The 72,089-nt window shown below is 33.4% G+C and overlaps 1 protein-coding gene and 4 long non-coding RNA genes across 9 annotated transcripts in view; 3 read left to right on the top strand and 2 right to left on the bottom strand.

The window, feature by feature from the left end:
* The first annotated feature begins 6,188 nt into the window (after nt 1-6,188).
* Nucleotides 6,189-9,176, top strand: LOC127859967 (uncharacterized). Its single transcript, XR_008039538.1, has 3 exons — nt 6,189-6,252; nt 6,965-7,021; nt 8,988-9,176. It is a non-coding gene; the product is annotated as an uncharacterized LOC127859967 (long non-coding RNA).
* A 7,169-nt stretch (nt 9,177-16,345) lies between these two features.
* LOC127860343 (uncharacterized) lies at nt 16,346-25,055 on the bottom strand. 2 transcript variants are annotated; one of them, XM_052398357.1, is made up of 10 exons: nt 24,972-25,055; nt 24,412-24,594; nt 24,054-24,187; nt 21,454-21,574; nt 21,051-21,185; nt 20,506-20,709; nt 18,598-18,699; nt 18,254-18,346; nt 17,938-18,031; nt 16,346-17,524 (listed from the first exon to the last, which is right to left on the bottom strand). In XM_052398357.1, the coding sequence occupies exons 1-10, from the start codon at nt 25,024-25,026 to the stop codon at nt 16,885-16,887; spliced, it is 1,761 nt and encodes a 586-aa protein (XP_052254317.1). In that variant the 5' UTR covers nt 25,027-25,055; the 3' UTR covers nt 16,346-16,884. The 2 variants fall into 2 exon arrangements, with proteins under 2 accessions (XP_052254317.1, XP_052254318.1); XM_052398358.1 differs by lacking the exon at nt 21,051-21,185.
* A 9,006-nt stretch (nt 25,056-34,061) lies between these two features.
* Nucleotides 34,062-36,144, bottom strand: LOC127860401 (uncharacterized). The gene is made up of 2 exons (XR_008039787.1): nt 34,835-36,144; nt 34,062-34,438 (listed from the first exon to the last, which is right to left on the bottom strand). It is a non-coding gene; the product is annotated as an uncharacterized LOC127860401 (long non-coding RNA).
* Nucleotides 36,145-51,639: 15,495 nt separating this feature from the next.
* Nucleotides 51,640-62,706, top strand: LOC127861295 (uncharacterized). The gene is made up of 10 exons (XR_008040156.1): nt 51,640-51,970; nt 52,809-52,971; nt 53,186-53,313; nt 55,534-55,654; nt 55,917-56,026; nt 56,372-56,578; nt 56,885-56,986; nt 57,230-57,322; nt 58,336-58,429; nt 58,839-62,706. It is a non-coding gene; the product is annotated as an uncharacterized LOC127861295 (long non-coding RNA).
* Nucleotides 62,707-69,626: 6,920 nt separating this feature from the next.
* Nucleotides 69,627-72,089, top strand: part of LOC127860328 (uncharacterized) — a 5,585-nt gene continuing 3,122 nt past the window's right edge. For 3 of the 4 annotated variants that reach the window (XR_008039707.1, XR_008039706.1, XR_008039703.1), the window contains exons 1-5: nt 69,627-69,736; nt 70,053-70,186; nt 70,430-70,560; nt 71,153-71,275; nt 71,577-71,770. This is a non-coding gene — a long non-coding RNA (uncharacterized LOC127860328). The remainder of the gene's footprint in view (nt 69,737-70,052; nt 70,187-70,429; nt 70,561-71,152; nt 71,276-71,576; nt 71,771-72,089) is intronic. The other variant, XR_008039705.1, reaches the window with a different exon arrangement.

Raw genomic sequence — 72,089 nt, 5'->3', positions numbered from 1 at the left:
AAGTAACACGGGGACAAACTGTCACGACGATCAATAATTATAATGATTATTAGGACCGCTATTTCATTGTTAAAATCAAAACCATGGGGCTGGCAAAAGCATTTAATTTCTCCACATCAACAAATAAAAACTTGTTTCAACAGGTATTTGTAAGCATTTCTGTTTAATAGATTCATTATTGTAATGTTCTGGGAAGGATATAAACTGATTAAGATAACAACAATTTCTGAATTAAATATAAAACATTCACTCGATGTACTATATTTCGGATATGTTAAATTCGGACATTTAAAGATAGGGACATTTATGTGTTGGTTTGGAAAAACAACACTCATCTAGCAAAACAATACCTTATATTATAAACAATAATGGCCACAATATATATGATCAAAATGAAATTTTAGCAGAAGCTGCCTCATATTACAAGACTTTATACTCCAAAGGTGAAACAAAAGAATGTGATAACGCTATATTTGATGAACTTAATTTGATACACGGTGCAAAATTGAATAACGATGAAGCTCAAGCATTAGAAGGCATATTGACAATGGAAGAAATCTCAACTACCTTGAAAAATATGAAACATTTTAAAAGTCCAGGTTCAGATGGCTTCACAACAGAATTTTTTAAAGTTTTCTGGAAAGATCTTAAGTATTTCATTTTAAGGAGTCTTAATTATGCTTTTATTTCTGGAACTATGTCAATCACTCAAAAACAAGGTATTATCACCTGTATACCAAAAGAAAATAAGCCAAGAACAACCTTTAACAATCTTAGACCATTAACTCTCTTAAATGTTGTTTACAAAATAGCTTCAGGCACAATTGCAAACAGACTTAAAACAGTTCTTGACAAATTAATTTCCAAAGATCAGACTGGATTTATAAAAGGAAGATATATAGGTGAAAATACTAGACTATTGTATGATATCCTAAAATATACAGAAGATAACAAAATCCCAGGACTCTTATTAACGTTAGACTTTGAAAAGGCGTTCGACTCATTGGCATTCAATTTCATTGAAAAAACTCTAATTTATTTTAACTTTGGTCCAATGTTCAGAAAATGGATCTCTCTTTTTTTATACAACACTATGTCAGCCATTCAAATCAATGGATTCCTGTCTGAATCATTCAAAATTGAAAAAGGCTGCCGTCAAGGCGATCCGATCAGTTCTTACATTTTTATACTATGTGCAGAAACATTGGCAATCAAAATAAGAAACTCAAAACAAATTAAAGGAATAACTATTGAAAACATTGAATACAAAATTTCCCAATTTGCAGACGACACATCACTTTTATTAGACGGTTCTGAAAGTTCTCTTAACACAGCACTTGACCTATTGCATACCTTTGCCCTGGAATCTGGACTAAAAATTAACTATGACAAAACAAAACTCATATGGATAGGCTCCAAGAAATATAGTACACACTCAATAAAAACTAAATACAAACTTATATGGGGTTCAACCAATTTCAAAGTACTAGGTATCATATTTGATGTCAACCTAGAGAAAATGATTGATTATAATTATTCTAGCAAATTGACAATGTTACAAAATATCATAAATTTTTGGAAAAGGAGAAATATCTCACCTTTAGGAAAGATTACTGTAGTTAAATCCATGTTACTCCCCCTTTTCACTCATTTATTTATTGCTCTTCCCAGTCCAGGAGTACATATATTAAATCAAATACATAATTGTTTTTACAACTTCATATGGGATGGTCCTTTAAAAATCAAACACAATATTCTTATCAAACCTTATGAAGAGGGAGGGCTGAATATGATAGATATATACTCATTTGAAAAAAGTATGAAGCTAACATGGATAAAGAAACTTGCACTATGTACAGGTAAATGCTTTGTATTAGTCTATTCACTGTTTGATGTTAAAAAAATGTTAAATATGGGTAATGCATATGTGCAAAAAATTGTTAAAAGATTAACTAACACATTTTGGAAAGATGTTCTTAATTACTATAGCATATATGTTAACACATTTAAGATTTGTACATTTGATGATGTATTAAATATGCCATTATTTTACAATGACAACTTTAAAATTGGTATGAATTGCATTTATGATAAGAACATGTATGAAAGAGGAATTAGACTTGTTAGGGACATATTATGTACCTCTGGAGGGTTTAAGACCAAGAATGATATTGAGAATTACACTGGAAAAGTGCTAAATTTTTTATTCTATGAAGGAGTTAAAAGAACTGTATCAGATTTTATTAAAAAATCAAGTTTTGCTACTGTTAACAAGTCAAACACCACTGGAGTATTTTTCTCTTCCTATCTGAATGTTATTGTTTTTAAAGCAAAACCAAATAAATCAATATATAGCACATATACATTTAATAAAGAAAAACCTACATGTCAAAATAAGTGGAATGAAATATTTAATAACATTGACTGGAAGTTTGTACATAACTTTGTTTTTGAAAACTCCGGAGATACATATATACAATGGCTTCAAACTAGAATTGTACACAGAATCTTGGGTACAAAATCTCTGTTATATAAAATGAAAATTGTTAACGACAATCTATGTTCTTTTTGTAAAAAACATGAGGAAACCTTAACTCATCTTTTCTGGGAATGTGAACACATTCAACCCATTATCAACTATATAAAATATTCAATGAATCTAAACAACATCAATTTTCCCAACATCTCTTGCCAAGATGTTCTACTTGGGATTTGTTCTGAAAAAATGACCCCCATTAATATTTTATTTCTTGAAATGAAAAGGTATGTTTTTATCTGTAAAAAACATAGTAAAATCCCAACAGTACCAGGGCTAAAAAATAGTTTTCAACTAGCATGGGAAATTCAAAAGCACACCATTTGCCAAGGATCGGAATTTCCAAATTGGTCAGTTGTAAGATTATTAATCAATGAACCCATAACTTAAAATGTACTTGCTTTACATTGATGTGCACTGAAATGAATAATTTCAACTATACACTGTGGTTTTGTTTTCACATATTTTGTTTGTTCAAATCTACACTTTCTTTACCTTTTACAAAAGAAAACAATGATATGTGTAGTACAAATCTCCATATTAAGTATGAAGATCCCTGTGTTATATAGAAAGTATAGTTGCTACTTGTATTTTCTGTGCTTTCACAAAGTTTATCATCTACTATGTATCTATGTATACATGCATACATGCATACACTGTACATTGCTAAATATAAACTTGCATCCGCTGTTTATAAATGTGCAAATCATTTAGTTGTATACTAACACAGGCTGTATTTAATTGCTACTAACACATAATTTTTGTAAGGTATGGAGTAGGATGGCCTCGACCTACACATACCTATTGACGAGGTAAATAAAGTTTTCTTATTTAAAAAAAAAAAAAAAAAAAAAAAAAAAAAAAAAAAAAAAAAAAAAATTTATGTGTTGGTTTGAAGTTGATAGTTTGTAAAAATATGTTTTATGTTATTTCAGGCAACTAAAATGGATGGTGGCAATTATCTGGGCCTTTCTGTCAGGAAAAAGGCGTGAACAACAGTCATTTAATTGAACCTGGAAATCATCCACCACTAACAGAAAACTTGTTAACAACAGAAGCTGATGTATATCATGTCCAAATGACCAAATATAACTGTTAAACACTTTGAAGTGAGATGCTTTATTTTCTGATTCCCTTTCAAATGATGAACATTGGTGTGATTTTATGTTTAAATAATTAATTTCGAAACATTTATGCAGCATACTGTTTAATACATTGATGTTAACATTATTATATTATTTTGGATATCTGTGTTGTTTATCAAGTTGAAAAAAATGTTATTTATATACAAATAAAGCTTATTAAGACTAATGAAGGTATGACTTATGAAGGTACTTATTGTTTTTTTATGAAATAACATACTTTTAAAAGTGATAATATAGTCAATGACATTAATGTAGTAAGGTTTCTTAAAATGATTGTTCTTATTAATAAGGTTGAATAACCGACAGTATTCACGCCGCGAAAAAGTGGCGACAACTTTTTTTGGGCCAGTGGATAATCCGTTACAGACTAGGATGTCGGGACGCACGTGTACGTTTTATATTAAATTATTACTGTTGATTTTATATTCAAAAACTTTAATTCTATGCTTTCTTGGTGGTTGATAGAGAAATATGAGTGAAATAAAACTGATATTTAAGTGAAAAATAGTGAGAAAGCACAGTAAAAATTATCGATAAGTTTCATTCTTATACCGGAACTATTTTTTAGATATCTTTGGTTGCCCCATTTTGACCACCAAGAGTGACTACTCTGCATTGAATGTTTATAAAAACATTCGGAGAAGCTTCCTTTGAAAATGCATGTAATATCGTTTCGGGGCGCCCAACGGGGAATGATTTTGTCCGGAATGGCACAAATAACAGTTATAATTTCTAAACATAAAATAAAAAGACAATTCGTTTGATTAGGGGAATATTGATTTTAATTCATAAACAAATATATGTTCACTCGTGGCTTTAAAACTCACGATAGTTTGATAATGATGAATTTAAGAATAACAAATATTCTATATATACAAAATGTTTCGCTGACATTCACACTATTTTAAACCCAACTATTTAATGTCACTATATTCCTAAAAAAAATGACATTGTCTGCAATTTTTCCGTTCAAATGCCTCTCTTTCTCAGTTTTTCCATTTCAAAAGATCTGTAATGCTTATTATTTAGAGATATGTGTTGTTAATACATTCCAGCAATGCATTATATCAGGCAAGCGGGGGCTTTCATCCAACACCGTAGCTAGACACACTCATTTCGCACAAGAGATGCATCACATGCGAGATACATCAGACCTTTATGACGACGCAGTTGTTGATGATTCACGGACCCAAATCGTGTGTTCACAATGTTGAAATAAAGAACTATGTAACACGGGTGGATGCGGGGCTAATCGTTAGTAGTGTGGGCAAGCTCGAGGTAGTTAACAATACACAATGGCAATTTTTATAAAGTATAGCACCATACAAAACTAATTTAAAAACGTGCGTGTGCAGATTTAAAGTTAAGTTACAGAACATATCAAAACTGAAATGAAAATCACCAGCACTATGTAAAAAAGAATTAAACGGTCTGCAAATATTTTATCAAAGGCGTTCAATTACCAGTATAAAACAGGATAAACGTACATTACAGCACTGACATAACATTATTTAAACTGACATCACAGTGAGACTTGAAAAAAACAACTTGTATTGATGTTACTTTGTTGAAATTTATATATGATATATAATAACGAAATACATAAGATAATTTAGTTGATTTCATTATTTAAAGTTACGAGTCTTAATCAAAAGAACAAATACATTTCTCAGCCTATCCGGACCTGAAACTCGGTACGAGAGGTCCCATGTGTTTCACCTGTTCGCAACAAAGTAGTACGGATGACTGTGACACGGTGCAATTATGTGGCCGAAATCAGGTAATACTGGTAATGTACATGGACATCTATTCTAAGTGTAACAAGTAAACGCTACATGCGAGGAAAAGCTATTTGGAAAGGTACAATAGGTGTTCACTGTCTTAATAAGAATTTAGCTCATTTGCAAATTATTTTTATCCCTTGACATCAAATAGCTAGCATGGTCCTTTGTTTTACAAAATCCCAGCAACAGTTCAAATTTGTCACCGAATGACCAGTTTCTCTTGTCTACAGTACTAGCCTGCATTGCAATATGAACCATTTTGTCATGTGTGTCATGAAAAACATCTCAGTTAAATAACCAGCCTAGCTGTTAACCCTTACAACATTTGTGTATGTATTAGGATTATAATTATAATGCTTCTTTATGTAAGATGGATATGACCCATAACACATGAAATGTTTCAGATGTGTAAACTTAAACAGATTTCCATTAGTGACATTGTTCTATGGACAACATCCTGTGAGGATGCAAGGGTGTGTCGATTTGTGACTATAGATAGAGCAGATTCTTTTTTTCACTTTTTCATAACAGATGAAACTATGTGCCTGTAAACGAGTTGAAAGAACATGGTACATATACTTAATTAAAATTCAATACGCAATTGGAAATAATAATTATTTTCATATACAAGTTGGAAAACAAGTAAACTAACACGTATCTTTTTAATGTATAAGGATATTTTTATTCATTTGTACTGACTTGCAATATATGCTATTTGAAGACTATACATTGTTCCACATTCTTTGACGATTATTGTAGACTTGTCAAATGCTGAAGAACAGTGCAGGTAAATTAAATGATTTTAATGCTTCTTACAAAACTTTAAGTCACTAGCATAAAATATCGTGAAGATATTGGATACGCTTTATTCGGCTAGAATAATAAATATTAATTATTAAAAATAATAAAACATACCGGTATTTATTTAATGCTTTTCGGTGGTTTATAGAGAAATATCAGTGAATTAAAACTGATAATTTCACTGTTTCAAACAGTGAAAATTATCAGTGAGAATTATTGATATTTTTCATTGTTTACTGTGAAATGACGTCATTTTTTTGACGAAATGACGTCATTATCCCAGCAAAATTCGTTTGTTAAACTCTTGAACAATGTATATAAACTGTGAAAAATGCATTAAATAAAAAGAAAATGTGTTGGATTCGGTGGCTGCGCCACTCGTGAAAATATTATTTTCTATGATCACTCGTGAATTAAAATCGATATTCCACCGGATCCAACAAATATCCTCTTTGTCTTTTTTCCGAAACATATTTCCGTATATTAGTATCTGTCAAACAGGATTACACATGCTATAATAAAGAATATTGTTTAAAGATGTGGTAAACAAACCTGACGCAGTTTTGATGACGCGCTTACATCCAAATGATTTGAAGTAGTTTTCGATTGCAATTTCAGTGTAGGTTACTTATAGATATTTCTCACATAGCCCTGCATATTTAAGTTAACATTAGGTTGAATTTATTTTGCATTATTAGGCTCAAACTGTACGTCCACCTGTTGCGCTTCTGATTTGTGTAACCACGAATGTCCAGGTAATTTTGAAAGGATTTGAAATTATATCCACATTATGGAATTTACAAACTGGCTATTCCACATGGTGTTTATGATTTATTTTAAAATTGGTATTGCTTATTCCTATTAATATATGTTTTATGTTTTGTTATATGTTTCTGTTTGGTAATTTTTAAGCAAATGTATAATTGCCATTTGCAAATTGACAATTTTCAATATCAGTGTAAAAGATTCAAACAATAATGTACTCATTTTAACATCAAAACAATTTAAAAAACACTTCTGATAAAAAAGCTATTGCAATGACCACAATATGTTAAGCTGAATATATGTGAATATATGCAAATCATTAAAGGCACATTTAGCTTCTTAAGCAAATTTTTCATCGTTAATTATCAATCGGACTGAGGTAAAGAAGTACCCATGTACGAAAAAGAACATCAATTGTTGAAACATAGCGTGTGTTACACGGCCTCCGGTACACACGCCCTTATTGGATAATTGAGGACGTGTATAGCTTAATATTAATGAAAGAGCTACCATATCAATCCATAAAATATAACCTCTTGATCTCGATTTAGACGCAAGCTTGTCGTAATATAACGAAAACAGGCAAAACAGTTTTGATGCCAAGTGTTGCGTAGGTGATTGATTTATACAATAGTATTCCCTCATGAACTAATTTCATAGTATCATCATCAAAAACAACTACATATGTAGCAACAGCAATATCATCATTAGTAGTATAATTGTCACATGTGCAATTTAATTAAAGTAAGGTTGGCCAATCCTCTTTGAGAGTTTGGCAATATACCCAAAGTCCTATTTCGTATTATATCCAATCATTGTAGAGTGGTGAACGATTATAAAATGCATTGACACTGATGCTAACTTCCGTTCAATTGTTCAATGTGCTGGTAGGCAGACCAGTTTGATCAGAACAATGGTAACAAGACTATTGCCAAGCAATAAAAGTCCCCTACCTACGCAGGATCCACAATTTGCAGCAATATTTGTAGTGTATTTGTTGTCATAGCAACCATAATTGCTGACGTAGGAACAAATGGAATGTCGTGCATAATCTCCATATTGCCATCTATGCATGTTTCAAGTTTCAAAAAAAATATATGAACTTTTAAAGTTATTGCAGGATCCACAATTTTTAGCAATATTTCTAGTCTATTTGGTGTCATAGCAACCATAATTCTTGACGTAGGAACAAAATTAAATGACGTGCATAATCTCCATATTGCCATCTAACCATGTTTCACGTTTCATGAAAGACTGAATGACACACAGAGCGCAAACCAAAAGTTTCACCGGTAGGGGACTAATTATAGGATTATATGCCGTTAAACTTCAGGCTCGATTTAAGATTGAACGTTATATATCTATAAACGGTAAATCTTGAAATAAGAGACCACAGAAGGGAGTACCAAAAGTTGTCTCTTACTAAAATGGTCTTTTAACAAAGACCAATCTGGACTAAAAAAATTATGGTCAGCTTCAAATTAATAGACCGATTTTTCGACAAAACTATCTTGTTTAACATTTAAATTATATACTTTAATCCAGATATTAATGTAGTTTATTACCTTGACAATTGATAATGAGTAATAATCCAACAAAACACTGTTGCCGTTTGTGTACATTGTAAGATTGGACATTCTTAGTATTTGTTTGAGCAATCAATGTGTAATCATATATAAGAGAAATAAGCCAATGTGCTTTGGGTGCAAAGTGCTTTAATACGCACGTTGAGCCAGCAATATGGGGATGGGGTAAATGTGAAAGACGGCTCAAGATATTCCCGATTTATCAGACTTACCTTTACGATTGATCCCCATCTTCGACGGCAAAATAACAGTGGTTCCTTTATAATGCCAATACTACACCGTTATACCACGGTGTTGCTTATAAGAATTATTGTATAAGTTCATGTTCTTTTTGATGATACTACTACTGATTTATTTGCAGCGATTTCAGCAACGACAACACCCGAGCCTACGGGCTGTCCACAAGTACAGTGTATGTTGGACTGTGGGAATCCACCCAAGTACGTAAAGGATCCCAAGGGGTGTGACCTCTGTCAGTGCGACTTTGGGCGATAGGGACCCCGGAATCAAGGATCCCAAGGGGTGTGACCTCTGTCAGTGCGACTTTAGGCGATAGGGACCCCGGAATCAAGGATCCCAAGGGTTGTGACCTCTGTCAGTGCGACTTTGGGCGACAGGGCCCCCGGAATAAAGGATCCCAAGGGGTGTGACCTCTGTCAGTGCGACTTTAGGCGATAGGGACCCCGGAATCAAGGATCCCAAGGGGTGTGACCTCTGTCAGTGCGACTTTGGGCGATAGGGCCCCCGGAATCCGCTTTACATTCTGAATTTCACTTCCGGTGTTTTATTTAAATATTGAATATATATTTGGAATTAACTACAATGATATGATACAATACATACACAATTCCTCTCTAGTGTGAATATTGAAAATGTATGTCACCTGTAGATTTATAAGTACATATATCAGGATGCAGGATTACGTGACAAATTGGGGTTCCACCTTTTAACCTTATTGGATTTATACACGACGATAAGTGTGCTTTATTTCGAATAACTTTTTTAAACACGTTGTCTTAAGAAGTTAAACTAGTGCATAAAATACAGATTTTAATGCTGCTTATGGGTATGCAACATACATCAGAATTACTTCATTAAATAATCATGTGTTCTCGTTAAAAAATTCCATTTTTACTGCATTCATTGTACACGTTAAGTCTTGCGCAACGTGAAATTGTGTCACCGATTTCAGACGTATTCAATGATATAATCTTATACCTTAAGATATCGACACAAACTGCAAGTAAAGCTGTCTTTTATGCACTCTCGATGTTTGCAAATTTTAATAACTTGAGATATTTGAAAAAATAAAGGTCTTAACGGTGTGATTACATTCTGTGCAGCCCGTGAGTTAACCCCCGAAAACCCCATTGATTCTGCACCCTGTTAATGGCTAAATCCCTCGTGAAAATAACTCACCAAGTGTGCCAATAACCAGTAAAGGCACACTTCCTCCATATAATAGCCTATACTTATTACACGACTTCGTTGATTAGAACAATAACCAGTAGATGTTTTACTTTTGTATGTCAGTGCGTAAAAAGTGTGTAGAAAAGAAGATTTGTTTATAGACTAATATTAACCATATCGGCGGGGATAAATGCTGAATCATTCTTCACGTAGGTGTCTACACATTTTGTAAATTTCAAAATGGCAGCCTATTTGTATTTTACAGTGGTGAACAAGAATTGTAGTTTGAACACAACCGTCTGTGTTCTACTTGAGTGTGTAACATTTCGAACGCTGATTAAATTTGAATCGAGGCGTATAGCGATATTTTGTCCAGTTACTCTTCTTTTGCGTGGAATTCTTAAGGACAATTTCGAGTTCCGTAAACGGGAAAGATCACAATTAATATTACTACGCAATGTTAGTCTCATGTATATTAATGTGCTTTTGCTTTTATTTTATCAATTATAGACTTCTAGTCTCATTGCATCAGGAATACATTATATAAAATAATGTGTAGGATAAAAATAGAATACTATGTTAGTGTGATTGTGTACTTAAATTGATCCCACTCGTCTCAGAAAGGCTTACAAGGCTCGGCATGCCTGACCATGTAAACCTGTCTTCACTCGCGGGATAAATTTATGTACACAATCCCACTAACATAGTATTGTCTATATATGTAATGTGATTATTTTTTATTTATCTGTTCTATTTTGTACCATATATTTAATTAGAAGGCTCATAGGTAATACAAATAGTGTAACAAGTTTACAGCCATCATCGCTAATATGATGTCATTGTTTCATTCATAAGTATGTAAGACTCATGAACGATTCAATTGTATAATATCACCTTAGTTGTTGCAGGACCATCTTATTGGTTTATGTTACCTGTCACTAAAGTTAAACGTATATTGACATGCTTGTAATTTAGAACAAGTATTGAGTTCATCAGCAAAAATTTCAATTTAATCAGAATCGTGCATTCAAAAATGAAATTTAGGCGGAAAGTGTCGTCCTTGCTTAGCCTGTGCGGACTGCACATATTAATCTGGAATGATATTTGACGCACATGCATTAAACTAAAACACGTATTAATAAGAGCATAATAATGGACAGACAATGTTCATGGTTGATGGACAATTACTACTGGTATTATTAAAACAATAAGACCATTATTATGCGAGAATGATTCTTCAAAACAGATTTTAGGTTTACTGCAATATGTTACTTGCATTATAACTTTTTCGGTATTAAGGAAACTCCCGGAAATTGACAAATCTTTTGTGAAAACGAAAAGGCAACATATTTGTTAGTGTTTATAAATACTTCGGATTAAAACAAAAATATGTTTAACGAACATTTGCCAACACTTGATTCATTGAACATTTGATTCAACCTCAGATCTATTACTTCAAGTTTACTCCTTCGCTGACACAAGTATTTACTTCACTTACAGCAAACATTTTATTCGCGATATGCTAATAGTAAAAAATAATAATAAAATAGATTCAATATTCACAAGTGTGAAAGTATTTATTACGATGTAAACGTGTTGTCCGTGTGCACACCTAAGGAAAAAATACGTTAATTAATAGGAAAAATAAATAGTTGTGCTTGTACTTACAACATTTTTTTCACAGTTCTCGACAGTTTGTTGCTGGAAAGAAAACCAATTTATACTAACAAAATAAACAATAATGTATTTCCGCCCCACTTTCATAAGACAATAAAGATCATTAAACGTTCAAGACTTTACCGGAATAATCCTCATTATCTACAGACATGTTAATTATATGTTTGCGTTGGTAACATATTGCATTGATCCAAACAAATCCTTTCTAGCATAATATGTTGGCGCTATTGCTTAGTAACTCATGAAAGCAGCTTAGTTTTTGCTTTGCTTTGCTTTGCTTAGTTCAACTTAAAATATCGTCAGATAATCTCTTTAGATATTTTTATAAGTCTCTGTGTATTATTTGCATACCTTGCTGTAGGTTAAGAACAATGTAAACTTCACACAGAGTTGTCGTTCCTTGCTCTCACATACAATCTCTGCCACCACAAGAAAATCCTACTAGATTTGGTAGGATTTTAATTTTTGTTTGTTTGTTTTAGTATTATCTTAAGAAAAGTAGTATACTTTTCTTTTATATTTTGAAAATAGTGTAAATGTTAAGTTCATGACAAACAATTAATGACCTAAATAAAAAAAAAGTAAAAATAACAACAGGAAAATTATTGTACCAAGTGGCTAGGCTATCATCACGTGGTTTGTAATAAAGGCAGGCATTTGATCCAGCAATGCTGATTCAGCAAAATCTCTGCGTGGAGGTTGTGTTAACGGAACGAATCAGCTTGAGTGATTCAACCACACGTATGGAACGCCATAACTGCCTTAACATGAAAAAGTATATTTCATGAATATATATATAATTATATAATGTTGAATATATATAATATAATGTAACTTTGGCATTAAACGTTGTTAATTAACGATAGTACGAGGATATTTTACCATTATATGATGCTCATAGTCCATTATATGATTATTATTGTCCATTATATTCTGCTCATTGCCCATTATATGATGCCCATAGTCCATTATATGACGCTCACTCTCCATTATATGTTGCTCATTGTCCATTATATGATGCTCAAAGTCCATTATATGATGCTCATAGTCCATTATATGACGCTCACTCTTCATAATATGTTGCTCATTGTACAATATATGATGCTAATTGTCCATTTACGACGCTAACTTTCCATCATATGATGCTCATTTTAGACATCATAATCAATCATACATTAAACAATGAGCATCATATTATGGACAGTGAGCATCATACACTGGGCAATGGTATTCATATAATGGACAATCGGCATAATATAATGGACTGTGACCATCGTATAATGAACAATGAGCATCATATAATGGAGAGTGAGCATCATATAATGGAGAGTGAGCATCATATAATGAAGAGTGAGCATTATATAATGGAGAGTGAGCATCGTATAATTTAGTGTGAGCATCATATAATTGAAACTGAGCATCGTATAATTAAGGGTGAGCATCATATAATTGAGAGTGAGCATCATATAATGGAGAGTGAGCATTATATAATGGAGAGTGAGCATAATGTAATGGAGAGTGAGCATCATATAATTGAGAGTGAGCATCATATAATGGAGAGTGAGCATCATATAATGGAGAGTGAGCAGCACATAATTGAGAGTGAGCATCATATAATGGAGAGTGAGCATCATATAATGGAGAGTGAGCATAATGTAATGGAGCGTGAGCATCATATAATTGAGAGTGAGCATCACATAATTGAGAGTGAGCATCATATAATGCAGAGTGAGCATTATATAATGGAGAGTGAGCAGCACATAATTGAGAGTGAGCATCATATACTGTACAATGAGCATCATATACTGTACAATGAGCATCACATAATTAAGAGTGAGCATCATATAATGGAGAGTGAGCATCATATAATGGAGAGTTAGCAGCACATGATGGAGAGTGAGCATCATTTAATGTACAATGAGCATAATATAATGGACACTAATCATTATATAATGTACAGTGAACATCATATAATGAACAATGAGCATAATATAATGGACCGTTAGCATCATATCATGGTAAATTATCATCATACTATCATTAATTATTGACGTATAATGCCAACGTAACGTCAAATAATGTAAATCAACACCATACACTGTTAAAGATAGTCATGTAATATACTTTGTCATGTTAAGGCAGCTATGGCGTTCCATACACACGGACGTAAACAAGCAGACACGTGACGACAAAGAAAGCATGCGATTAAACAAAGCCTGTTATACGATTTAAGTAACGTTTAGATTGTTATCCTTTGGTCTTTGTACGATCTTAATCACATTACTAACGCTTCATGACGTTCGTTTCATCATATACACATGACGTGAAACTTCAGCTGTACATAGGGGAAAAATCGTCGCATTTTATTGTTGGCTATGAATCAAGTGACGTACGGTGAACAACACTCGAAATAAGCCGCGCTCTGTGCAAACCAACAGAAAGTGTCAAAATTACTTCTATTTCAAATCACAATATGCAGTTTTACAAGTATTTTACTACAGATCGAATAATGGCATGTATCAACAATCGCGTGTTAATGATTAAAATCCAAACCCAGTTATACTCATATATGAACACAAATGTTTTGCATTTGCACATAACGATTAAGAGATCGAATAACTTAGGTGAACTTTTTGTACTTATGCATACTGTGTAGTCAACATAAAATGTTTGTGTGTGCCTATTACATATTGTACTACCTGATCGCACACTGATCTCTAGAGAAAATGATCGGTGCATAAGTATGGCCTTATGTTTCAATACATATTGTAGTAATCGCACACTGATCTCTAGAGAAAATGATCGGTGCATAAGTATGGCCTTATGTTTCAATACATATTGTAGTAATCGCACACTGATCTCTAAAGAAAATGATCGGTTCATAAGTATGGCCTTATGTTTCAATACATATTGTAGTAATCGCACACTGATCTCTAGAGAAAATGATCGGTGCATAAGTATGGCCTTATGTTTCAATACATATTGTATCAATCGCACACTGATCTCTAGAGAAAATGATCGGTGCATAAGTATGGCCTTATGTTTCAATACATATTGTAGTAATCGCACACTGATCTCTAGAGAAAATGATCGGTGCATAAGTATGGCCTTATGTTTCAATACATATTGTAGTAATCGCACACTGATCTCTAGAGAAAATGATCGGTGCATAAGTATGGCCTTATGTTTCAATACATATTGTAGTAATCGCACACTGATCTCTAGAGAAAATGATCGGTGCATAAGTATGGCCTTATGTTTCAATATAAGTATGGCCTTATGTTTCAATATAAGTATGGCCTTATGTTTCAATACATCATGTATCAGATGCATTCAGCCGTGAAGTTCGGGTGTCGAAATTTCAGGTGAATAATCAACGGGGTTTACACAGAAGGTAAATAGACTATTAAGAACTTTAAAGCCTCTATAACGCTCAAAATCAACGAAAATTTCGTAAAGTAGTTCGTAAAATAAATTTAACACCTAAACAATCATTTTCCTTATAGCAATAGCAACAATTTTAACGCTAGATGTGGTGTTATTGCATAGATTTTTGTAGATACAAAATGCTCGTTTTTGTTTATTTGTGACACAATTAATTCTATTTAAATTTCCCGCGAATATATATATTCATACGACGAACGAACACTCAAAAGATACCATGTTAGTGTTCATGTGTCGTACGAATTGATATCGTTGCGGGAAATTAAAATGGAATTAAATATGCAAAATAATAATTAAAACGAGCATTTTGTATCTACAAACATCTTTTTTGCCATATCACTGGCCGTCCGAAGTTTGTCTCGGTAATATATGTATCGACATCAGTGAATATAGACTAGAGATCTTGAAACTTAATTCGAACTAACACTTGTAAAGGTTTACAGTGCGAGTAGAGTAATAACACGGAATTAAAGCAGTGCACTTTGATGTTGTAAACCATATAGTTAATGAGGAATCAATATTTTCAAATACAAAATAGTATACACAGTTAAAGACGCACAGAATTTCATTTCAACATGGACACATAAGGAGAAAAGTTCTTAAACATGTGCATAATAGTCCCTATTAATTGTGTGCACACGACTGTTAAAGATATGTCCGTAATTTGGGGACGCCCAACAGGGCTTGCGTGCGTGTAGGGAAATCTTTGTCAGCAACATAGTTATCATATATGGTTGGATGGTATGTAATTAAGCAGAAATGACTAGTATGATTGAAGAGTCGTGTCACTAGGTCAAACTTTAAGTAATAGGTAAAAATTAAAGGGTTACATTCTTCCAAACAGAACCTTCATTCTGGCATGAATTTGAGTTTCATGAACTTGATAGAAGCAATATCAATGCATAGAGTGTTGCATGCATCATACCTTTCTCTTATTTAACGATTCATATCACAATAACTTGTTCAAGTACGAGATAGACAGTAATGAAACCAGGTCCATAGATCATATGTCAAGATCTGTAATTATTATTATCAAGGTGGTTTAAGGCTTGATATATCGATAATATCGTTTCAAGTATTATATTGATTTGCGATGACAGCTAAGACACGACAATAAAAATGTATAAATAGTAATTTACGACAGGTTATGTTTATACACATGCATGCATATATATACAAACATGAATAATACAAAAGTGTAATGTATAATTGTATTCATAAAGTAAATTGCATTGTGTTTGAACAATGACTGTTCAAATACAATAAACATATAACAAACTCACACTTACTTCAGCAAACGGCCAATCTATTCCAATAACCGTATAACCCCGTAATACTGGTAATTGTTTGACAAGTGTGTGTTTGCTCTAAATTGCGATTTTACATGATATCATGCATGTAAAATCTAGCCGTATATTTGTAAAAAATATAAGTAACCAACACATTAGAAAATCAAATATGTTTCTAGAGTAAGTTAGAGTCCAAATGTTTGAACGTCTGTCAAATTCGTCGGTGTGTTTGTATGATTTTATTTACTGGGAACAGAATTGACTTATGCGTAAATCTGTCCGTTTTTACAAACATGATAACATATTAATTGTAAGAGTACTTAGGTTATATCATACATCAACAATCCGTTAAAATGTACGTGTTAATAACTACTGCAGTATCATGAAGAACCCATGTTCGTGTATTGATTATTACGAGACCAACATATCTCTGTTGTCGTTGGCTTCTTAAACTTTGACGAACCGATTTTGGCCATGACTGTCGTCAGGCTTTTCTATTCCTGCGGCAGAGCCTCTTGCATTCGCCGCGATTTTTACTGCTGAGCTATTGTCGTCATCGCTTGGTGAGAATGCAGGAGCATTCCCCATGCCACCCACATGGTCATAGTCGTCGTTTCCATGGGGATGTATCGCTTTAGGAGTTGCAGTCGTATCGTAATCGTTGTGTGTCGTGATGCCCTTAATCTGAAATGATCCCTGAACATGTTCATAGTTATCCTGGCGGCCAATCTTTAGTTTATTGTAAACATTTTCATGGGTTATACCACGAGATGTTGCTGCTCCGTCAGTTGTGTAATCATAATCACCACAGTCGACTTTGACGTTTACACGCAGTTCCGCCGCCGGTTCATCAATAGAATGGTAAATATTCTCATCAATAATGTCTTTCTCAAGATCCTCTGATCTGTTGAAATGATTGATTTGTTCAATCACTGACTCGGTTTGTTTTTCAAGTACAAAGTATTTATGGTTAGCCACAGATTTATCGATTCCTGCTGTGTTTGACGCTGCATTTGGCAACATGTCGCCATGCTGATCATCCGTCCTATCGCGTGGTTTATTTTTCGCACCGTAGGAAATAATTCCTCTGCAAATAGTTGATTAAAAAATTCAGTACAAAAACGGCTGAACATACAAATAAAAAAGACAGTATACGTTGGAAAGAAATTAGGAAAATGCTTTCAAGAAGATAATTTTATAAAATAAATACTGCAATTTGAAGATATGTAATACATGTATAATCATGCAAACACTTCTTTGAAAATGCCATTTTTAAATTGAGCTTTGTTAATCCGATATTCATTTATTTTCTACACATAACACGATAAGATATTACCTTACATAATGACAATTATTATTTAAACATTATATGATACAATATGCAATAAAAACATCTTCAAAAACAAAGGAATTATATTTTCCTGATTTGTAGCCTAGCATAATTGGTCAAATTTTCTCTTTTTCATATCGTCATTTGTGTTTCAAGTGACAATTATTTACCGTCTTTGAAGCATGACTACTGCAAAACCTATCCCTACTACAACCAATACCCCAACCAATACACCGATGCCTGTTCCTAAAGCTTCAGACTTTTCTGAAGAATCAACATATAAGAAATATAATAATTCGAGTTCACCAACGTAAACGTTATTTAGCAACGACAAGCTTATTGAGTAACAATTTGATCGAAACAACACTCTTTAAAACGTAAGATTATTTTTTATTAAATATCGTATGATAGTAGTTTCATGTGATATTATGTATCATGGGGTTTATTCATTAAAAATTACTGGTATATGGAATACAAATATCAAACCTTTGGATTTAGTTGTTGTCGCTTCTTCTTCAGTATAATGGGTATGACTTGGTATTTTGGTTGTAGTAGGCATGCACGATGCTCGTTTTAATTCTTTAATATAAAAAAACAAGACGCCTACATCATGCAATGTACATTTACTTTAGACACAGCAAAGACTTGTACACTAACAGAATTGTTGTTATTCATTTATAAATGGGCGGTTTTAACCGGACGTATTAGTACACTGACTTTCTTTTTATTTATGTTTCCTAACATTTAAGTTTCATCACTTATTAATATGCTCGGAAGTATGTCGTGGAATATGTTCCATCGAATGAACCTAATTGATTAAGAAATGCTACCTTTGCAACACAAGGCCTGTTTTGTTCCAGTGTTTGCGAAATTGATGTTCTTATTACTTCCTTGTAAGAAAGCGTATTCCTCATCCGAATATTGTGTTGGTCCTGTAATGAAATGATATCGATTGTATCCAAATCGTTTCAAATATTTTTTATTGAAAACAGGCATCATTACCAGTGGTTTGTGTTCTATGTTGAAATGCATGCACGTACAACTTGTATATTTTTGCGATTATATAAACGTTTACGTTTGGGGTAATTCTATAGCTAGACAATACAAGACAAAAATTAATTTGTAAATAAAGGTCTACGGCATAAAATACATAATATATAAGTAACAAAATACAAATTGTGAGTAATAAAACAGCAAATTTTAACATAAATTTTGATCTTCATCTTTCTTTTTTATTATTTGTCTACAAAAAAGGCTTTGCTTTAAAGTTTCATTTCATCAGAAGTTTGCATAAGATTGCAAAAATTCTGTAAAATGTTGTTTACAATTGTACCATGAAAAGATATACAATTGCCTTTTTTGGTTAAATTGTAGACATTTACAAAATACATGAAACCAATTTTCAATACATATATTATTAAAATAGACTGACCAATATGTTCATAATCGTGGTTCTCTAAAAAAACACAAATGTCGAACAGTTTCAATGGCTATCTTATTATTTGAACAACGGAATAGAGCAACTGACTTTCAAACGTAAAAGTGAACATTGATAAAAAAATGGATTCAATAAAGATTTGATTTGTTTGTATGTATCATTTCCCGATGAATGTTCTAGAGGTTCAAGCCATTTCAGTGTTTTACTTACAATTAACCCAATCTTTGTTAGAATGACATTAAGAATATTTCCACAATTCCTATCACTTCACTTATCCAAACAAAACCAAATCCATAACGAAACACAATATTGTTACAGATGTTACCCAATTGGTTCTTCCGATTTCGTCGTGCCGCTTTAACATAATTTAACAATTTCTAGGATATCGATCATACGTCATACTTATCAATTTGCACAAATATTAATGCACTTTACATGATGTTCTTTACAAAGCGGTAATCTACCACATTCTCCTCGTACGATGCTATCATTTACAGAAATATTGCACCAAGGAAACATTTAAAATACTCGATTTGTATGTTTTTTCTAGAATGTTTGCGAATTATATTTCATATATCGTATTCATATTGACCGTTGAATCAAACAATTTAAAAATATTCCAGAGTTTGCAAGTTTTCTTTCGCTTTCCTCCTGGATGGTTAAGGCGTAAAAAGAATAACAAAATATTTATAATTTTATACACAGATGTGACATGAGCCGGATTTTTTTAGACCCGATGTTCGTATGATCTAAGCAGACCTCCGTGTCTATAAACACTAATTACCGTCTTTTGTCAATTAATTGTCATACCAGTATGTTCACAAAATTCCGATATAGAGTTCAAATGTCACTGTAGCTCGATCGCAGTATCAAAGTATCCCGCACGGTAATCGGCAAAAAGAATCCAACTTATTTCTGCAATGTCTTCGGTGATAAAAATCCCCATATGACCTTTCGATTTGAGAAAGGTAGACGACTCGTTTATGTACAAATTAAAGATTATTATGCTGGTAACGTCCCCTTACCTAGTGCATATGTTAAATTAAAGTGTTGCGTAACGTCATTAGCATTTACCCGAAAACATCCGCGTATATTTGAATGCATGGATTTTCATACGTGAAATTAACTAGAAGAATCAAACTATCATAAGTGTTCGGAAACCCACGTATAGAACATAAAACCTACTATGAGGTCTCCACGTATATTTTTAACAATACTTTGAACAGTAAATACATTGTTAATGGTTAAATATCCATTGCGAAAACCGGCTTGTGATTTTGCTATTATATTTACAACGTACCAAACCGGGAAAGTTCTGCCTTATTAAGCAATGTAGCTCCTTTAAGTATCCCCGTCCAATGTTCCCGCTGTTGACCTGCATTAAGCCCAGATAAGAGAATACTTGAGATGGAAGCTGGATACACTTGTTCCTTTAAACATATTGAATTTCCTTGAATCCAAGTGCTACTATGTTTCGCTGATATGGATGCTCTTGCTGAAGGATCTGACAATAGAGTAATAAGTAGACAATTGAAGTTACGTACTACTTAAACTGACAATTGTGTAAGCGAAAACATTTCGGCTAATCGCTTGACGATTATCCGCAAATTGACGGTGTTTTTACTATCCAGCGGCTTAGTCATCGTTTAGATAAGGAATATAATGCAATAGTATTGTTTGTTTCACGCAATCTGTTTGATAAAAAAAGTAATTACTGTATTACAGCTTGTTTCGCAGTGCACTTCTTTAACTTATAGTGTGTATCACTTCATTTTTTTTAAACAAGAAAGAGTAATTTCGAAATAAAAACCAACGTGTATATGCAATTAAGTCAACTATACATACCTGCTGGAGGCTTGTTGCTACATATTATTTTTAGATCTTTTTCGCTTTTACATGAGTTCCACTGGAAGCCCCTGTTCGTAAACGTAAGGCAATCACCAGTGTTTAACGTACCACTGATTAACCTTGAATCGTTTACTGTATATACAAATCAGATACATATGGAGCGAAAAGTAAGGAAGTCAATAAGTGTGACGTTTATTATGTTTCTTTTGATTCATAGGTTACAAAAATATATACATAAATAAGTCATTTGCAGATCAGAAACGTTTAACGATTTTTATCGAGCATACCTTAAAACCTGTGCATGTAATTAGCCCGTATCAGCAAATTGTTCTTTCAAATATATGACATATTCAACAAGTATTTCAGAATGTATTATTATGTGTAGTGTCTGTGTACTCACCACTTATTTGAGCAAAGATGGCATACCAGTCTTTTTCACAAAGATTATTTTGGTCGTTGTCGAAATGTTCAAGTGGGAGTTCAGGTACAGATGTATTGAAACAAATACAGCCCATTGGCGACTGAAGATAAAAAACATATTAAGATATACCCATTGCACATAGAATACAGCCAGCGTGAAAGTGTAACGTGTAAATGCGTCTAGAAGAAATCTTAACATGAAAGATATTATGATAATTATGGAATCGCGAAATATATTGTTGTTTTTGACAGGTATATTAAGGCAAAATTCTTTATCTAAAAACAAAACAGATATTAATCTTTATGCCACTCCAAATTGATTTGTTGGACGTCGGATTTGCAGGACCAATTTTTTTCAAAATCGAAAATATTTTTTTTTACCGCTAGTCCTTCTGTAACCATAGCGCATGTGTTTTTTTATTAGTAAAAGACACACGCAATCTCGCAAAAACGGTTTTGACGCTGAATACGAATGTCAAATATAGCAATTCGTAACCTTTTTAATCGATCACTGCAGACGCTCAAAAAATCGATCGAGACGACCAGACAAAATGGCTTCCTGCGTAAGCAGCACATGGTTTGCTGTCGTGACCGTTGTATACAATTGAAAGAAAAGTTGCTGCAGCCTACCCTTATAAATATTGCTACGTTCTGTGACTTATTTGAATGCGTTGTTCAGGTTCGTACATGCAACTATCAGAAGATACCGTTGAAGAATGTTCAATTTCAAACAACATCGGGTCACATGACGTAAGATTGTTTATGCATTTTCTTCATTAAATGGGCAAATGGACGGTATTTCCCTATATGTTGGCAATTTTTTCCTATAACAGATTTTTAAGTGAACTAACAATAAACATAAAATCATCAAAGTCTGGTTCTAAAAGTGTCGCAGAAACAATATTTTATAAGTTCAAAATACATGGTTGACGGAAAATGTTTGATCAAAGTAGATGGTTTTTCATGTTATTAATTAAGACAGTTAAACTGATGGCCCATGTATGCTTGGTCTAATGGTTTTAGTGCATTTTTTACCGCCCTTATATTGGTATGTTTTTGAGATATTGAACATGATAATGTACAGATGAGAGACTGACCATGGCGATATACAAGTACCTTTTTTTACTAAGAGTATGTTGTGATGTTTAAAACTAGTTATAGAATATGTAAAATACTTATTTTTTTATTTATCTGTATAGATAATGTCCGTTTTATGTTCTATGCCTAGTGCTATCGTGAAAGGAAACGTAATGCACTAGGCTAGGGATTAGGCACTAGGCTAAATGCCATAAAGTTCATACATAATGTATAAGCCAGCAGGTATCTCTCTCAACTGTTAATTTTTAATGACTTACTGCTTTAAATAGCAGATTAAAATGTAACCACCTTAATAGTTTGATATTGTTTTCCATTGACATTTATTACATTTTCTCCTGATCAACTGTAACCTTTGGAAGTATACGAAGGTGAAACTAGCTTTTGACTTGTGTTCTACATTGAAAAGTTTAAGGTCTGATACCTAACTTTAGTTAGTTTTTATTTGGAAAGTATGTAACTCATAGATATATTATTACTTGTGTGTACGTAGATTATTTTATTTGTAAAAGCATTTATTTGAATGTGAAACACGGCTGTTCAAACCTGTATCTCTTGTTAATGCAATACTTTTGTATTTATATGTGAATTTTGTTTATTATTCGCTCGCTCGAGAATTTTCCTGTTTTCAAAACAAACAATTTCGCTCGCCTCTTTTTTCGAAACAAGCCGTAGACCAACACATCCATTTTGACTGGCCTTACATGATTTTAAAAAAGATTATTAAATTATTACAAAATTGCAAAGTTGACTTATTTTATTATGAAAATAATCTCCACAGTGTATATCAGAAAATAGGAGTAGATATGAAAGTGTTACATAATTATTTCAGACATTTTTAATTATGACATAGTAATGCAAATGGTAATTCACAAACTTATCGCATTGTACTGAAATTTGTATCTTATATGTATGCTACAATATTGAATCAGATTTTTTATTTATTGATCATTTCGTAAAGCCACTAGATTCTATTTTAAATATACCATTCTGGAAAAAAACACGTCATACTAGTACATTAATAAGTATATTGTGCATAAAATAGTTTGCATGTTTATAAGTAAACGTATACACACGTGTGCGTATACACCAATGAGTACAAGCAAAAACAGATACGTATACGTGTTAACTGATACATTTACGTTGACGTAAATGAGTTAATGTTATTATAGATGCGTATGCTTTATAAGCAAAATAACAATCGAACGGATGGTTGAACACTATCACATACACATATATTTTATGTTTGCTGTCTTTCGAAGATAAAATTGAATTGTTATGTGCTTATTGATTCTTTACTAATGATATACATTATCATTAGAGTTTCCGTCATAACGTGTAAACTTTATTATCCATAATACATTTAACTTTGTAAAAATTACATTGCAATTATAATAATTATCCGGCATAATTTGTGCTTATGGCCAATGAATTATATACCAATATGTAACAAGTCTAAATTTAGCAATGCAAGTAAAGACTTACTGCAGAGGATAAGATATCTAAGCCATTGGGCGCCTTTATTCCAAAGGGACTGTTATGTCCACACAGAGTCTGGCAGAAGCCAATCCTTGTTACGCTGTACGTTTTTTGTGCCGTGTTTTGCACTTGTGCACAACCTGCGATGTATAATAACGTTGAACATGGAATGTTTATATTAGCATATATCATATTATTGATATGTTTGTCGGAAACGTACATTTTACGTTATTTTAAATTAGATATATACAATTAATAGCGTTACTTGATTTAACAGTATTTATTTCCACCCATAATTCACGTATTGTGAACATGAAAACACAAACAATGCAATTATTCATTGTATTCGAAATAAAATATTTACCGTGAAATAAATATGGAATTTTCACTGACATGTATCCTATCCAAGCCTCCGAATTGTTTGATATAACATCAATGTCTTCAGCCACCTCAAATTGTGCATTCTTGTACACTAGCCTTGGTTCCGCAAGATCGCAAGATGATAAAGGCCAGTGGGTTGAGTCATTGCTTAGAATAAATTGTTCAGCTGAAATCAAAATAAAATCATACTGCTTAAACATAATAGTCATAGTGTTAAACTAGTGTCATGTAATATGATAGTTATATAAATAGTTTTGCATTTATTTGTTCGTGAATATGTCTTCTTATTAAACGTTTTCAAATACAATTTAAAACCGGCTTTTTCTAACTGGAGTAAAATTTTGATGCATTTCCCGAGTATGACACAATAATGTTGAAATAAATGTTTCAATTAGTTTCTAACAAACCAGCTACTCTAACATCGAAACGTGATTTCATCTGTGTTCCGATATGTAGGGTTATTGTTTGAATCGCTCATTTGAATATTGCGTTTTATCGTAATTCTTATTCAAAAAATAAATTCATCAAATATTCATTACTTACATCTGATCGACTGATTAAACAGTATCAAAAATCCAAGAAGTCCTTGCCAGCTCATGTTATAACTGCTCAGTTTTGTGAAGAACACTAACATGTTCATTTATTAAACACGGAAGAAAATATTAAATATTTGATTTGAATTACAATAAAGTAAGCGTTTCCGGTTTTCTAAGTAGCATTGTTAAGCATTGCGATTTCAAACGGGAAAACAACAAGTCGTTTAATAGTTAAAGTTTTAATATTAATTGACTCTTTAATTGCTTGATCGAGCTTAAAGACAATGACATTTTCATTTAACTGTATGTGATACTTTCGGAATATAATGATATTTGAATTATTACTTAAAGTATAACAAAATATACTTAAACTTAATTATACAGATAAATACAAAGACGCGATTGAAATAAAATATACATGTTAATAATCGTTAATGATTATTCTTCGTGAATTAAATATGTCTAAAATTAAACTAATTAAGAATGTAACACATATCTATAATGAAGTATGCTTTTGACACATGAATCATAGCATTTACACGATGAAAAAAGATTTGGAAGAAAGATGTTTAAATGGTTTCGGATATAAAACAGGAAATACGTATACACATGCATCTGCTAGTTGGAAAGATAACCATACTTTACAGGCATTACACTCATTCTCAGTTTTTAATACAATTTTAAACTTCACACGTACATTAAAAATATCATCCGGTTGTCTTGTTTCTATTCAAAATAGCGGGGAATCACGTGATCACAAAATCACAAAAGTACATCGTACGCACAACATGGCAAAAGGCTCTCGCTTAATGACGAAAACCAAGGTATTGTCATATTTTACAATATCTAAATTAATGATAACTATGCTCAAAGTACCCGTTTAGTCTCCTTATGTACTCTGGTAATTGTCGTTTTTCTTAGATTTCTGTAGTTTCCTTAAACATTCAGACACAATAAACAATAAACATAAAACAATGAAAATTGTCTGAACATACTTTATTTTGACGCGTTTGTTATTCAAGATGACAAACGATCGAAACAATATTACAGTTTTGGCTTTATAATATACTAAGAATAGTTCGTACAAGGTTTTGAACATTGTTTACGCTTTAAAAGATCTGTGGCGAGGCATTTGGAAAATAGTACATCGTCTAAACGTTTCTTCTTTTATATTCCGAGTACATAGTATGAACAATGAACTCTGTATGTGTTTCAGAACGTTTGTAATTTTCACATTTATGATTTCGTTAGCAGCTCAGTTATTTTGTCAGGTTGACAGATACAGACAGTGGTAGATTGTGTCGGGTTTCCCCTCAATTCCTCCCTTATATTGCGTAAGTGGCTATTTTTATTTAACAACGTCAAAGCTTTATGGATGGATGAAAGACAGCCTTAAGCACAGTATGGATTGTTTTTCGGGGAAGGTAAAATTGTTAATTGTTGAATTTTCGGCGAAGCACCTATCGATTTGATCATTTTAAACACCAACCTCAGTGGAAGTCCAGAAAGAAGAAAGAGCGAGCATATGTAATTGTTACTTAAACGTTTAATCTGAAGAAATTAATTGAATGCTAGAAACTTTAGCATTCGGGCGAGGATTTAAAGCGCAACATACGTTTCCAGAGACGTTCAAGTAAATATTAGGGTGCCGGGGATCCTGAACGGCTTGTGAAAGGATATGATTAAGACAAAAAATAAAGATGTACACGATTTAAAAAAACAAACATTCACTGATACTTATTTATTTTAGCAACCTCGGACTGGGACAATGTTCGTTGTCGCCACTGCGGTAAAGAGTATAAAGACAGATCTGGGCTGTACTAGCACGAAAACAGACATGAAGGGATAGCGCCTTGGAGATGCTGTGGAAAACTGTTTTACAGCAAATCGAAAATGGCAAGGTGTGTTGTTTTAAAATTAAAATAAAAAAACATATGATAAAATAATTACATTATGGTCATTGTTAAATTTCAATTTAATTAGAACAACATCAAAATGACAGTTTGATCAGATAAAAATACAGATCATACCAGATTATTGTGGAATATAGAGAACTTTATCTAGCGAGGCTTATCACACCGGAAGCTGAGCAAGATAAGATACCCTATATTCAAAACCAACCAAGCATCATATTTATATCTTGATTTTTTATGATTTTGTCAAAATAAACACAATTAAACAAACTTAATACAGCGCACAAAAATTGTTTTATTATAAACATGATGATGATGTCCATTCAGAGTACGTGCTTGCTTTATTTAACACTTTATTATTAAAACAAATTTAATCAAACGGGTGTTATTTCGTCAAGGCTGCTGTGAGAATCGGATTAAACAAATTGTATTTTGTTGCGCTGCAATTTGTGTAAACAATATATATTTACAGGGTTTCTAACCATGCTGCACCAAAGACCTTCAAGTGCGAGTTGTGCAGCCACACGTTTGCAATACAAAATGATCTTACTACTCACATGGTGCACCATGCGGTTGAGGGCAGCGCTAATCGACCATCTGTCTTCACGCTCGGGTGACAAGAAACATTAGTGTATTTGTGGGAAATCCTTCACATATAGTCAGGGATTGAGCAACCATAAATCTAAGTGCAGGATATCAAACCAAGGTGGCAAATAACATATGGGTTCGCCAATTAGACATAGTATAGACGGTACACCACTTACGTAATAAGGGTGTTTAAAATTTGATGTTAAAGTTATATAGTTTTACTTCTTTTCAAGTAAATTGCATTGTGTTCATCCGTCTTGTTCTGTTAGTATAATGAGGCTTGTTTACCAATAGTTTACCGATAATTCAAAAATGTTCAATACACTAGAATCAAGATGTTCGACATGCTAGTCAGTGCGTTTCATTGTGATTAGACACACTTTGATCTCGTTTATTTTCCACTAGGAAAGTGAAATGATATTAATCAATATTGTTGATTATATTTACGTTTATTTTCTGTGATATTATCTTTGATTTTTCTTAGTAAATTAAAAGATGGACTTGTGTTTAGTACGTATGTGTACTAAAGATGGAGCACAATCTGTGGCCGTTGAAAATAATTGTAGAGGGAAACGTTTTGCAAACAGTGCGATCCGTCAATATAACACGGAGCAGTGGACAGAACGAACCAGAGGAAATCCAGAATTGGTGCGATTTAGTGTATTTTATCCTAACTTCATGGCAGATCGCATCTGGACCGCGGCGAGGACAAATCAAATGAAGCCTCGTAAGCTAAGCATATCCTAGTAAACACACGGACACACACTCCCAGTTATCAATGTATACACTTTGGTCCCATTATCCTGAACAGTGACAAGCATGCCGTCGCCTCTTGTCAAAGATTTAGTGAAATTATACTTACACTCCTACGAGCGTGTGACATTCCCTCCGATGTTAATCCTTATGATATGGTGACATTAACGCTATCAGCAATAACCCTCCATGATGAGACAACCAGGACTATATACTTATTTAATTCATATGTGTATGACGTAAAGTGAGTGTTCTCATTTAAGGTCAGAGGGGCCGGTCAGTCAGCCTACTTCTACGCGTAACCGCCATGAACGCGCCAAGGGGAAATTGATACTTAACTGATAAGAGATAGCATTCCGGGTAATGGAATGCCAATGATAGTATAATTAAATGGCGACTATTATTTGTGAATGACTGCGGTCAACACAGTAAGCTTTTCCCGCAGATAGATTCACGAGTAATAAAATTTGGCGCGAAATTGTTGATGTCGTCGGTTACGTTTAACGCATGAAAAGCGTGAGTGTTGTAACATATAAGGTACTGTGACTAAATATAGACTTGAAACTCAGTACATGTAGTATTTTATTATGGAAAATTTAAATCGGAATAAATTAACACGATAAGAAAGTATTTACACATTGCACTTGAAGGTAACAAAAACTGTCAAATAACCCCCTAAGTCAACGTCAGTAGGCGTTTTATGAAGGAAAACAGCCGCGCCAGGTAGTTTTTTGTCAATATCTTTGCTGATCGTATATCGGCATCCAAACAATCTAGTGCAGGAAATAATGCGTGCACAAAGCTTGCGATCGTTGTATCATTCGTTATGTGTGTTTTTTTTGGAAACACTTCGACACAAATTTCCATTGTAGAAGAAAAACGTCATTAGGTAAAATACAAAGAGCCGGAGTTCACAAAAATAAACGATCACACAATTATCTATGTGTTACAGAAAGAACATATATTACGTATTGCTATGCATAAACAAATACGTACCGGATAATTCATGTGTTTAAAAAGTAAAAACAATTATGCCAAACGTAAGTAGTACGAATACAAATGGCAAACGCCAGAAGCCAAAAAATGCAAACGGGAGTGGTCGAAAATATGCTGGCATTCCTTCTACCTTTTAAGCACGCCTGATAATATGTTTTCTAATTTAATGACATTAACTCTAACAAGTTACATTTCTGTTAAAATATAATGTTAGAACCTGGATAGTATTTATTACCACGCACACATAAGAACTGCAACTTCGCTGTACACATTACGAAAAGTGAAAACGTTCCCTTGAAAGAGGACGTTTATGAACAAAACTGGTCAATGAGCTCGAGACGACGCGCGTGTGTTTGTGTGTTGTACATGCTAATATTTTCTAGAATGGTCGGCATCTGTTATACAAAAATATATATAACAGGAAAAGACTACATAACATTTTACTTGCGGCTGTTTTAAAGTTTAAACATTATTCATTTGAAAGGCTCATTATAAAAAGAAATAATTATCCCGCAACAATTATTTTTTAAAAACTGTTCAATGTCTATATCTTCAAATAATTTGTTTACATTATACATAAGCTGTTCTAAGTATTTTAACACGATGTATAGTTTTTTTATTCTGTTTATTTTACCTGAATATATGTATTTCATATGTGTGTCGTTTTTGCGGAGACGCCCTCAAAGCCAAGTGGGGGTTAAAACTACACGATGACAGATACATCGGGTTGTCAAATATGCATGTTGTGAGCTGATTTTAAGTATAAAAGAGGACCTCACCAGTAACATGTGAATATGCGTTAAGTTAACAACTAGAACAATTCACTTACATGTTTAATAAGTATCGAAACAATATTAATGTTTACACTAATTCATTTAAAAATCATTTAATAAAAAGGACTCTATCACTATAGGACTCCAACAACTCAGAAATGATGATAATACTATGTGTAAATACCAATACTAAAAACGCAAAATCGCTTCTTCTGTTTAAGTGATGCTGTATTAACAAGTTACAAAATTACATTAATATGATTGTAAAACATACTTTTACTTATGTATTATAAGCAGGTGTTTGTGAGATATTCCTACAGAAGGACGCACACATGGTGTGTTTCCTATTTCGCGTTTTTAACTTTTTAAATTTTGAATACATCAGCATTTAAGATGAGCTTTATTAAATCCCAGCTACTGATGCAAAATTAAAAAAAAAAAATTGAACGGTGCTAAATAATATAAAACTCGAACAAAGATGTTATAACATATAGTTACATCGTGTATCGGTGGGATTATATTGAGCCTACCGTATTGTTGAACATACATTTTATTCGATGCTTGATCTATTATCTTTCGGTAATTGCTAGAGAATAGAGAAAATGCTTTTTGAGTTTGCAAAATTTCGTGGTATGAATAACACTTGTTTTCAATTTTCTTATCACGATATTAAGGCTCATTCACATTGTTCAAAATTTTCCTTGTTCCATATCTTATATAAAATAACTACTATTGAGCCTAGTTTGTCCCGATATAGGATACATGATACGGTAATTTGAAATAATACTCTTTATATAAATATGCATGTTTAAATACAGTTTCAATTTTTCGTCAGCTTATGCCTCGCATTTAATTGTTGGTTAATTAGTCACTTCCCATACATATAGACAATCTCATTTATTTAAAGACGTATGCCGATAAAACTGTATTCATAATTACAACAACTCCAACATGTATAAACCAAACTACAGTTGACTGTTTCGATTGTGTGGTTACGCATCAATACATTAACATAGGTTTAAATGTAAACGAGAGAGAAATAATGGACTAAGTATAACGTTATATAAGTTTATTAATGGTTCTTATCAATTACATATTGGTTGTCAGGTTAGCGCGGTGGTTTGAACATGCTCTCGACTCGGTGGCCCCTGTTTAATTTTAATGTTTCTATTTTGCAATACTTTTTGAAATATTGTTCATAACTTTGAATAAACTTGGGAACATAAATGAATAAAAAATGTGTTGGCTTACTATACTTGTTTTACAAATAATGGGGCAGCTTATTATAACCTTAATAAAGCATCAAGTGCAAACAGTTTTCTTGTATCTTAAGCTAACATCCGGCTTGACTGAAAAATAATAATAACTCTCTATGCTGGATAAACTTGATTTTTCACCTGATGCCAGATCTGCATAATGCTGTTTACTCTGCAAGCAAAGCTGCATTTTGAATGTATACTCTGCCTTCCCAGTGTTAGTCTCTAAAATTCTTTACACCAGTCTATGTTGCTCCCCACACCTCTGTGTTGCACAGTCTATGTATAAGTCTGGTTTCAAGTATCTTTACCATTCTTTGTTAGACTCCAGCCTCATTCTGCATGCGGGTCAGCAATGATCGCGACACCAGCTCCTCGGCATCTTAATAGAGCTCAGTACAGGTAGTTAAAACCTATTTATTTTAGCTCGATTACATCGAAAGCCCAAGGCTTATATAAACGCCATACAATGATTTTAAGTTACTTCTATATCCATTAATAGAATAAAAATTCTTACTCGGTGCTATGTGTTTTGATTCGATTCCGGGGTGTATATGTCATGAAACACTTATTTGTTATTAGCATCCATGAAACCTGCAGAATAAATGTCATGATAGAGGGATTTCTATTCAAAGACTTGTGGCTGTTATATCTTGTTTGTTGTTTAATAACTTTATTAAAAATTACAACATTCAAATCTATAATACTCTTACCTGTCATTAAGCAGGAGAATTAACTTTGAAAAACCTCTGCGTTTATAAAAACGTTGAGACCGAGAACAAAGTTTCACCCTGGTCAGCCTTAAAGTACGAAGGGACAAATCTGGGGCGGTATTTCCGCTATAATTAAATGTTCTTTTCCGATAAAGTCCCTTTTATGCGTGTGTTAATCCTCTAAAACGGAAAGTGTCGTCTCTGATTACCATATGCGGACTTCGCATACTAATCTGGGACGACACTGTACTCCTATGCATTAAACCCAGTGTTCCCAGAACGAGGCTCCCAAGATGGCTACTACCGAATTGTTCAGCACCCAACACTGCACCTCTGTGTTACTAACTTGACCGAGATGGTTTGGTAAAGAATAGCAAGTGTTCAGATTTTTATCTCCGTGTGTTACGAGTAAGAATATTTGGTTAACGTAGCCTAAATATGAATTTCTTCAAGCTTTGTTTCCACTTTGAAATAGGACATATTGGTAATCATTTATGATAAATGTCATTAAGACGCAAATATTGTTGTTGTTGCTGTTGTTGTTGTCTTATCCTTTCAAACAAATGAACACATAAAGTCGCGTATCTCTTAATTTGGAGAAAAAAAGAGGACATGTGCGTCGGTCATTCGCGGATGTGTTTATGTTAAGTTCGTGGAGCGGTTGAAATCGGTTAGTTTAAATGTAACGAAGCTGATTGTTTTACTTTCTTGTTCTTTTACAGCCAAGCTCACGACACAATAACCTACTTAGGCAGCACTTCAAATGTTCCGTTTTATCGCTCGTCCTTGACCGCTGATTATTCGTCGATGACGTCATCATCTAGCGCTTATCGATACTTACGACGCTATGGATGTTCATGGTTATGAAAAGATTATGCGATATTTACGTGTGTGTCCGCATATTGCTTTTAATTAAAGGTATATATACTGACAATATAGTTATAAATATTTTGTCAGTATATCATGATCGCTTGACATACCAATCGTCGGTATGAAATATATTATTTTTCGAAACCTTGTTTTTGTACCTGCATATTATTTATTGTACAAAATATTTGGTGAAAACAATATGCCACATAATTTCGTTTGCATGTTATTGTTATCTTAGGGAAGACGCATTTTAAATAATGGTCAAATATGAAGATACACATTAAAATATGTGTTATTTCCTGTTGTATTTAACTATTGATGTTTGTGTTTTAATTATGTTTTTTTTCTTGTGTATAGTGTTCAGTCAAATGAGGTATTGCCTTAAATAAAGGGCCATTCAGTGATGTAGAGTTTACCTTTATTTACATTGGTATACAATACCTGCATAAACTATTTACATGTATTGCTAGTAAACCAATATGTTTTCAAACATATTTCCAGATATTGTATAGAACAGAGAGTAAAAACATTCTTTAGTCTGACTCATAAATGTAACTTTGTCAATGAATCATACGCAGATTGCAAGGATAAATGCATTACGAATACAGAGGAGAAGTGTGTTGGAATTGGTCGAATGTCGATTGTAATTCGAGAGTGTTCACAGAAAATGATATTTTCACGAGTGAATAAAAATCACTTTTCTATCAAATCCAACACATTTTATTTTTGTTTAATGCTTACAAATGAGTATTGTTCTATTGTTTGCCATTTCGGACTATATCATTTCTCGTTAGGCGCCCCAAAATGTTATGAAATTTATGTTCAAGGCAGGCATATCCGAATGTATTTAATAACATTAAAAACAGAGTAATTGCCCTTGGTATTATTCGGGGTCACAATTGGGAAACCAAAGGTATATCCAAATAGTTCCGGTCAAACAATGACAATTATCGATAATTTTAACTATTATTTTTCACTGTTTGAAACAGTGAAATATCAGTTTAAATTCACTGATATTGCTATTTAAACTGTCGGAAAGCATAACATAAATGTTGTTGTTTTTGTTAGTGTTGTTTTTGAGAAGAAACCTTCTGCCTAGTTGACATAACATTAAAATATATTCATAAAATATATAATACGTATTAACGTTTTAAATATGTTTTGCAACACAAAATGCACATCAGTGAAGCAGGTTTGATACGTGGCACGCACAAATATCGCTTTAAGGATAAGTATTTCCCCAAACAACCATTTTATTAGATATATTAATATATTATGCACAATTCAATCTTGATAATAAATAAACAAGTATAATCTTGATAATACAACTAGATTCAGTCTGTCGTTCGACGGCCGGATATGATTGGGCGAGCGTTTCGACGGCTTGGTATGATTGCTCAAGAGTTTTGACGGTCGGGTATGATTTGTCCAGAGTTTCGACGGCCTGGTATGATTGGCTTTGAGCAGGAGCACGCCGCGCCGCCCATCTGAATGGAACACAAGTAGTCGCACATTGACAGTGTACTCACCGCTAGACGCGTTGTCGTAGTAGAAGTTGTGGTTTGGGGCGTGGATTTAGTGGTTGTTGTCCTTAGGGGCTGATGTGGCATTACTAAACGAATGTATGAATATCGTAATCTATCATGTCAATTCACAAATAATATAGTGTTCAGTATAAGTCGCGGTTAGTTACTTATTATGCAATAGTTCATAAGACAAAAATATATAAATATAAATAAGCATTTAGAGTTAGATGAGGACGGTCTAATTTGAAAAGTATTGTAATTAAACCAGAAACACAACCGTAACTTAAACGGTTTGTATTTGTTAATAAGAATGGACTATGAACACTTTCACTTCTTTGGAATAGTAAACGTTGGCATATTTTGACAAACACATGCATATTGTGTTTGTCAATTCCAAAAAGTTAGTCGCTCTATCTCTTGAACTATTTGTTAGTTATAAGATAGAGAAGACTATTGGCAATACTTTTGGGAGGAATACATACGCGCACAGTCGCATCCTTCAGCGTGGAAAGCAGCGGATTCTAGTTCATGTCCACAGAGATCCATACAATTTAACAGAAACCCACCACTGGGCACCGTTAGTACCAATGCAAGGTACAGACAAAATGTCTGGCTTAATAATGACATTATTCGCCTTGTTTAATGCACAATACATCTGCGTAAATCCAGTTATAGGTCTTGTTTAAATATGTGAAGTGCTGTAGATATCCGGAATTTGAGCGCCAAATTCGTTAAGGTAGTTGTTTTGTTATATTATTAACAAGTATTGTATTCGAGAAACTTTCAAAATTGTGTGTCTATATAATATAAACATTCGCTCTTGTTTTAAAAAGTAACTGTACTTTCATTTAAACCATAAATTTCTATCTGGAACATTATCGCAAATGAATTCGCCAATGGACTTTCTATATTTAGTTATAATCGTGAAGTTTTGATAAAGCCTAACACATCGAGTAACACATTACAGTCATTTGTCATTCACATTGACAATGGCGGACTAGGTCACCAAAGTGCGATAAGGAGTTTATTGTAGTCGACCCGTTGCGAAACACGAACGTACTAAGTACAAACTTTTGACACAATCACGCGTCAAAACATGACAAATATGACGCAATATTACGTAATGATGCATGGGCACTTTGTTGCAATTTGTTTGGTAAATTTAATTAATGTTATATTATTATAAAAAAGAAAAATATTTCATATAACATACCGTATGCGACATAGCATATGTTCTACATACGAGTTCTGCTGTTTAATGAAACTATGAGCCCGAAAACGTTTACAAAGAAGAACAACCGCTTGACAGATTTGGAATTCGACCACCGGGCGAGCGTATTTCCACGAATTGTTTTCTTTACAATTATCAACACTGCCATTCAGTAGTTGACTTTTATCATCAGAATCCAGTCAAATATTATATGAACATCAAAAACACGTCTTTGAATATTTCTCTTTAGACATAGCAAATTGCTTGTTCTTTTAACGACCGAACCTAGCACATACAGTGTCGGCCATATTTGTTGTCATTGTATTTAGCTTGCAGGTCCTACATTTAGTATTTCATAGCGATATTAATCGAATATTCGTAGTTGTTCACACGGATATGTACGATATAAGACGATATTGCACGAAGTTCATTAGAGTGTAATACTTAAAGACTGCTGCAGTTGTTTCTGTCATATATCCGATTGATCACATTTTATGTTTATTTGCGTTTAATTTATTCCTGGCTTTATCAACTTACTAAATCCAGTAGTTGACTTTTATCATCAGCTGCAGTCATATTTATATGAACAACAAAAACACGTCTGTGAATATTTCTCTTTAGAGATATCAAATTGCTTTTAATGTAAACGACCGAACCTGGCACACACAGTGTCGGCCATATGTGTTGTAAATTTTAGTTAGCTTGCAGGTCCTACATTTAGTCTTGCATAGCAATTTTAATCGAATATTCGTAGTTTTTCACACGGATATGTACGATATAAGACGATATTGCACGAAGTTCATTAGAGTGCTAATACTTAAAGACTGCTGCAGTTGTTTCTGTCATATATCCGATTTATCACATTTGATGTTTATTTGCATCTAATTTATTACTGGCTTAATCAACTTACTCAATCCAGTAGTTGACTTTTATCATCAGCGCCAGTCATATTTATATGAACAACAAAACACGTCTGTGAATATTTCTCTTTAGAGATAGCAAATTGCTTTTTCTGTAAACGACCGAACCTGGCACATACAGTGTCGGCCATATGTGTTGTCAATTTTATTTAGCTTGCAGGTCATACATTTAGTATTTCATAATCAAATATTCGTAGTTTTTTACACGGATATGTACGATATAAGACGATATTGCTCGATGTTTATTAGAGTGCTAATACTTAAAGACTGCTGCAGTTGTTTCTGTCATATATCCGATTGATCACAGTGTATGTTTATTTGCGTTTAATTTATTCCTGGCTTTTTCAACCTACCCAATCCAGTAGTTGACTTTTATCATCAGCTCCAGTATATTTATATGAACAACAAAAAAACGTCTGTGAATATTTCTCTTTCGAGATAGCAAATTGCTTTTAATGTAAACGACCGAACCTGGCACATACAGTGTCGGCCATAATGGTTGTCAATTTTATTTAGCTTGCAGGGCCTACATTTAGTATTTCATAGCGATATTAATCGAATATTCGTAGTTTTCCACACGGATATGTACGATATAAGACGATATTGCACGAAGGTCATTAGAGTGCTAATACTTTAATACTGCTGCAGTTGTTTCTGTCATATATCCGATTGATCACATTTTATGTTTATTTGCATTTATTTTATTCCTGGCTTTATCAACTTACTCAAAGCAGTCACGAAATAGTAATCCTAATTATATTATATATTTGTATTTAATATTAATCATAATCGGATTCAGATAAAAACAACAGGCCTTTTAAAACGATATCTATTTAAATTGGAGTAACATAAAAAGAGGATAACTGAAAGATACACTCTTAATAACATATTTGAATTTCATTTTTTAATCACGCACACTGCTTATATTTCATGAGCTACGCGTTTTACAAGTCAAAGACATGCAGTTGTAAAACAATTTCGTCTGTCGCACACTTTTGACAACAGGCATTTGTGTGTAAAATATTTGTTTAACCCTTCATTCGAAATGACTTTGTACAATTATATATAACGAACGAATTTGCCCCTGATATATTTTTTTTAGCTTCGTTGTCTGCCATATTAGCATGTTCGTCCCAAGATGTAGGATTAACATATTATTTCATTGTGGTCTGAAACTGAAAGATACACTCTTAATAACATATTTGAATATCATTTTTTAATCAAAACAAAAAGTTAACATAGAACACAAATAAAATAATTTGATTCTACTGGGACTCGAACCTTGGACCTCTCACATGTGAAGCGAGCGTGTAACCACTACACTACGGAACCGCTTGAAAAATCACCTTCTAACTAAGATATTAATAAGTGACTGTAGTGTAACGGTTATCAATAAAGCAATAAACCGTGTAATCGCTGTCATCTTGTAAAATTGAAGAAATTACGCGTTAACCAAATCTCGAACAGCAAAAGTCTGCGCTATTGTTAGAAAAACCACAAAATAAATATATTTTGATTATGTTTTGTTTTTATACAAAACCAGAAAGTTTCACCGGTTCGCGTAATTGCCCAGTCCCTGTGATCTTTTATTATTGCCCAGTCCCTGTGATCAGTTATTTATTAAAAGAATTAGCTTTGCATTATTGGCAATAAATGTAGTAGTAAATGTAATAGGCACAAATGCAGTACTTATTTACACTAATTTACACAAAAAGTCACCACTTTGCAAGATATTTTGACATCAAAAATATATACATTGATCCGTAAAATAACTTCTCCTCCCATAAGCGAAAAAAAAGTATGACAATAATATAAACGTACTGTTTTGGGCCGGAAAATGAAAAAACAACAACAATCAACATGTGTGATCTTGAAAAAAAATCAGCGAAAGACGTTTTTTACACATTTTTTTTCAATATTCAAAGTATATATCAATGTCATAAGTGTATAGAGGATAACTGAAAGATACACTCTTAATAACATATTTGAATTTCATTTTTTAATCACGCACACTGCTTATATTTCATGAGCTACGCGTTTTACAAGTCAAAGACATGCAGTTGTAAAACAATTTCGTCTGTCGCACACTTTTGACAACAGGCATTTGTGTGTAAAATATTTGTTTAACCCTTCATTCGAAATGACTTTGTACAATTATATATAACGAACGAATTTGCCCCTGATATATTTTTTTTAGCTTCGTTGTCTGCCATATTAGCATGTTCGTCCCAAGATGTAGGATTAACATATTATTTCATTGTGGTCTACACATTAATTGAGCTAATTACCTTTTTGTGATTTTTTACAAATGTGTTACGAACAATATCGAACAATATCGCCTACCCCCCCCCTCCTCGCAACCAAATAAGTATTAGTTGTGAGCATACTGTTGATTGTATCCAGATATCCATATGTTTTTTTAAATTCTATCATGAATAGAGCTGCACTGACATGCATATACATGGTCAAAACAAGGTTCTGAGCAATTTTTCAAGGAAATATCGCAAGCTTAAGAGAATATGATATGTGTACATTTATGTTTTCTTTGTGATTCCGCCAGCTTAGTTTTAGGGACTAACTAAATATAAACTGGTTTAAGTAATTAAAGCTATTATTATCTAAAATTAATTATTACTATATGTTTGTTTCCGTATATAACTAATACTGTTGTATATATTATGGAATATTTCGCTGGTGTGGTGATATAATGATTATTCAATTTAAATAAAAATTAGTTTTCAATTTAGAAATAGTCATTATGTTTCTTACTTTATACAAGCTTAATATTTTTCTGTGATAATATCCTTAATTTTAAAATACATGCGCGAATCCGCGCAGAAAAGTATGAGGAATATAACACCCCCTTCGCATAATAGTGACCTCCGAGTTAGACCGCAAACGTTTACGGACACCAGCCCTAGGCTTCGGTTTGATCAACGTTTGTTTGAGTCTCTTTAATCCGACGAGGTTCTTGCTAGTTTGTACTATTTCTAACATAAAACGCAAGTATAAAAATAACCGTAACCTCTGGTGGAAAGTGATTAGGACGATGTTCATATTTATTCTGGTGGATGCTATTTTACTTTTAGCACCAAACAAATGCCATAACCTCAATCCAGTAACATCATTTCCTTTAAACCTATCATTTTTAGCTCGATTGTGTAGGAAGCCTAATGCTTTTAAACGCTCCGAGCCCGTTTCCTAGGACTAGAACCAGTACTTGGTGGAGATATAAAGAACGCTCCCACAGTGGGTATTCAACCCGTGATTACTCGGTCGCTAAGCGGACACTATATTCACTTCGCTACGGCGAGTAACATCATTTACTTTATATAGAAAAAAACTGTTGTAGAGTGATTTAGTTTCGTATTTCATGCGGTGATATAACAGGTTATGTATATGAACCGCGTATTGTTTTGTTAATACATGATTGTCAACACTGCAAATTCAGATATACCATACATTTATTATATTATCTTAAACTCGTATAAACATAAAATACATCTGGATATCAAACATTCAATGCAAAATATAAGTTAATATATTTATGTAGACAGTATATAATACGATGAATATCATCAAACTCAAGTTTAATTTGCAAACAAAATAAGGAAAAGGGCACATTACTATTTACAGCTGAGACAAACATCAACTTTTAAAGCAACACAGTAAACAAATCGAAAACGATACACACGTAAGAAACACATGTTAAATAAGAAAACCCCGCACTGAGTTACACTGTTGAAACAAACCATGTAAAACCAGTGGTTGTTTCAGCGGTTTAGGATACCCGGTACATTCATCTTGGTGCAGATGTACACATCATACAAGTTCAAGAGAGCATATACTTTTTATAACTTTTTTTTCAAAACATGTAAAACGCTGATGAATAAAACCTAGAATGAATGTTCTGATGACATTGTACCCCAAAACAAACGAAAGAAGATTTTTTTAATTGCAAATACTGTTTTGCTATACAGCAGTAACTAGTTCATCAACACGGGCCATGTACACTGTTGAGAAAACCATATAAATATCTGCAGATTCGTTCATACGACACAAATGATGGCAGTGAAACGACTAAAAAACGTATCGGTATCGGCGTAAACTTGTTCGTTGTTAATTAAATTTAAATAAGCACATTTTGGTTAATGATGCAATATAAATATGTGTTAGTTTAGCTTGATTAACCGTCCTCGATCTTCTTCATTTGTTGTTGTTTATTTATTTGCGATAATTAATGTTGGCATTAAATTGATATTATAACTTTATTTGCCGATAGAAACAATAACAAGAAAATGACCGCATTAATAATAGTATTTATACTAAGAAACGATACGAAACAAATGATGGTTTCCCCTTTTTGTGAAGTCTAGTCAGTAGTAAATTGGCCTATAAAACAAGCAACGGGAAATAAAACACAATCCGAAAATAAATCCATGATAAGTTGTTCTCAGATGGCTGTGGATATATGATGACAAATTGCTCTTCCTCTCTATAGTAGATACCAGAGGAATGTCCAAAATGTTCATACATATCAGATTTTCTGTCTTCGACAATATCTGGTGTGTTCCAGTAATCGTCTGGTAAGTCCGCTTTTCTAATGGGTTTCGACATACTTCACTATAAGATATTGCATCAGTCCCACTCGTTAAATACAGTTCGAAAACAAATACATCAGTATTAACACAATATATTTCATTGCATTTCCCTATATATTTTTTGTTTTCTTATTTTGTATCGAAGTTTTCAGATAAAGATGTTTGGACATGCATTTGTTACAAGAATGAACATAAATTTTATATAAGAACGTGTGCATTTCATAATAATAATGGACCGATACCCTTTTTAGCATGCAGTAAATTGTTATGGTCAAAACGAAAGCTATGAAATTGATCACAACCACAAACATGAGCATAATGATGATAATATATTCCGTTCGTGAATGTCCTAAAACGTATCAACTAACTAGTAACTTCTGATAAAATTCTATCCACATCAAAGTATTGTCTTAAAACGTATTGTCTTAAAAAAGAGTAAGCTTTCGCTGTTATACCTTTATTTACAATTGTCAATGAATTAAAAAAATGCACGCGATACCATATAAAGGCGTCATATTAATTCACTGTGTTAATATTTACTTGCAATATACGATACAGGAACAATATTTAAACCCCACACTTCACATAACATTTCGTAAAGCTTACATTATACTGACCGTCACTCCCAGCAGACAGTTTTGTGTTGTTTCCGGTAGAAAGTATTGTGTTGTTTCCGGTAGAAATTGTTTGTTGTTCCGGTAGAAAGTATTGTGTTGTTTCCGGTAGAAAGTATTGCGTTGTTTCCGGTAGAAAACATTGTGTTTTTCCAAAAGAAAGTATTGTGTTGTTATCGGTAGAAAGTATTGTGTTGTTTCCGATAGAAAGTAGTGTGTTGTTTCCGTTAGAAAGTATTGTGTTGTTTCCGATAGAAAGTATTGTGTTATTAACGGTAGAAAGTATTGTGTTGTTTCCGGTAGAAAGTATTTTGTTGTTTCCGGTAGAATTTGGTGTGTTGTTTCCGGTAGAAAGTATTGTGTTGTTTCCTACAGAAAATATTGTATTTTTGGAAACTCTATGTGCGACACTGAAGTCAATTGAAGTGTTCTGATTGCTTTGTACGCTTTCTTCTGACGGATAGGAAAGCGTTAAGGTCACATTCGCTTTATAATATTTGGTGCGTGACTCGTGCCCAACGGACGTCATTATGTCATGGACTGATTCTGCAGCATTAAAGCATGGCTACAATGTCGCTAAATTGTCTTAAGAGATTGACATAAAAAATAAAGCAAATATGTTGTGAACATTTGCTGCGAAATAATTTCTACATCAAAATGATCCTTCTTTTGTTAATACGAAATATGAATATACTATGACACTAATAATACGACTAGGATAAGGATTTTGTCTTGCGACTGCTGAACTAAAATTGATGCTATCACTGTTAAGTTGTATGATCGGTTTTTGTTTAAATACTTAATACTTATCGGCCTATTCATTATAATAATCAGTTTCAACTTTACTATACGCATAATCATCAGTTCGATACCTAATAAGCACCACTATAATAACTTTTACCTTGTCAAATGTATAATCTCACCATGTGTCAACCACATAATAGATAGAAAAGCACGTACAGATGTGACAATGTATTATTGTCCTTTATATTCCTAGATACAAAATTCTTACCATGTAAGAACTGTTGCTTTACCTCACTTTCCAATCTTGGTCGGGCAAATAGCATTTGGCTATACAAATTAAATACAATTGTATAATAATTGCAGTTTAAAAAATAACGTTTTAGTTTTATACCAAAACCGTGGCGTTCTGTAGTAACGACATGAAAACAAAAGTGTCAAGTAAAAATGACCGAAAATTTCGTTTGGTCGATATAGAATGATACTTCGAAAAACATTTAGATTTTGCAATTATTTTTTGACATAAAAGTAAACTATGATTAGCGAATGTTATAGCGCATTTATTTTGACCTTGCGGTCAAGGATAACCCATGAAAGTGAAAGCACTTATTTCCAATGGGGTCCTTTGGTTTTGCTGAAGAGACAGCAAGCAAAAGAGACAGTATTGGGATACAAGAAATCCGGGTGCGATACCCTAGCTCTTTGCGAATAGATACCTTGGTTCTCCTACGTGCTCAGTGTATAGCACGGATACACGCGAGAATTATCTGGGTTTCATACCAGTACATCTCTAGTTGGGTGGGAAACACTTGAAGCATTTCTGAAATTTTCAGTGCCCCGGTCGGGATTTGAACCGGGGACCTCTGGAATGGTAGACCAGAGTGTTACCACTCGACCACCGCACCACCTCAATGTTAAGGACTTTTGACGTTATATTGGGCATTTTTGTCACAATAGTGTTTGTCTCTATCTAAAGCAAGATAAGTGACAATCATTTTAAATTTATAGTAAACACTGTAAATAATTATAACTAAACACTCCATATATAGTATATGCATTGCATGTGTAATTGTAATGCGTACATGTCATTAGAACAGTATAATATACTTGTTCTAGTATTTGTATAATGCTCGTTATATAGATATTACAATTTGTTATAAACACGCAGTGTTCCATAAGACAAGAACCGTATTATTAGATCCGGTGAATTTACTGACACTCAGTTGTTGAATCCAGAATGGAACGTCAATAACGTCTCGAGCAAAGCGAAACTTTCCTATGTTAATTGGAATCACGGTAGACAGCTTTGCTTTATTTGCATGCACTCATTTTTAGCTGCTGCAAGTGTAAATAATCCGTTTTCAAGAGAACTTTTATCTAAAAATTAAAGCAATGCATTAATTTAAACGAATTTTAAAAGTAACGGAATTGAATCAAATGTAAAATGTACAGTGTTAAATTCCATTTGTTTGTAAGTTTAGTAAAACAATAATGTTTATAGGATATATAGGATGTTCGTTGAAGAAAATCTCTACACAAAAAACGTTTATGAACATTAACGAAATGATAATGTACAAAAAGGTGTACATATATTAAACAATACAGTTAAGCACAGTGCTAATTGTATTGTATCATACCATTAAATAATTTCCGTGCAAGACACATGCTTAGCCAAACCGATAAAGGTAAATGTTAAACCAAAACGTGCAAAACACGTTTTCAGCCATATCGTGCTCGATACATGTTAAGACAAACCATGTAAGACACATGACATCCAAAACGTGTAAGACACATGTTGAGCCAAACCGTGCAAAATACATGTTCCGACAAACCGTGCCAGACAAATGTTCAGCCAAACTGTGCAATATACATTTTCAGACGAACCGTGTAAGACACATGTTAAGCCAAACTGTGCAAGATGCATGTTATAACAAACCGTGTAAGACACATGTCAGCCAAATTGTTTAAGATATTTGTTCAGACAAACCGTACAAGATAAATTTTCAGCCCAACCGTGCAAGATACATGTTAATCAAAAGCAGTTAAGATAAATGTTAAGCTAAACCAAACAATACACTTGTGTATGACATATCGTGAATTTTACAAAATGAATTACACACACACACTATTTGAAGATAAATAACACAAATAATTACGCAATTAAAAGTAGTGAATGCCCCTGGAATATAGTTCGTATGAGGTACTCTCAGATACGAAATTATAAGTTATTTATGTGCTCAATATCTTTTGAACGCTGTATTCCTCTTTCATCTATAGAAGCATGTTTAATGGAATACATTTACCTTTCATGCATCTAGTACTTGCTTTGTTGTGGCGCTCAAGTTGGGAGAAGTTAAAAGTTCGCCCTGTACCGTACAACTAGATATGTACAAATCGCAACAAGTATTACACACAAGCATTGTTGAAATGCCAATAGGAGCATACATTAGGCGAATGAAGAAAGAAACAACTTGTTGGGATAACCTGACTCTGATTGCAATAGAACGTGAGTTGAATTGTCAACATATCTGAGGGACAAGACCACAATGTCCTTGTTTCGAATACTGGATTGTTTGACAAAAATCAGCATATGTTGACACTTGGGTTCTATCCAGAAATAAATACACTAAGTGTCAGTTGATTGCAATGCTATTGATGCAATAGTTGAAACAGATTCTCAGCACACCAGTAATTTGCTTCTGGGAGAAATAAGAAGTTGCGATATCGTAGAAAGTGCTGATGAAACAAAAAAGAACGGTGACAGGGAGATCGTATAAGATGGCTCACTGACAAGAAACAGAGGATACGATGACGCAATATCGGGGCCTGGTTCATGCATGAACATCCATATTCAAAATATTCGGGTGATGTTCAAAGTCAATTGACAGAAAGCAATGACGAAGATGTCTGCGATGACGCTGAAACTAACTTTGAACATCCCATATCAGATGATAGTAAATCAAACAACGATGGACATGTATTCAGATTATGTCACAAAACATAACATAAAATAAAGATGAAGATGACGTCAACGTTCTGAATGAAACATCCATTGACAGTGAACAAGAAAGCATTGAAGGCGCTGATGTCCGAACATGAGAATGGTTTTGAAAAAGAGCATGATAAAACACAGAGGTGTAAATTGAAATTAATGAATTCGATGAGGTTCCTATCACAATAACTGAAATGGGATTCGATGATGGCATTAGTATGGAGAACGTGATGATGACATTAGTATGGAAGATGGTTCAAACACAAGTGAGAAGGAAATATCAGGTTCGGAGCGGAGACGCAGTGACAATGCGAATGTGCAAGAAGACACGGAAAGTAACGCGAAACACGAAACATCTTAATCCGATAATCGTACCTTACCTGATCTTGAAATCGGAAACATAATACAGATTACCATATCAAAATACCCTCTTATGAGGAACACACTGCAAAAGGTTAGCCATTTATTTGACAGAGTTATCAGGAAGCACGGATACCCAGCAATTTGATTCAGACCTGGTGAGAGTCTTATTCTGTCACATATTGTAAGTATTGCTCGAATATGTCGCATGTACGGCAGTCACAGTGGTTTATTATTGGATTTGAGACGCCTTTTAAGCGATGCAGATGTCAGTTGGAATCGCCCCTGGCTTAATCTTAAAATAGTTTAAATTGGATATGTATGACATGTGTGTCTACATTTACGGGCTTTTTGTGCAACGGAGAGCGTACATTTGGCACATCCTAACCTAAGCGCTTTGTTATTCAATAATTGTGTATACATGTATTTGTAAAAGTTATAGTTTGAAAGCTTTACTGACGTGTAAGTGCGTTACATGCATCCTTTGAGATTTCGATTATATTGGGAATGACGATTCCTTAATAAATTTAGATAATAATAATGCTTATGTTTGTTTTTAAGTTTCAAGTTTAAACGGAGAATGTTACCTCCCGGGCTTTTATACAAAAGCAATGTCATTTATATGATCAATCATCAATCAGATATCATCCATAACTCGCCTAAACACTTAATGCGGCTATATTTATTATAAATGTCTGCAAGCTTAACAGGAATGTACTCTTAAATTTTAACACTAATCCACTGGGACTTAAAAATAGGGCCGCTCTGAACGTAACGCGTAAAGAGAAAATAAAGTGCATCTTACTACATTATTTCAGAAAGCAGCTCAGTACCCCCATTCGTTAAACAAGATTCGATTCATTCATCCGGTTAGAGTTATTCGGATTACAAAGTGTAACCGTCCTTCCGTTCTTTACCTTTTGTCTATGTCATGAACGTTTGGTTACAGTAGCCTACTTATCAAATTGATCCCTGATCCTTTGGCGACATCCACTTGATCTACGTGAATTTATTAACAAGAACAAGGGCTGATAAATAATTACAAGAAAAGCCAGCTTTGTCAGTTACATATTTATTATAATGTTTTACTATGATACCTTACGATAACACATTATATATTCTATATTTGAACAATAGTAAACATATGAGAGGAACAATACAGAATATAAATGGTATTAAATGGTTGAATGGCGGAATATAATTTACACCCGACTAGCACTAGAGTAAATAAACCTCAGCTTTAGACTAGCACTATAACTGAGCCATGTCGAGGAGGCGACAGGAAGTACTGCCCTAAAGATAGCCACAACCCCAGTTGCACTATTGATTTAGCTTCTCGTTTATGCAATAATCGCCAACAGACAGTGCGCATCATTCTATGCTATTTCGCAAATGTATGCAATTTTTATCTCAAAGAACACCTTGCTGGTTCGGAAATAAATACTATACAAGCGCAATCGCTAAGGCTACCGCAACCGGCCAAATAAATTATCGGTACGCCGTACCGTGCAACATTTTATACATGCGCAATCGCTAAGGCCACCGCAACCGGCCAACTAAATTTTCGGTACGCCGTACCGTGCAACATAACATACATGCGCAATCGCTAAGGCCACCGAAACCGGCCAAATAAATCCTCGATACACCGTAACGTAGGTTTTCAAGCCAAAAAGAGCTATTCCAGGTACGCCAAAGCACGCCGTGCCATCGAGCGAGTACTAGAACACCCGATACTATCCCGAAAATAATTTTGAAAGCATTCCTGCCATCCTCACACATACGAGCACTACGTAATAGGTGACAACAAAATGCTATGTTTTTCTCCCCCGGACGTACGTACATCATTATATAGTTACCTATTTATACTTTTAATGGTTCCGATCACGTCCAAGATATAGAATTTCGGTTGAGGTTAAAGACCTAGAATTAAAAGAGAATTCGGTTCAACAAAACACATATCCCCAGTTCCATGAGTATAAATCAGGGTGAAAAAACAGTACGCAAACTGATCGCAGGTCACTTATTCAGCACCGAAAAATTATACAAATCAATTATAACCAGTTAATTGGTCACTGATTCACCAGAAACATACACCTATGAACTTACTAAAAAAGTAGAAACCGATAAATACCAGTGAGCACTTCTGTGGAAAACTGTCTTACGGGAAGTCCGGAGATAGCAAACCTATCACGATCGAAATCACACCCCTATTATCAGTATTTAAGCTTCACGCAAACCGTACTTTCTGTCTCGCTTTACAGAAATAAAATTGAACTGCCTTGGCAAGATCATTGGTTTTGAATTATTATAATCAAACCATCAAGATATCCTAATATATCCAAAAGATCCCGAGTAAGAAATACAGTATAATCGGTAGTAAATAGGACCGGTTATAATGGAAGAGTTAAGCTTTAGAATGTGTCTGACGAATACTGATCAATTCTGGTCAGTTGAGATAACTGAATTGTTGTGAGAAATATCAACTCGGGCGGTTTTAAGCAAGAATGCAAGATTAAAATATTCGCCACAACAAATACATGTCGCTGTGTAAGCGACGCAGACACGTAAATGGATAAATCAGCATAAGTCTGTCTAGGCAATATATAAATTCATTGGATGTTATCCATTCTAGACAGACTTGACGTAGATAAAATTTCGTTTGCATTACTCGGCTGTGCGAAAAATATCACAGAAATCAACAACCTCACCATTTGCGGCGTTATCGTCTGAGCGTTTACGTTTTGCAGGTGGCGCTGCTGCGGTTGCCTGCCTCTGGCTGTGGTCCAGGAACAGGAGCTGATGCCGGCTTTGGTACCGGGGCCGTTTCCGCCGCATTCCTTCTACGCCATCTGGCCCTTTGTTCCTTCGCCGGGGCCGGATCAACTGCCGCCCGCATCCCCCGTCCCTCTCTGTCTGTTTCGCTACGGCTTGCCCCAGCCGTCTTCGCACGCTTCTAATTCTACCCGACATTGTGAAACACCGTATTAGTGACGTCAGGCAGTCACTACTGAAATCGATTTCACGCAGGGTTTATTGTCGTCTGCTTGTATCTAATGATTTATACGAGATTTCAACCTTAATCTACCGGAGACATGTATTCGCTACTTCAAATAAAAGAAATCAATTTTTAAAGAAATTAATTTGAATTATTATTATAAAAATAACCTCAAAACATTTAATAACGTCTACTTGTAAGGACTCTTAATACAAACAGAATTTACATGGAATAATTTAGAAAACAACGAAATAATAACGTCCTCTTGTACGGAATATACATGGAATACATTAGAAAAAAAAGAAATAAAGAATATTAACAAAAACATCTGTTTTGTTCTATTCCCACATAAATTGTTTGCAGGGCCGTCGTCGGACTTTTCAAAGTGGTCGGGCTTTAAGTGCCGGAGGCCTGCGAGCGCCGAAGGCTCGAAGCTACTAGGGTGGTCTGGGTACATGCGACCTCCCGGGAAATTTGTTTAAACATAAACGATTAATCGTGACATCTGGGAGTTTTTGTGCAAAAGTGCACGATATTACTAAGATACACGTCGCCGCACCAGGCTCCATAATATTTGCACATGCGATAAACTACGGAAAATATTTTGAGAATAGTGTGTTAATTTGATAATGTGCTGTAACACCTTTAAAATTTTCCAAATACACAGCTGCGCCTTTCTCGTCGAGCAACGAACTCCTCGGCAATTTTAGTTAAGTCAAGAGCGTCCTTTCTTTGCTTATGAACGTGCAAAAATGATGATGTTGACGATGATGGTGACGACTACGGTAATGATAAAGATAATGATGCTGACTATGATGATGATGGTTACTGTTATTTTAAGTAGTAGTTGTGGTGGAAAACCAGAAGGGAATAAACATTTTTTTGTATCGTTGCCATACCCTTTAATAAAGTATGACTCACGAAGACACGGTAATTACAACATTTCAAAGACGTTAATATTTTGGTATTCCTTACCAAAAGCAATCATGTCAATAAGAGTGCTTAAAGGGAAATGTTTACCAATATTGTTAAACTTGTATGAAAACGTAACAAAAGTCCCATATATTTAACGTATTTTGTGATGTGTATAGCATAGTAGGTAAATTTATAGTCGGACTTAATGCATGTTCATCCTTGCAAAGTTTTGCCTGGATCAGAGCAATGATCATTTTAAATTGCCTAGGTTTAATAACAAGATTAACATAATTAGACTTAAGAGTACATGTTAATGGTTTTACTAAGTTGTTCAACTATGAAACGAACAAGTATCCGTCCGTCTGTACGTCTGTTATGTCTGTGCAAGTTTGGTGTTGCGCATAAACACGAGAATATAATTTGAGTGATGCAATTGTATAAACAAATTTCATCAGGAATAAGGTAATTTGCTGCAGCGTTTTCTTACATCAATAGTTATTTGTCTCCCTGTCTTCGAACCAGCATGGGACAGCATTATTATTAATGTGTTGATTAAAGAATAACCTAAAACTGTCAATGAATTTGCATGAAACTGAAGCATGGGCATTGTTTGTTATTTATCAGTGTCCTCATTTCTTCTGGGCCTATGTTTTTGTTTCACGGACTTTGAGAACATGCTCAATTGTCTAATTCCGACATTAATGTTAAAGTGAACGTCAATCTACATTTAAAGAGCACATGTATTCACTTCGTTTTGATATATGTCCTCGACTTATTTACTTTGTATTGCTTTATTTCGGAACAAAGAAATACTTAACGCATTCCAGTCTGAACGGATGTAATGCACTTGAAACCTACTAATGACTGGTACATTTGAAGACGAACCGCTTTGAAATAGTAAGTGTTCATCTGATTTGCTCTGCCGCCCTATACAACATGATAAAAAGCTTGCGAATATTATGACCGTGATGATGATGATGATGATGATGGCTTCGGCTGCTACTGATGGTATCTATGACTATTTAGAATGAGAGTTAAATAGGGAGATATATATACCTTCAAGACAAAATACACATTGGAATGTAGATCATACAATAAAATAAAACTGCTGAATCAAATCATAGTTACACTTTTATTCCAATAGTTCACCCTCTTTTATATTGCATCATAATGCAGATTGACAGTTATGTTAATGGTTTCAATAGTAAAGTGTAAACAAAATATGAATTTGATGTGCACTTATATTGAATCCATTGAATGATTGTAATTGCTTCGTGCTGATTTCTTTTCGAGAGCTTTATGTCGACCTGCATATCATAGTGTTAAATATATATGTTGCGTGATCATTGTGATAACGAAATTACAAGTTTCATTTATAGTGTACACTTTACAATTAATGTATTTGTTTTGGATATAGACAAGCAAAAGGGATGATATTTGTGAATGCACGGGCGAAGTTTACAATTTTATAAAATACTGGAAAAGTGCCTGTTAAGTATGATTATCTTTCCAATTATCAGATAATTGTTTTTACATTACATGTTTATACGTATGTCCTGTTTTATATCCGAAACCATTTAAACATCTATCTTCAAAACGTGATATCTTCTTATAAAAGCTATGATTCACATGTCAATGGTATACTTCATTTATAGATATGTGGTACATATTTATTAATGAATGATACTTGATGTCTCACATGTTAAATTCACGAAGAGTTATTATCATCGTTTAATAACATGCATATCTGATTTCATAACGCAAGTGTATTTATCTGTATTATTTAGTTGAATTATATTTCAAGTACAAATTCAAGTATCAGAATATTCCGCACTTAGCCCACAACAGTTTAATAGACTTTTCCGTGTCTTAATCACACAATACGAGTCAATAAATATTTAAGTTTGATCCATTAGCGATTTTGTGTTTCCCTGTTTGAAATCGCAAGGCTAGAAATTAAATTTAGTGACTATAGCGTGTATTATGGTTATTGTTTTATATAACGTTTATAATTGATGCGCATTCCAAAGCATTAATTTGTCGGGGGCTTCAATGGTTAAGTGCGTCAATGAAGTTAAGTTAATAGTTAATAGTTTCGTGGACGAACACGCTACTTAGAAAATCGGAAACGCTTACACTTCAAACATTGTATATTTTCTTCCTTGTTTCATGTATGTACGTGTTAGTGTTCTGCACCACAACAAGGAGAAATAAAATGAGGTGGCAAGGACTACTTGGATTGTTCCTATTGTTTAAACAGTCGACTAAAGGTAAATATGTAATATTTCATTAAACAATGTTATATCTCACATAAATTTGTTTCTTCTCTGCGTATATACACTACACAGGTCCGTTAGTTTAAAAATAACTCGGTAAAGATGCGCGCGCTTCTAGTCAGCGGGCGCTATTCAGAATAGCGACCGCTGACTAGATGCGTGCGCATCTGAAAGTGCCCGCTAGAATGTTAGTTATTTGTAACATTTATGCAAGTTTTGCAACGCAAAGATTGTTTTATATATACGATTCGTTTGGCAGGTCACGAGTGTGTGGTTTTCATTAATAATCACATCTTTAAACATACAAAAAAATAAATGCTATATTTGGGATCAATGTTTTGCAACATGTTGTCTGTAAAATAAGCATTAATGTTTATTTGAAATGTATCTCAATATGTGAAAAGCTTCACAATAAAAATGCATTTTGTATCAAGAAGCGAAATTGTCCGTGTTCACTGAGTGAGGTTTTCTATTTCTTATATATGCTGTAATTCATACAGTCGTTATTATTTATAAGTATTACCACAATATTTAATGTTCAAATTTGGGGTTCAAACAATATCCGTACATATCCGAACAAAGGAAGTTACAACAGCTGTTATAATGTTTTGATATTGTTAGAAACCAAATTAAACGTTTGTTTCCAAGTTCTTGCATATTCCTACACGATCATCGAAATCTAAACCAAGCGAAACAAATAAAGTTTAAGAATAAGCATGCATATTCATTTATAACTAGTTTTAAATTTATTTATATTAGTATTATTGTTAAGGATGAGTCATAAACACTAGGACCATTACATTTAATTATAATGATTTCATTTGGATTTTAGCTGAACAATACACCATGGCTTCTTTCATCGTTCGATCTTGCGGAACCAAGGCTAACTTACAAGAATGCACATTTTGAGGTTGCTGAAGAGATTGATGTTTTATCAAACAATATGGAATCTTGGATAGGATACGTTTCAGAGAAAGTTCCATATTTATTTCAAGGTAATAGTTTTGAATCGAATAAAATACTGAGCTATTTATTAAAGCTGAATTGTGTGTGTATTCATTTTAACATGTGTGAACACTGGGTTACAACGAGTACTGTCGTATCTAGAAATTGTGTTATATTCAAATTAACGTTTCCGACAAACATTAAAATATATATGATATATATATTAGTATAATTATTGCATGTTCAACGTCATATTTATCGCAGGTTGTGCACACGTTCAAATTACTGAAACGTACAGTGTAGCAAAGATTGGCTACTGCCAGAACCAGTGCGGGCATGCAAAAACATTTGGAATAAAGGCGAAAAATGGCGAAGATATATTAAACCCTGCAGTGAGTGTTTATTTGCATCTGACTTACTGGGCGGGCACTAAAATATAAATGGTATATAAATTTAGGCCATAAACACACAATCAACCGGACAATTTAAATAATCAGTAGACATCTTCAACGAGCAACTATAAATTAAATGTTACGCAGTTTAATGGATTTTTGATAATTAATATGACATGTGATCGCGAAAACTATAATGGTATATCGAGTGTCTGTAGAAAGCAAAAATAAAATATGTGTATGTGATTTTGTTTTAACAATCCGTCTTTTTTTTGCTTATACGCATACGCATCTATACAAACATATGCTCATTTACGTACACGTATCAGTAAACACGTATACTAATGTATGTACATTCAAACCTGAATTCAGCGGTCAGTCAAAGTGACCGTTGTCCACGGGTGACCGTTGAATTCGGATCACAATTTTAAGATTGTTTGTCAGTCGGTAGTATTGCTACGTCGTTACCCCACCCAGTCGTTTGCATACGGTGTTAAACAAATGCTCATTGCCGTAAACTAAGCATAATAACAGAATTTACGTACATTGAAAAATACAGAATAATATATTATAGATTGGTTTAATCTCATATTGTTATTAAACTAAAGCAATGACTTTATCAACGCTAGTATAATTGTTTACTCATTCATCTTGATCATTCAATAAATAAAACTTGTCACGTGCCGTTGACGTCACGTCTGTACAAGTCTAAAAAGCGGATTCGCATTCATAAATCGATAGTACGGTGATATTGTACCGATCTAATAAAAAAAGACGCAAACAGTTTGTCAAAAATTATTCGTACGCAAACATCACACAAAAAGCAATTTTAATTCAACAACCTCATACAAAATACAACGCTTCAAACTCACATTTGCATTCGATTCATACTCCTACATAATTTCTCGCTTATGCTTAAGCACACTCTGCACTTGCGTACGTCCAACACAGAGCTCACTTGCTATTACACGCGAACTTTTTCCATATTCAAACAGTTTCAAACACTTGACTCGCTCCTCTAATGTGAGGAACTTACGTTCACCACTCATTGTTATTCCGTGATTTATTTTTTCGATTGCTTTTTAAAGTGTTGTGAACGCTAGAAAGCTCTTTTAAAGAATGATCCGAAAATTTTACTTTAAAATCGATACTCAATATTGTAAGTAAAATGTACTAATTAGCGGTCATTTAATTAGCGATTATTACTTTAAACGTGTCAAAAACTCTGACATATTTTTTGTTGAAGAAACCCTCACAATTATCCCGGGAAAACAAACCTTCTCAACACCTTATTATTTGTTTACTCGCAGCGGGCCGCTTTTATAATATCAACGGCAATTACCGCTATCAAACGCTTTAACCGCAAAATAGACGGACAAATGATGTGCAGTGTTTTTAATTTTCGCGACTCGAGACGATTGACGCTTGACCGTTGATTTCAGTTCAAACATGAATTTCGGAGTTGAATATAGTGGCCGTTGGCCGTTATGGACAGGTGGCCGTTAAATTCAGGTGTAATATAGAGTGTTTTTCGTCGGGGGGATTCCAGACTGACCGCTGTCTGCAGGTGACCGGTAAATTCAGGTGGCCGTTAGGTCAGTTTCGACTGTATACGTATACTCATCATTGTATAGCATACGTATGTACACGTTTACTTAAATATGTATACGTAAACTATTCTATGCACAATAAACTCATGTATGTACGTGTTTACTCATCTAAAAGCGACGTGTTTTTTTCAAGAAGGGTTTATTGATCCCGTCGAATAGGTGCCTTTAAAAATAGTTTGAAGGCTAAAATGATCTTTAAATAAGGTATCTGATCTTATATTGTAACTTACATATACGATATTTATTTCAGTAAAATGTAATCATTTTGTGAATTAACATATGCTAAGCTTATTATGCTTATTTAGGTCTTAACCATTGTCTTACTTCAAAGATGTCTAAAATGTATAACACTTTCATATCTACTAATATCTTTTGTTATGCATTGTGCAAGTGATTTTCATTATTTAATTATTAAAATGTGCGATTTGGTAATGATTTAATCATCTATTTTAAAATCATGTAAGTTTTAAATATGTTATTTGTTGCGATTCCATGCATATTAACATGTCTTTCATGTTAAGATTTCTTCTAGACGCATTTACACGTTACATTAACACGTTGGCTGTATTCTGTAAGCAATGCATACATCTCAAAATGTGTGTATCTTCAGTCGCCAATGGACTGTATTTGTGTCAATACATCTTTACATGAAATCCCACTTAGACATTTCGACAATGACAAAAAGAATCTTTGTGAAAAAGACGCTTATGCAATGTTTACTCAAATCAGTGGTAAGTACACATACACTACACATTATAATACATTCAGTAATACTTGAAGAGTTGAACATGTCGTATTTTTGAAAGTAAAATTTGCGGATTTATAGTATGCTGGTAAAATATATTTTAACTGTTCTCATCTACAAAAGACTCAAATATTAATGTAACCTACGAAACAAAAGAAACATATCAAGAAAAAAACTGATTGACTGCTTTATATTTCGCTCAGTATGTGTATAATTCCAATGCATACTTATCACATTTGTAAACACAGTAAACAACTCGACGGTGTTCAATAGTGGTGCAGAAAACATCAGCGATTGTCTTACATATAAGTACCCAGCCTTCAAGTGGAAACCATGTACCAGCGTTAACAATCATAAAGTAATATGTTGCAACACCTCAACCGATAATCATAGTTTACTTGTTTTCAATAATCAGTTATTATAATTTTCAATGTAGACTGTTTTTGTACAAAACACACTATAGCATAAACACGTGCACGGTAATACCAATTAAGTTATCCAATAATTACTGTTTTATAAACGAATCGAATAACAACAATATAAACTTTCAAAATATTGTATAACGAAGCGATAATTTAACTGCTGGATAATACTTAAGTCGTCCTGCACTTAAAGAAGACATATTTGTTGTGCTTTTGTCATTAGTCAGTTTGTGTTATTTGTCATTCAATTAATAGTATCATTTCCTTATATAATTTAACAGATCCTTCAGCAAGAGCACATGTTCTTCCGAATTGGAGCAAAACTTGGATAGAAGGAAATGTAATTTGCTTAGAGAAAAACATGTCTCCAGCTTCCATCTCAAGTATTGAAGCATCTAGCTTAAATGAAGGTCAAACACAGCACGAAACCTGGACAGGGATATTTAGAGGAGACACCTTGATTAATAAGGCAGGCATGCGCACATTAGGTATGTTGTTACCTTTACAATAACATTAGTGCTGTTTTATGTTTAAAAGTAATATCAAACGAGGGACTTCAAAGTTCAAACTGTTAATGCATTCCTTTTTATTATCAAAATGTTCCGTGGTCAAATTTACACATCAACTAGCTATAACATTACCTCCAAACTCATACCTTTATGGCATATAAAGGCATACATGCACGTGTTTGACTTTGAAAATATAAAACAATTCTCTATTACTGATGACGATTTCCTTTCCATATACAAACATTTGATACCATTGAAAAAACATTCCAAATAAATATATTTCAGGACCAAAACAATATTCGGGGGCGCAATATGCGTTTTTAAAAGGAAATGAAAGGAGGCTTAAATTTGCAAAAACTGAAGCCAAACAGGCACTGTGTTTTTCAGGTATCATTTCTTCTTCAAGAAGGTGAACTCGATTAATAAATTTCACGACACACTTCCCAACAATTTAATAACTGATGATACATATTTTACCAATCATTAATATAAAACATGTTGAATACGTCCGATATAAGTCCTCAATTATATTTACAACTAACATCTATCCAACCATAAGCGACTGTCCTCGTTGTGTTAAATGTTTATTTGTACTGTATGACGTATGTATATTTGTTTCATAATTTTAAGTAGTGAACCGATCATCGTTCATACCTACTTCAACCGAAATACCAAATCAAACCAGTTATACGGAAGGAGAAGCAACTACCACCAAATCTAAAGGTTTGATAATTGTTGTGTTTATATATAATCGTAATTTTTGTTATAATAACCGTTGACACATTGCTTTTAAATTAACGTAAAATGCGATATTACGGCAACTTATTAAAGGTTATTTTCCAATTGCCAACGAAAACAGGATCCACATGCTTTGATCAAAGGCGATTTTATAAGAAACCTTTAAATGAATATATCAGTATCGTTTAAATCTGGTACAAACTAGGTAAATGTACATACCTTAATCGTGTGTACGTATAGTGGATGACCAAATATTATTATTTACATAAGATTCATAGAATATAAGCGCCTGTCCTCGTTGTGTTAAATGTTTATTTGTACTGTATGACGTATGTATATTTGTTTAATAATTTTAAGTAGTAAACCGATCATCGTTCATGACTACTTCAACCGAAATACCAAATCAAACCAGTTATACAGAAGAAGAAGCGACTACTGAAGGATTTATAATTGTTGTGTTTATATATACTCGTAATTTTTGTTATAATAACCGTTGACACATTATTTTTAAATTATCGTAAAATACGATATTACTGCAAGTTATTAAAGTTATTTTCCAATTGCCAACGAAAACAGGGTGAACATAATTTGATCGAAGGCGTTTTTTATCAGAAACCTTTTACTGAATATATCAGTAAATTAAATGTTTAGATCTGGTACATATTAGGTAAATGTACATAACTTGATCGTGTGTACGCATACTGGATGACCAAATATTATTATTTACATAAGATTCATAGAATATACGGTTCAAAACAACCAATTAAATACCAGACCTGGCATGCCTGAAGTTAATGCTCTTGATGAATACGCGTATTCACATAGTCGGTGAATTTAGGAATTGAATTTGATCAAAATGTAGGTTATATTGTTACTTTAGAAAAGGTGTTTTGGAAAGATACAATCCTTACTTAATACGTTTTTTCGTTCATAAATAACGCTTACGTTTGGGGTATGTGTACACTTACTCTTATACTTCTTATAATTTTGCTCTTCAGATAAGTCACCAGCCTTAGTAGCAGGCATCGGTGTGTTAGCTGGGGTACTGGTTGTAGAAGGGATAGGTTTTGCAGTAGTCATGCTTCGAAGACGGTAAATAATTGTTACTTGAAACACAAATGACGATATGAAAAAGGGAAAATTTGACCAACAAGGCTAAGCTACAAATAAGGAAAATATAATTCTTTTGTTTTTGAAGATGTTTTATGGCATATTGTATCATATAATGTTTTAATAATAAATGTCATTATGTAAGGTGATAACTTATTGTGTTACGTGTAGAAAATATCGGATTAACAAGTTTCAATTTAAAGGTGACATTTTCAAAATAGGTGTTTGCATGATTATACATGTATTACATATCTTTAAAATGCATCATTTATTTTATAAAAGTACCTTCTTAAAAGCATTTTCCTAATTTATTTCCTACGTATACTGTTTTTGTAGATTATTTGTATGTTCATCCGTTTTTATACTGAATGTTGTTATCAACTATTTTCAGAGGAATTATTTCCTACTGTGCGAAAAATAAAACACGCGATAGGACGGATGATAAGCATGACGACATGTTGCCAAATGCAGCGTCAAATGTAGCAGGAGTCGATAAATCTGTGGCTAACCATAACTACTTTGTACTTGAAAAACAAACCGAGTAAGTGATCGATCATTTCAACAGATCAGGGGATCTTGAGAAAGACATTACTGATGAGAACATTTACCATTCTATTGATGAACAGGCGGCGGAACCGCAGGGAAACTTCAAAGTCGACTGTAGTGATTATGATTGCACCACTGACGAGGCCGCAAAATCTCGTGATATTACCAATGACAATATATACAATAAACTGAAGCTTGACCGCCAGGGAAGCTAGGAACATGTTTAGGGATCATGTCAGATTAATAACATCACGGCTAAAAACGATTACGATACGACTGCAACTTTTAAGGCGATAAGTCCTCTTGGAAACGACGACTATGACCATGTGGGTGGCATGGGGCATGCTACTGCTCTCTCGTCAAGCGATGACAATTATAGCTCAGCAGTGAAGTTCGCGGCGCATGCAAGAGGCTCTGTCGCAGAATTGGACAAGCGTGATGACAGTCATGAGCGACATCAGAGATATGTCCGCCTCTTACAAATTTATAAACGAACACGGGTTCTTCATGTTACTCAGGACTTATAAACACGTACATTTTAACAGGTTGGTGATGTAAGATATCACCGTATTTCTCTTCCAACTTTTTCGGTGTGTATCCATAAACATTTTATTTTATCATGCATGTAAATGGTGTAAGATTGAAAAATTAATCAATTCTGTTCCCAGAAAGTACAATTATGCAAACCGCCACTCGAATTCAACGATGTTCAAACATTTCTAAGGCAACTCAGCACACTTACTTTCTATGGAGAAATAGTTTATTTCCCAATGTGGTTGTAATTAATATTTTTGACGAAGGTAAGACTAGATTTGCATACTATTTATAATAGTATTTTGAATCGCAATTTAGAGCAATTGCATTATCATTGTACATTTCCCAGTAGTATGGGGTTATACGGGATATGGAATATGTTAGCCATATGTTCATTTAATGTGAGTTGTTATATGTTTGCGGTATTTGAAAACTAAATTTTACTAGTAATTATTCATACACACAATAATTCACTATATGAATGCAAAAAGACATTGCACGTATGCATTAGTCATGCTTGTATATATCTGTGTATAAACATAACCTGCCGTAAATTTCTATCAATACAATTTTTTGTTGTTCTAATGAGTCATCGCAAATCAATTTAATACAAATTAATAATGTTGATCGTAATATCATGACTGAAACTACTTGAATAAAAATTAATCAAGACTTTGACGTATAATATGGACCTGATTACACTCCGTTTCAAATAATGTCTTTTTAAAAAGGGATCGGTATATATGCATGCGACACTCTATTTATTTGTATAGCTTCTGTTAAGTTCATTAATCATAAATTTTTGTCAGACGGTACGTTCTGTACACATGTGTTTTTAGGAATGCCATTATACCAATTTTAACTGATTACTTAAACAGGCGTATACAAACACTTCATAGAGAACTATTATACCCGTTCTACGGTATGTTTTATTTGGAAATATTGGTTCCTCGTCAAATAGCGCCAACGTACACTGCTTTAATTCAGTCTAACAACTCTAAACGCATTGCACATCTTTACAAGTAGTTTCAATAGTTATAGTCTATAGTCATTGATATCGATACACATATTACTGAGACAAAATCCGGCCGCCCAGTTGTTTGGTTCATATTAAATTTACTTGTCTTACTTCCATTTTAAAAAGAAGTTTGATTTCTGTATAAACACCGGAACAAAATGGACTTATTCATCGTTTGTAAAAATGGCTTTTATCTTAAAATGTGTAACAGAATCAAAACAATGTATGGATTCCAGAATAACAAAAATACCATGATTTACTTAGACCCATGTTTGAAAAGAAGGTTCATTTAGAGAAAATCATCAAACGAAGTCGGTAAAATACTAAGGCAATTGTAACTCTGTTTAAAGATGTTTATTAAGATAATACGTGTATTTTTAACATGGCGTTTAAAATTAGCTGTTTATTTTAATAACCTAAAATGACCAAAAGTAGCGCGTTAGATTTTTTTACCGAACAAAGTAAAGGCAATCATGTTAACTTTATATTATTTGCGATTATAATTAATTACACAATGTTTTAGTCTCATCAATATTTATCGATTTCACGTTATTCATGTTGTCCGGGTTGTTTATTGTGTTAAGTTTCCTTTTAAGTCAATACATTTGGAATATGTATGTGATTTGGAGCTCCATAAAACCGTTAATGCCTCAATTACCCCCACAATATCTCCAAATCTGTCCATGGCCTTTACCCAGTTGTGGTCATTTTATGTGTGTACTAAGCCGTCTTGTCAAGTGTATTTCTTTGTGTCTCCCAATTCGGCTATTGGTTCCTTGTCGAAAATAAAGGACCGCATGGTAAATTAGTTTTCTATCCTTCTGTTTCAGTTGAGGTGTATTGTTTTTTTGTGTGTATATTTGTAACTATACACATTTAATGACATAAACATTCAAAATCACTGAACAAGGCCTTAAATCCATACGACATAAAAATCACAGATTTAGATATAAGATGATGGTAAGACTTTTCTAAAATAAATTGAAAGTTAAAATGAAAACGTGTTTGTTTTCGAGATAGCCCTCCTGAAATTGTGTCACCACACATAACTATTAGTTATACATTTCTATTCCGACCGTTTTTTGAATGTTGTAATAAGCAACCGCGCTATTGTTTTGAATTATTTATGGAAATATATAACATGTATACTGCACTGAAATGATGGATAATATGCTCTCAAAGGACCGCGCTTCCGACTTCGTTCAACAGCTTATAATACAATGTAAAAAACAAGGGTATATATTGACCAACATATTGACAAAATGCAATCTGAAACTATGAACATTAATAAAGGGTTTCATTATATAAATGTCAACGTTATTGTAGTTACAGGTGACAAATCCAGAAATTTATAATAATCTAGTTGACCTACCGTTTACATGTGTCTTTAAACGAAACTAAAAGCACATTTATGAAAGAAAAACTACCTAAATATAGAAGAGATCATGACCGAAAGTGCGCATGTGTAAGATATATTGCATTTGAAAAACGCTTAATCAATAAAGTACCAACACAATTTACGTATTAAGTAAGGGGTTAAAAATTGTCTGTTTCCGCTAACCCTTTCGACTCAAGTATTTGCGCCGAACCTAAACATCTTTTCCTATCCCAGGTTGAGTGTTCAATCTATTTTTCTAAAGAATATTTGCCCTCCTAATAATCAAGTTAAGGATCGTTTTATGCATTTGATCATTCGCTTAATTTATTATAAATTGATTAAAATTAACTAAAGAAATCATGTTATTTAAATATTTGAAACATTTCTGTATGTCTTTTACTAAAATTGGAATACAATAACCTTAAAAAGTGAACCATAGAAAGTTACTTTGAACTACTTTTCCTGTTTGTTTGAGACAAAGAACTAATTTTGGCCTAATGGACATTTAACAAAACAATTATAAATACAATAAAAAAACATACATAAAAGAAATGAATAAAATGATTTCATTTGTTTATAACATTTCATGTATATGTTTGTGTATTTTTTAATTGTAATCGTTATAAAAGTATGGCTATTTGATTTACAAATTAACAATATCAGTAGTGTATATTCTATCACGATACAGAACATCATTGATAATACAGCGTGCTATGTCATGCACAGAAAATATGTTTCCATCTTTTAATTCCACAAGATATATGTTCATCATATGATGCATCTGTTTAAATATGTTGTTTGTTGCACATAAGCATTGGTGTTCGACCAAAATATACGAATACAATGTATATTTTTGCACATTTTCCCAAATATGATTGCTATCTATACCCATTCAAAAATGCAAGGAAATAATAAAATATATAATATATTCTGATTTGTACCATTTTATATTTAAAAAAAGGAATAACAAAAGAACAAACAATGGTATATTTGCCGATGTACAGCTGACCAAAATTGTTACGAATCTTTTCTAAATTAGATTTGTGAACCCTACGTAATTAAACTAATTTTCCATTAAATTTTTGCAAACAACCACCAACTGTGTCAATCACCAGAAACATTCCATTTGCTGGTTCACAGAAGTCAACAACAATGCTGTAAAAGGAACTTCTGGAAAAAAACCCAGATAAACAAGATTTCGAATGCAGTTATTGTGCAGTTCCTCACAATGCTGACACACCTGATCATGTTTATTATAGACTAAGTATAGTTAAACTATACTCTATGACTCGCATTGTCGTAATACAATATGCAACACACAAGATCGTCTGTATAACATATTTAAACACAGATTTTGGCATGTATTGCAGTTTGTTAGTAAATGCTTTATATCGATAAATGTAAACATTGGATCTGAAAAGCTCCAGTAAAAACAAGAATAGAATTAAAGAAAAAAGTAACTCTCAACTTGGCTCTAACCAATGAACCCTGCAGTATATGTCCACAGCTTAGACCAATTGACCATCCGTGCTCATACAATGAGCGATTTATTTCATACTTTATATCCCCGTAGTGTCACCAAATATACCGGCAACAACATAACTCTCCAAATTATTCAATATTTTCGCGTTGCAACGCTTTATAATTTTAGGGTTTTTTAAATCGTCAAAAGATCCCTATAATGGATATTTTGAAGCATTGTAAATGTTCAGTATTACTGTTTCCTCACAAATATCATAACTACAACAAAAATGTGCGAATCGGAAACATTTTATTTTAATTTTGTCAATTTACCGAAACGTTAAAAGGTCCCTTTAAGACAGACAACCCTTGCGGCTATGGTAATGCAATGAGACATTAGTGTGTTAAGTTGGTTATCTTGCCAAACAGACGACCATGACAAACTATCTGGCTCAATACGTAGCAGCAGGAAAAGTAAAGTTTCGAGTACAAATGCTCGAACAAGCGTACTAAAGGCATTACATTATAATGAAATTGTATATAAAAAACATTAATTTGCAATTCAGTAGTATTTGAACAGATTTTCACCGTTATTTTATATGAATGCATGTACGGCAAATTTGCAACATTATGTTTGAAACGTGTAGGATTTCCCGTATTTGCATTAATTTGGTTTCATGATAACGTATTAGAAAATGATAAATCGGTCTTGCTTGCTCAAACACGGCTGTTAAACCATAGCTAACATTATACTATCTAAGTATTTTAAAAATACATTTGGCAAATGTTAACTCGTTGGTTAATCTGTATCTAAATCTTAACTAGGATACATGCGTCATCGGCCGTGTTACAACGATATTTGTGATGGCGTTTACTTCCTCATTAAGTATGCGCGAGCTTCAGGATCGTAACAACCGCAAAATCATGTGACTCAAGATATTTGCAAGTGTTTTATAATTGCTCGTCCAGGTAATTCGTTAGTAAGCTCGCTTACTTACAAAATTGCTGACAATTCGTGCCAGATCCTATATTTATATCTCTTGACCTTGTGGTTTCAGTTATTCGATTCATACAGTCGATATCAATATTTTATCTTAGAAAGGAATGTAAGTTTCACGATGTACTAAACTTTCATATCTACGTAAAAAATTCAATTCAGATAAACTAATATTTTTATTACAATGATTTCGTTTTAATTGTTCAAAAGAAAATCATCATACTCTTTTTTGTAAAATAGTACGGATGACAAAAAACATACAGATATACACTTATGTGAAATCTAAATTTGTCCAGTTTATTACTCGAATCGTTGTCAAATGTAGTTGCACAGTAATTAGTTACATGGTACGAACATTGCGACAACGCATTAAGCATATTTACTACACGCAGTTAACAGTTCTCTCATCAACTCGAGTGCAGAAGCCGGAGACTGCCTGACGTATTACTATCTACCATTTCAATGGAGTTCATGCCATCAAACATCTGCTCTGAAAATGCTGTGCAGCAAAGAACATAGTTCAGGTCGAACATAAACAAAATGTACCGTGGTTATGAATTCAAATAAGAACATTTTAAGAAATCATTGTTTATTTACTTAATTTATTACACTAATATCAATTAAAATGATCGGTCCTTCCCGATAATACGTTTGTTAATGCATGAGCAATTTAAGAAACATGGCAAAGAAACTGTGAATTAATTTCATTATAAAAGAATAACCTACCAGAACAACCCGAAAATATGCGGATGACACAGAATAAAAACTGCCTAAATATTGTCATTGAAATGTGATAAGTATTTCATGCACAACAATAACGTTGTCTTCAAAAGTGCAAATAATTTGTTTGAAAGGTGTGACTAAAAAATTGTTTTTACCAATAAGCAATTCTTAAATTTTAACCATGCATTTCAGATAAGTTTAACAAAGCAACTGCCGTCGATGCATCTTCAAACGAATGGTTGGAAGGCAATAAACAGTGCTTGGAGAAAGGAATGTTTCCATCGTCTGTTATCAGTATTATTAAAGCAAAATGTACTGAACCTGATAAGCAGTTCTACTGGACAGGAGTTATTTAAGGACCTACCTTATTATATCCATCAGCAAAAGGTATATGCTTAATGAATTCCTTTAATAGTCAATTATTTTTTGAAAGGATATTCACAGTTTTCATCAAATGCATTATAAATATTATTGTATTGCTATTGTGCCAACACAAGAACTGAACGATACAAGTAGCAAGTTAATGTGTATGTATTAACATTGCAGAGTACAAACATAATATTATATATAATTTATACATATATGCAAGTTACAATGAATATATGAACCTTCATTTTTCCACACAGGTAATGCACCGACACAAATTGTAATATTATTATAATATTTATATTTTCACGACCGACGATGTGCATACTGCCAAATGTCGATAATAATGTAACACATTGGGAGATCAATCATTTATTTTTATTGTTTCTTTTTAGGTAGCAACACAACACACCGATGTTAAACCTATGCCTATTTGCGGAAAGATGATAAAACACTTCAGTTCGCACAGGCAACTGACATAAAAAGCACTTGTAATTGTGTGTGTTTTTATATAATAACAGGCATCAGCTATTCTATCATAATATACTTTGATGCACATATTTCCAGAGGAACGATGCAATGCAGTTTGAACATGAACGAAAACAATGCACTTGCATTTCCAGACAGGCGATCTCGTGAGGTTCCCAATGATCACAGTGTTAATATTGATAACTTTATAGAAATGCGTTCAAGCAGTTTAAGACAATACCGATCATTATAACACAGCATATGAACCAAATGACGCCAATGCTGAGACCGGTAATAACAATTCAATAAAGGACATCTAACATGTGAAAGATGCCTGTGGTGAATATGACTACACAACACAAGCCCTGGTGACTATGATACAGTGCACCATGGTTACACGCGACTATATTTTTGCAAACAGCTAGCAGCGACTTCGATATATCTTCAGCTTTCAGTTCACGAAAGAATGATGACGTCAGTTAATATGATCATATTGCACATCCTGTGAGTGCAACCTTTACATGATTAAATGGAACCAGCGATCTCGCTCATGGTTAGTTTTATTCCATCATATTCCATAATAAGATTAAGGTTAAAGGTACATTTCCAAAATGCAACCCATTGGATCAACTTCACGCCAAAACTGACAAAGAGGTTTGATCAATGAATGATTTAACTAATGTTACATAATAGTGTGATGTGTAAAGAAATTTTGTAAAACATAAAGCGTATTAGTGCTGCCTCTTGTAGTTGTAATGCACATTTAAATATGTGTATGTGTAATATGGCATGGACATATGAACATGAATAATGGGAACAAACTACAATGAAAACGTCTTTACGAGTTTTACAACAATAAGTAAATTGTTTCTGAAATATGTTGCAAATACATTTTAACACTAACAAAAGAATAACCTTTACACGTCGGTTAAAATTGAAAAGGCCCGGTCTTAAAAGAAATAAGAAGTATTGAAATGATATTTATTTTATCAAACCATTTTCAATCAAGCTTTTCTGAAATACACTTTGAGAAAACACGAATGCTGTATTAAAATCTAAAAAAAGAACTTTTAATATTTCCAAACCTTTTCAAAGAATCAGTAATTTAAGTGCGGTGTTTGCAGAGATGTGCACGCGACGCAACAGTAATGCTATGTGTACACGAAACTGTGACTGCATTGAATATACCTACACATTACAATAATCGCAAAGGAACATACCTGTTTATAAAATATCATGTTAATAGCTATTTCCGTGTGAATGACTTTGCAGTAAAATTGGTTCCTAATCATAAAAGATGCAATTGAAGAATTATAATAATTTTAACATATTTCAGATGTTAAGCGCATTTAAAAACCAAGCACGTTCACGTTTAAAAATCTGTAGTATAGTTGTACTGGTTTAAACGCATTTATTATTTACATCGCAGTTTCTTTTTCGTAGCCTTTACGTTACCCTTTTCTAATATATCGTGTCCGCATGAGACGTTTCAGACGTGACAAAAATACCCAACGGTGCTACTAAAACGGAACATTCGCCCTTGATACCAAACCAATTGCGATGCACTTGATACAAATGTAAGACACACACGTTTTTGTTTATACGCCCACTCAGGAGTATAAATGGGTACCTGTCGGGGAAAAAAGCCAATGTGCCATGTCTGCAATCTGCGCCGAATGTTAAAGGACGACTTATATCCCAGTGATCGGGGGGGGGGGCAAATGTCAAAGTCGATTTAATATCAGTCTAGTATAGTAATCAGACTATAAACACAAGCATTTGCATTTACGCCCAACATTCTGTTTTGTTTATGTTAAAAATTAAATCATTAAGATCGTCTATATTCTCACGACATAGAAAGCGTGTCTTCATCGAAAAATCATTTTTAACGAAGCGTGATCCAGGCTTTTTTACGCCTACGGCACAACAATCGTCATATGACAAAGAAAACAATCTTGGGAATAGGAATCGTTCTACTTGTTGGTATGCATATGTTGTCATATGACGTAACATGTATGCACACATCTTTCGACGTGACATCAACCGAATGAATGACATTCCTTAAAGGATGTGAGCGGATCTTCACTTCTTAACACATATCAAGAGACAGCCTATTGAACTTCTTGAAGCTTGTACTGTTGTTACACAAGTTCTGCTACATATATATGCTCTAAGAAATGAACTCGGAATAAAGCAATAAGCAAATAAAACCTACACGCGGGATAATCAATACAAGTCGAAAGCCGTTTCAATGTATTCAGTACATATCTATGTAAGAAACAAAACACAGCAAAAACTCATCCCGGCCCAGACCTACTTTTTATACATCAAAAGGTCCACACAGCGTACACTCTCAAGGGAGGAAATAAAAGAATACTTAAATCGAGTATGTTTTGAAGTTTTATAGAAAGCTCGCTTAGTAGGGATCGCGCCCGGAATAGTCAGATTATCAGGCGGAAACACTATTCACTTTTAATTTCCGGTATATATATAGACACATTTGTAAATATTTACTACAGTGGAACCCCTCTAAACTGGACAATCCCGGGACCGAGAGGGAACTCCGGTTAAGAGAGGATTCCGGTGAAGAGGGAAATATGTATGTGGTAAAACACACACAAGTTAAATGCAACTGCTTTAAGAACTCCGCAAATCACCATTTTATATGACACTCAATTAGCAATTAGAATAAACAAATCAAAATTAAATAACATTTAGCTTATTTAAATTTAGCACGGCTTCCTACCACAAAAACAAAACACACTTGAGAACCTTATGTTTGTTGTCAATAATTATAATCAGTATTATCACTTCTATTGATTGAAAGGTACATCGCATACAGAGAGGATCCGGTTTAGAGGGTTTCCACTGTATCTACAATTGTTGCAATATGCTTAGATGGTATTTTCATCGTTTATGTTCTAGTTCCGTTGATCGCCTGTCGCACAGAGTGACGAACGTAAACGTTGCATAGATTATTAAGCTTATTTATTTCACAGACTTGTAATGTATACAATGATAACAGTTTAGTAAATCGAGTGTTTACATATATGTTGCACAAACTGTTATGCGTACATATTGAACAGACGGTTGTGCGTATATGTTGACAGACTGTTGGACTTGAAGGTTGAACAGAGTGTGATACGTATATGTTTATGATTTTCAAAAACTGGTAATAATATATGTTTTACAAACTGTTAAACATGTATGGTGTACAGACTGTTTAACGTTTATATTTCACAGGGTTTTGCCAGAAATATATTCTTATGGTGATAATTCATATATCTACACTCAATTGCTTTTGGCATGTTGGTAATACTTGTAACCATGATTGTTTCTAGTGGGTGTTAGGGATTTAACTTCCTATTAAACTAAAGATTGTTTGATATTGTGATACCGGAACATATGGCAATGAGTTCCAATTCAATGTGCGTTGACTCTCACATTTATTGTTAAGTATATCAATTATTTTAACGCAGACACACAAACAATAATTTTAACGCATTTCACTGAAAGCATACATACTGGCAATATCTTAAACATTGAATGTTGTTGTAAGTCATATTAAGCATGCAATAACTTCTACTTGCGTCGGAGATTCATATTTAAATGATGGTGTAATGGTATGATGGTCTTAAGTGGGCGAGTATTGTCAATAACGGAAACACTTGGCCAAAATAAATGAAGTGGTACATGATCAAATGCAACTTTACTTCATTTCAGACCAATGTGACGGTGGCAATATGTGCTGGTTAGGAATATAAGGAGTGTTTATAGTGTTGTATAAGTCAACACACGGTAAGTACGGATAGTTCCATCGTTCATTGGGTCGCATAACTCAATATTTATAAAATTTTAAGCGGCTAAAAAATAGAATTTATGTGAAAAGAAAATTATTTGCCAGTCTCAAAAACACGGACAATATTTTTTCAAAGTTGTAATATACATTTGCTGTACAATGTATTTGTTTTAATTGTTAAAACAAAAAAGAACCGTAGGTTTTATAAATAAATTAACTGGAATGTATACATTTACATCACTGTTTTGGTGTTAGTTAGCCCTTATGTTATATTTACCAATAGTTGATTTATTAAAGTTTTTTTTTTCGTTGCAGCTGAGATATACAACATAAGTGGATACTCAACCGAAAGGCGTAACGCAAATTGTACTAAGGCAAAGCCAATACTTTCTTATAATAACTTCGTCATTGAAGTTGACGAAACCGTTGGAAAACTACCGACCTCAGACGTTTGGATAGGCTATTTCATTTTATTTTCATTTTAATGATTTGTATTGTATTATAGGGCTATTCCATTTGGTAAACTTGAGTTGAATATTTTATTAAAAGGTTTGACTTATATATGTTTACAATGAACAATGTTTATAATTAAGTGTGGTGGTAAAGCATGAGCAATGTACACAGCAATTTTGTTAAATGAGGAAAATGTCTTTGTTCTGTTTTTTTTTTGTTTTTTTTTTGTGGCTTTGTAGGTTGCACGGTTGTTCAGATTCAGAAGGAGCAAAGATACAGCGTAAAAAGTATCGATTATTGTCAAAGTCTTTGTCAGACAAGACTATTCGGAATAAAGGCGAACATCAAGCAAGATATATTAAATCCGTCAGTAAGTGTTTAATGTATGTACACGTTTTAACTAAAACAAAACATCAACACACACATAAATTATACGTTAAGGACGAATTTCATACAATGCAGCAAAGACAAATTAGCGCCCCGAGCCGATTGTGACGAAGATATTTCGTACATATTTCGTACATATTTTCCTACAATAACCGAAGCATTCGTCTTTTTATTAGGATCGGAGTTAGCGTTCGTGTGTCGTATGAATAAATATCGTTGCAGGAAATTAAAATGATCCGTAAAACTAAATTTAGATTCACATCGTACCGATTGCGATGCCATATTTTCTCGAATCCAGTGTAAGTAAAGTTTACTTTTTCTTAAAGTACATGGTTCCGTAATGAACAAATGGTATGCAATTTGAAAGAAAAAGACATAATACATATAGCAAATGTATTGTTTATAATTATCCGGTGTCGATACACTTGTATGTCAAGAGATTACACGTTTCACATACAAACTTACTATTTGTTATAAAATATTTCATTAAAAATATTTGCTTGGCTTAAATGTGTAGTTGATATTTTTTCAATATGCATATAGCGTTAAACATGAACACATATTTCTTTACACAGATAAGTTAAATCAAAATAATTGGGAACACACAGGTTACTGTCTTACATACTACAACTATGGATTCCAGTGGCAAGCCTGTCACAGATCAAACCCTATCAAAACAATGTGTAGAACAAGTTCAGGTAAAAACACAAAGATGGAAATCTACAGCAGCAAAATAGTGAATTATATGACAATCGCATGTAAATTATACAACCTTAATATGTAGCTTAACACGTAAAAACAGTAAATCTTTACTGACCAACCCTACAACTGACTTTTTTCCAAAATAGGTTAATTTGAAAATAAAACACAGCTCTACATTTGACAAAACTAGCGCGTTGATTAGTGTTTTAGTAACAATACAAAATATATTTTGAAACAAGTGTCCCAGTATTTAGTATGCGCATATTTTAAACAACTTATTTGTATTCGTTTGATCAGATCCATCTGAAACCACTATATTCATAGACGATACGACATACACATGGATACAGGGCAATATGGTATGCTTTGACATGAAAAGGAATCCAGCGACCGTTGAAAGTATAACAAATACTACATTTGTGACCTGCCACAAGAGTTCTACTGGACGCGAATAGTCAGAGCAAGTACAATACTCAGAGCGGACTGGATTGGTATGTGTCTAGTATTTAAAGTATTTATTAGGAACATACAATCTATATAAAGAACTCAAATAACAGTACAGACGAACTGGAACCGCACGATCAACACAATTAAAGATGTATACAAATATGTATTTGTATAATTTAACTTAAGTATGTATCAAAGACGAGCAAACTGTCTTAAATGATCACAATATAACCTTTGTTCCAACGACATAAGTCATTATTTATCATTCTGCAACATAAACGAGTACATTCCTTTGTATATAATACGATCTTAATTGAACGTGTTTTAATGTTCGTTATAATGAAAATAATAACACTATTAAAT

The sequence above is a fragment of the Dreissena polymorpha genome, chromosome 15 (genome assembly GCF_020536995.1).
Source record: "Dreissena polymorpha isolate Duluth1 chromosome 15, UMN_Dpol_1.0, whole genome shotgun sequence".
In the NCBI taxonomy this organism is placed as follows: Eukaryota; Metazoa; Mollusca; class Bivalvia; order Myida; family Dreissenidae; genus Dreissena; species Dreissena polymorpha.
The sequence above is the reverse complement of the archived record's forward strand: the minus strand, read 5'-3'. Positions and strand labels throughout refer to the sequence as shown.

Bases quoted from the DNA above. Each gene is read 5' to 3' on its own strand.
- LOC127860343 (XM_052398357.1), bottom strand. From the start codon at position 25,026: ATGAGCTGGCAAGGACTTCTTGGATTTTTGATACTGTTTAATCAGTCG. The intron at 24,188-24,411 runs GTAAATATTTTA...TATACATCGCAG, and splicing joins AATTCCATATTTATTTCACG to GTTGTGCACAAGTGCAAAAC. The intron at 20,710-21,050 runs GTATGTATAGTT...CTCTATTGTCAG, and splicing joins TAGCAACAAGCCTCCAGCAG to ATCCTTCAGCAAGAGCATCC.